The following is a 71,290-nucleotide window of genomic DNA, read 5'->3' as shown; positions in this document are numbered from 1 at the left end:
TTGTGGAACCCTCCGATTGGTCCTTCCCAATCTGGCGTTTGGATCCTACCTCACCCCATTTGACCCTGACCGTTTGATTGAGCGGGAAAACATTGTTTACGATCCGCTCTCTCAGTTTGAGAACAGCGAGTAGTTAACACCACTACACAGATATAATGGGAGGCTGATCGACGCCCGGGTGCGATCAAGGGATGGCTCCCTATTGGTCAACCACGTTATGTATGCCGATGATTTGGTAATAGCTGCTCATTCAGAAGAGGAGTTGGAGACGCTGCTGCTGAGACTGGAGCGTGCCACTATGAGGTGGGGCCTTACCATCAGCCCCACCAAAACTAAGCACTTGCCTGGGTATTTTGTAACATCGGACACTCCACCCCCACAACTCCCAATCGGTGATGGGGAAGTTGTGGAGAGAGTGGAGAGTTTCCCATACCTGGGCAGTGTGCTTATGACCGGCTCCAGTTTATCAGCAGAGGTCTCACTCCGAATCAGTCGAGCGGCAATATCTTTTCATCGGTTGCGTAACGCTGTGTGGAAGCTACCTGGTCTGTCGCTCCGCACGAAGCTTCAGGTCTTCTCGGCCACGGTCATTCCCTCCCTTTTCTACGCTTCGCCGGTTGGAAACATTTAGGCTGGCCTGCCTACGATCCATCCTGGGTTTAACCAGGCTGGATTGTGTGAGGAGCTCACAAATCCTTGAAAGATCTGGGCAAAGTCCCATCGGTGAGCTCCTCCGGCAGGCAAGGCTGCGTTGGCTGGGTCATGTAGCCCGCATGCCCAGCCACCGCATGCCTAAACAGCTTTTGTTCGGCCTGATCGAGGGGGCTAAACGGGCGCGGCACGGGCTAGAGAAGAGATGGAGTGATGTGGTACAGGAGGACGTGGAGCTGAGTGGACTTGCCGATGACTGGTACCAGCGGTGTCAAGATCGGCCTCTGTGGAGGAGGCTCGTGAAGGATGCTACTGGGCAGTTGGAGGCAGTCTCCCTCCAACAACAACGGAGGGCGGAGGAGCGACGCTCACAACAACGAGCGGAGTGCCGGGTGGCTAAAGCACAGCAAGTTGGTACAGTAGGGGGCACAGGTGGTGCATCAGCCAGTCATCTCGGTCAGTCGACCCGTGGCACCTGGGTCTGCCCCGTGACCTCCTGCCAGCGGGCGTTCGACACTTCACGTGGCCTCAAGGTGCACATGGCCTGGCACAAGCGTCGTGGTGACGTCACCGCCACTTAGTGGCGAATGGCGGTTGTTGTGTCACTGTGTGTGTGTCACTGTGTGTGTGTCACTGTGTGTGTGTGTGTAGGTGCTGCTGCTGCTGCGTGTGACGAGGTGGTGTGGCTCGACTCGTCACAGCGGCAGTGGAGGAGCCGCGCGCCGCGATGTCGCGCGCCAGCGCCTCGGCCACGCGGCAGACGGCGCCACGTAGCGCTGCGTTCGCCGCTGGGCACCATCGCACCGCCCCCCATCCCCCCTCCTCCTCCTCATCGCTGCTTCTCTCGCGGCGGCCTTCTACTCGCGAGTGGGGTAAGAGAGATCGCCGTCGTTGAGAAGCCAGGCTCGTCGCGCGGTGTCGTGACGGGGGAGGGGGGGGGCTGCGGTGGCGATGTCGGGTCAATGAATGGCGACGCGTCGCTGTGAAGATCGTCGAGGGAGAAGTCTGCACGCCGCTGCTGCTGCCGCTGCTGCTGCTGCTGCTGCGTTCGCTCGCGCTGGTCACGGCGCCGCCGAGCGGCTGTCCGTCCACGCGCCCGTCTGTGCGTCCGTCTGCCTTCCCCATCGCCGCAGGGCGCTGTCCGCGGTCGTGGCACCGGGTGCGAACATCATCTGCGGCAAGATTCCGGGACTGTCGCCACGGCAGCGGGCGCTGTGCCGGAGCCGTCCAGACGCGATGGTCGTGGTCGGTGAGGGCGCGCGGCTGGGAATCGGCGAGTGCCGGCACCAGTTCCGATTCAGCCGCTGGAATTGCTTGGCGCTGGGTGAGGAGACGGTGTTCGGCCAGGAGCTCAAAGGCGGTGAGCGCCAGTGTAAAAATTTTTTCCAAAATTTTACACTTAAGGGAAAACAAATTAAATATTTAATTACCAAGTATTTAATACTGCAGACAATCATCTGACCCATAGGTGGCAGCCATCTCAAGCCAGAGGACGAGAGGACTCTAGCCGCCACGCATATAAAGGATTTATAGTGAAAAACTTTGTTTTTACGGGTTAAACTTATTGCTGGCTCCCTACACCCCTTTAATCCGCTGATTTCCCCTGACCGCCTGGGCAAAGGCCTCCATTCACAACATGAATAACACCGGTGACATTGGGAGACACCCCTGTCGCACACCTGACCCAGTTGGTATCTCCTCAGAGAGGACTCCATGTATCAGCAGGCTGCCCGCGAGCTTATGATGCAGCAGTTGCCTTACAACCCCCCTGGTGCGTGCGCTCCCCCACACGAGCAGGTAGCCGAGAAGCGGCCTTCCAGCACGCGGTGATCTCGGCCGCCGTGGCGTACGCCATCACGGCGGCGTGCGGCCGGGGCGACCGGAGCGAGTGCGGCTGCGACGGCGCCAAGCGGGGCGGCTTCTACGACGCGCAGGGGGGCTGGCGCTGGGGCGGCTGCTCGGCCGACCTCAGCCACGGCCTCGAGTTCTCGCGCCTCTTCGTGGACGCGCGCGAGGTCAAGCGGAACACGCGCACGCTCGTGAACCTGCACAACAACGTCGCCGGGCGCAAGGTGCGTGGGCGCGCGGGTGCCCTACCTTGCTGCTCGTCTTCCCACGACGCCTTTCAATCGGCTGTCTCCGCAGATCACGACGACACGCGCCGTCCGTTTACAGACCTCGCTTCTCCATTTGAATCGGAAAGGTTGATGTCATTCATCGGCGCGCGACGACTTCATCTACTCGTGAACGCGATCCGTAGGGGGCGTGCGGCGGTGGTATAACGGGTCGGCGGATCGGAAGTCTTCGCTTGGGTGCTCCGGGCGCGGCACGACGTTCTAATTGCGGCGGCGAAATGAGCAACGCCGCAGTTAGGTGACCTGGTGCGCCACGTGCGGCGGGGTGAAGGGGGGGGGGTTATCCAAGACGTGTGGTCAGTGTGGGAGAGTAGAGCAACGTGGCCTCGAGTGGGGAGGAGGGCTTTCTGACAGCAGTGGTGCCACAAAGCAGGTTGCAGCACTGCACCTTTACCTGTCCCTTGCACCTGACATTGGCGGCTCCGTTTCCACTGAGGACCTCCTCCTTCCAAGGTCCTCCAGGTCAGCGCAGCCTAAGAGCAACTCATAATCAACGTTTTTGGGTTTAGATCGCGTTATTTATAAATGTGTCGTAACCCTCCACCACCCGACACGGCCAATCAGTAAAAAAGTGTCACGTAGGACAAAAGACAAATAGTTCACTGCTTTAGCCCACCGGTGTGAAGTGTGAAACCACAACATTTACAATTTGAGTACGACGTTTCGCTGGTAATTGCATCCAGCATCATCGGGCAATTCGCCAGAATGGTGAGGCTTTGCTGTGTCTCCCGTTCTTATATAGAGCAGCAGCAGCAGCAGGGTGACGTCATCATTAACTCATCAACTCATCAGGTGCAAAGATTCAAGGGGGGAGAGCCTCACCATTCTGGCGAATTGCCCGATGATGCTGGATGCAATTACCAGCGAAACGTCGTACTCAAATTGTAAATGTTGTGGCTTCAACACACCGGTGGGCTAAAGCAGTGAACTATTTGTCTTTTGTCAACGTGACACTTTTTTTACGTGTCGGGTGGTGGAGGGTTACGACACATTTATAAATAACGCGATCTAAACCCAAAAACGTTGATTATGAATAACATTGGTCGCAAAAGCCTACGTGTTAAGAGCAACTCGCCCGGTGCTTTCACTTTCCCTGCACGGCCACGGGGTTGCAGGTGGCCACCCACCCAGCCAGCCAGCCACCTCCTGCTCGTGGCGACACGGCGACACTGGGCTGCTGCTGCTGCTACCCTTGCAGCTCGTCTGCCCCGGTGTTCCTTGAGTGCTCTCGACAGGGGTCTCCTCTCCCCCTGATCCCACCTGCAGGCCCATCATTGAATGAAGGCGCTCGCGTGCCATGCAAGGAATGTCGGTAAAGTCATTTAGGTGAAAAAAAAAACAAATTTGCTGTGGTTGTCCCACCTGATGACGGAAGCTTGTGTTACCTCCGAAACGTTGTGATTGAGTTTAGTTATTTTTTATAATTTTTATTTTCACCCACGTGACTTTACCGAAAGAACCACGGAGTATGGATCCTTGCAGTTACGAAAACTTTGAATCTAGAATGCAAGGAATTATCATTACGCCCGTGGGGCCCTGTTTCCTCTGCAGGCGATTTCCCCAAACCGAGCACTCCTCCAGATCCAATCCCAGGCAGGCGCTGAAATGTCTTGGGGGTGAAAACAAAACCATCTCTCGTCCCAACCCCGCGTACGGCAACCCCTCACGCACACTCCCTCGCTTGACCTCTCCACCCGCCACCCCACCCCTTCCCTCCCCACTCTCCCCCCCCCCCCCACTTGTCCCCACCTACCTCCCCGATGCTCTCCTGCCCTCTCGTCTCTCTCTCCCCCCCACACGCCGCCAGGTGCTGGAGGAGAAGATGAAGCCGGTGTGCAAGTGCCACGGAGTGTCGGGCTCGTGCACCACCAGGACGTGCTGGGCCACGCTGCCCCAGTTCCGCGAGGTGGGCTCCGCGCTCAAGCGCAAGTACGACGAGGCGGTCCACGTGGAGCCGGTGCACGCCGGCCGCTACCGCCGCCGCTACCCCGCCTTCCTCAAGACGAGGCGCTCGCGCGCCCACCGCAAGCCGCTCCGCACGGAGCTCGTGTTCACCAAGAGCTCGCCCAACTACTGCGAGGAGGACTGGCTGACGGGCAGTGTGGGCACGCGCGGCCGCCCGTGCGACCGCAAGTCGCCGCACGCCGACGGCTGCGAGCTGCTGTGCTGCGGCCGCGGCTACAACACGCGCCAGTACACGCGCTCGTGGCATTGCGAGTGCAAATTCCGCTGGTGCTGCTACGGGCGCTGCAGCGCGTGCAGCAACTGCCCAGTAGCGTCCTTCACGAGCCTCCTCCACTGAGGCCGATCTTGACACCGCTGGTACCAGTCATCGGCAAGTCCACTCAGCTCCACGTCCTCCTGTACCACATCACTCCATCTCTTCTCCAGCCCGTGCCGCGCCCGTCTAGCCCCCTCGATCCGGCCGAACAAAAGCTGTTTAGGCATGCGGTGGCTGGGCATGCGGGCTACATGACCCAGCCAACGCAGCCTTGCCTGCCGGAGGAGCTCACTGATGGGACTTTGCCCAGATCTTTCAAGGATTTGTGAGCTCCTCACACAATCCAGCCTGGTTAAACCCAAGATGGATCGTAGGCAGGCCAGCCTAAATGTTTCCAACCGGCGAAGATGCTCCACCAGGGGGGTCCACGTTTCGCAAGCGTAGAGAAGGGAGGGAATGACCGTGGCCGAGAAGACCTGAAGCTTCGTGCGGAGCGACAGACCAGGTAGCTTCCACACAGCGTTACGCAACCGATGAAAAGATATTGCCGCTCGACTGATTCGGAGTGAGACCTCTGCTGATAAACTGGAGCCGGTCATAAGCACACTGCCCAGGTATGGGAAGCTCTCCACTCTCTCCACAACTACACATGCACACACACATACACACACACACACACGGCACACACACACACACACTGGCCCCACACTCTCACACACAGCACACACACATACATGCACACGCGTGCACAGAATCGTGTAAATATACACAATTGCATTCAAACTTTGTTATATTATTTTAATGCAGCTTATGCCCTGCAACGATTATGTATTTACTGTATATAAATAATACAATATAGATAGAGCCGTAATTTGTACTATACTGTGGATACGTGTTCTGTACAGCATCCCTTTCTATGCATGAATTTCACGCTTAATTATTGTACACATTTTCTTACACACATATATGGGCCCAGTGTATATATGTCTGTGTGTGTCTAATACACGCACAGTCCGTTTTGGAAATTCGCTGCTGAATAGCTTACGGGGCCTTGAGGAATGTGTGTGTCCAGACTTCACCAGGCTGGTCAGTAGAGGTCACTTATTAAAGACACGCTCTATATACAACTGTGTAGATACATATAAGGTTAATTTCATTGAATAGTTTTGCTTTATTAAAGACAACATTCCGTACTGTATAGTAGCCTGACACGCATGACCGCTTATCTATGCATTAATAACATGCTTTTAAAAATATATATATGCTTATGAACTATGAAGTATTTTCTGAATGCATCTATACGGATACATTTACCCAAGAGTTGTACATGTACAATGTTTAAGTGTTTAGTGCAGCATGCATCTGTGATTCTAATATAGTATGTACATTCCACAGCATATAATTGTACATATAGGACAACGTTTAAATGATGTAAATATCGTAAATACTGAAGTATATTTCGTATGCCTGTGTAAAGTAGTAACTTGGCGGGAGACGACTCTGACGGGTAGCACACCTTTTATTAACACCAACTTATTTTACACGGGTGGCAACTGCCACATAACCCACGAGGTTCCCCTGAGCTATACCCACACGGGCTCTTACGCCCCGTAGCTTCTTGGAACACACCCGGCTGGGTTATTAGTCTCGACTCTGGGTCCCACAGCCTGGTTCCACACGGACACCAGGCCCCGGGTCCCACAGCCTCGCCTCTGAGCCGCACAGGGTCCCGGCCCTTACAAGGACAGCGGGGCTAGGGGTCTCAGGGCCCTATCTCTTCAACTCCGTCTTCGATCTTCAGCTGGTAATAACTCCCCGAGTGTTCTCGCGCGTCCCCCTTTATAGTCCTCCATGCGGACGTCGCTGAGAGCACCCACCCAAGTTGACCAATCACTCAGCGCGCTGCCCACGATCCTGTTTCCCATATCGTGTCTGCGTGCACAAGCACGCACCCAGCGCCGCCCCGTGATCCATCACTGTCGGTGTGCGTCAACACCCCCACACTCGATGTAGCCACGCCCGGCGCGCGCACACACACGCCCCCACCTTGTCGGCGCGCACCGCCACTACATATGTGCCGGAGCAAATGCAAACAAACGGAATTAAATGAACTAAAGTAATGCCTTCACTACAGTAAAGTAATGCCTTCACTATTTAAGGCCACCCCACAGAGACGATCACCCCTCTCTGTACCTGTGTTGCCCGCTTTGTGTATCTTGGTGACATCTGTCTGCTTATATGTCTGTCTATAATTTTTTGCTGGTTAGATTTTATGTCGCTATTTCATTATACCTGATGATGATTGCTTGTGCTGCAATCGAAACGTCGTATGCTATTAATTAATTTATTATTTTTTCTTTATACGTGACTTCACCGAAAGAACCAAAGAATAATTCCTGCAGTCACGAAAGCTCCAAATCTTCTTGTTTCTTTCGGTAAAGTCACGTAGAAGGGAAGTAATAAAATAATAAAAATAAAACATAATAAAACAATTCTCACGACGTTTCGGCTACAACGCAAGCAGCCGTCTTCAGGTGAAGAATGAGACACTACCAAACTAGGAGCTTATATATAAGCTGCATTAGGGGTTGAAGAGCGCCTTAACAAAAAGAATGTGCATGTGAAGAGGGATTTAGCATATTCATGGAAAATGCGTAGGCGTTGGGCGGGGGGGTGTCAAAGTCATATTATGCCCATGCATTATGCAGGATCAGCAGCAACCAAGGGGGGTGCAGGGATTAGCAGTAACAAAGGAAAGGAATGTTAATGATATGTAGCTGCAGTTACTCAACAACCACGTAGAAAACTAAAGTATAAACTACATAAAAAACTAAAGTATAAACTGCATCGCACCATCAGTATACTTACTATACTCTATAATAAGCTGAGTTACTAACAGCAAGTAATACATTACAATTTTACCTCGTAAAAATTCTATAATATGCTTCCATCTAAACCTTATTCTCTTACATCACACGAGCATATACCGTACTATATACTGCCATAGATAAACCCAACATTAAATTATATACTGTATTGCTGTAAACCAACCTATATCTTATACATTTAATATCACACTATGTATTATTCTACACACCCTAATGTGTATCGAAATGGTTTATTACGTCCTTCCAATGATTGCTGAGCCAGAATCCATCTTCTCGGTTAAAGTTGTCTCTGTGTTTGTATATGTGGATCGCCTCATGAACGAATCTCTCATGATAGCCAGATGGCTTGCAGAGAACCTCTGTCTTGGAGAAGTCAATATCATGTGAGCCCACTGAGTTGTAACAGTGATCTGCCACGGCTGAGGTGTTAGTCCTACCGTGTTTCAGGTCAGCTTTATGTTCACGGATGCGGTCCGAGACATGTCGTTTGGTTTCCCCAATGTAACTGCTACCACAGAGGCAACTTAGTTTGTAGACGCCAGGGTACTGTATGTCTGGAACCACATCTTTTACAGACGGTACCAGATCACGGATTTTATGTACTGTGTTGAATCGGACCTGGATCTTGTGTTTAATCAGGATTTTGGAGATCTTTTTTGTGACCCCAGCAATGTAGGGTAAGGTGATGGTCTTGAAAGGCTCCTCAACAGGATCCTTCTTGATGGTTGGAGTGATGGCTTTGCGGATTGTATAGTCGGAGTAACCATTTGCCTTAAGAGCTTGGCGTACGTGTTTGAGTTCACTGGAAATGTGTTCATGGTCGGAGATGCATTGGGCTCTATGATATAGAGTCTTGATGAGGGAATTCTTCTGAGATGGATGGTGGTGGGAATTCCCTCATCAAGACTCTATATCATAGAGCCCAATGCATCTCCGACCATGAACACATTTCCAGTGAACTCAAACACGTACGCCAAGCTCTTAAGGCAAATGGTTACTCCGACTATACAATCCGCAAAGCCATCACTCCAACCATCAAGAAGGATCCTGTTGAGGAGCCTTTCAAGACCATCACCTTACCCTACATTGCTGGGGTCACAAAAAAGATCTCCAAAATCCTGATTAAACACAAGATCCAGGTCCGATTCAACACAGTACATAAAATCCGTGATCTGGTACCGTCTGTAAAAGATGTGGTTCCAGACATACAGTACCCTGGCGTCTACAAACTAAGTTGCCTCTGTGGTAGCAGTTACATTGGGGAAACCAAACGACATGTCTCGGACCGCATCCGTGAACATAAAGCTGACCTGAAACACGGTAGGACTAACACCTCAGCCGTGGCAGATCACTGTTACAACTCAGTGGGCTCACATGATATTGACTTCTCCAAGACAGAGGTTCTCTGCAAGCCATCTGGCTATCATGAGAGATTCGTTCATGAGGCGATCCACATATACAAACACAGAGACAACTTTAACCGAGAAGATGGATTCTGGCTCAGCAATCATTGGAAGGACGTAATAAACCATTTCGATACACATTAGGGTGTGTAGAATAATACATAGTGTGATATTAAATGTATAAGATATAGGTTGGTTTACAGCAATACAGTATATAATTTAATGTTGGGTTTATCTATGGCAGTATATAGTACGGTATATGCTCGTGTGATGTAAGAGAATAAGGTTTAGATGGAAGCATATTATAGAATTTTTACGAGGTAAAATTGTAATGTATTACTTGCTGTTAGTAACTCAGCTTATTATAGAGTATAGTAAGTATACTGATGGTGCGATGCAGTTTATACTTTAGTTTTTTATGTAGTTTATACTTTAGTTTTCTACGTGGTTGTTGAGTAACTGCAGCTACATATCATTAACATTCCTTTCCTTTGTTACTGCTAATCCCTGCACCCCCCTTGGTTGCTGCTGATCCTGCATAATGCATGGGCATAATATGACTTTGACACCCCCCCGCCCAACGCCTACGCATTTTCCATGAATATGCTAAAGCCCTCTTCACATGCACATTCTTTTTGTTAAGGCGCTCTTCAACCCCTAATGCAGCTTATATATAAGCTCCTAGTTTGGTAGTGTCTCATTCTTCACCTGAAGACGGCTGCTTGCGTTGTAGCCGAAACGTCGTGAGAATTGTTTTATTATGTTTTATTTTTATTATTTTATTACTTCCCTTCTACGTGACTTTACCGAAAGAAACAAGAAGATGAATCCCTGCAGTCACGAAAGCTTTAAATCGAAAAATGAAAGCTCCAAAGTTAAGATTTCACTACACTCATTCATTAAACATGGGGCCACTATTTAAAATATTATTAATAATTCCAAGCGTTTGGAGTGGAAACAGAGAAGGAATTATAATTGAATGCGCTTTTTTTCAAAAGTATAACGTACTTCAATGTTGTGGGGCATCTAAGATTTGTATCGTCAGTTTAACCTGTGAAAATAATCACAAAACCCCGCTATCCCAGTCTACTACTGTGTGTATGTACATGCATCTGTACTTCTGTGTATGTCCACCCGTGTGTTTATTCACACTTGTTTATGTGGATATGTACATGCGTGAATGTGTGTGTATGTACAATCATTTGTTTGCACATTTGTTCGTGTAGTAGAACGCAATCCCTTTGTACGTACACTGCTGTGTATGTACACTCGTGTGTGTATGCGCACTTGTATGCATGTGCACCCGTGTGTGTATGTATGAGGCAGTGTGTATGCACATTCGTGTATGTTTCTACAGCGCTGTGTATGTCCACTCGTGTGTGGGTGTGTGTACATGGGGGTGTATATGTGTACTCGTGTATGATTATGTACTGGAACAAATGAGTTTTAATATTGTGTCGTACAAAGAATGTAGGGGCAACGTGGTAGGAATGAGACTCCCCGCTCGTGGTGCTAAATGAATGAAAACAGCGCCACTGAGCAGACAGAGCCCCGCCCCTACAGCTCGTGCGTGTGACGTCATGAGTGTGACGTCATGAGTGTGATCAGCGGACAGCCACGATGCTGCCAGGTGAGGGTGAACTTGTGTGATGGAGATGCTTCGCCTGAAACTCGCCTCCACACGTGTTCGCTATGAAGATTGTAGCAATAAGCGACGATCAGTCATCTTTAACCTATCAGGTCTTTATTGTTCTGCAAGTAAATTAACGTTAAAAAGCGTAGAAACACATGCACACTCGTGTGTGAATGCACACCGCTGTATATACAGTCGTGTTTGGATGCACACTCGTGTGTGTATGTCTACTCGTCCGTGTTTTTTAAAGGAAACATGGTAGCAATAACGTACGATCAGTCATCTTTAAAAACAAATCAGGTCTTTATTAATCTGCAAGAAAACTCACGTTAATACTCGTATCGACATCTTTATTAATACGCATGCTCAAACAGGAAGGAACTAGGCAAATTATTTCCCAATAGGAATTCAACAGTTCAAAGATATTCTTAAAATCAAACGCTACCAATTTAAGCAGTAACTTGCCAATTTTTAAAACCTGATACCACATATAGATTCTCAAAGCAAACGGCAATATATATATATATTTGATCTCAAATTGTATAAAGCGGTATGATTAACTTTGAATATCGGCATGCGGTAAAAGGTTAACCAATTGATATCCTACCACTTTAATAGTTTAGCCTGGCAATTATTCAATAATAAAGGATTTTGGTAAACATTCAAACTTTTTTACATTTTTGTAAAATCGCCTGAAGCTGGTTGTAATCACCAGCAAAACATCATACTCAAATTGTAAATGTTGTGGGTTTACTCTCCAACACACTGGTAAGCTTAAGTAGTCACTAATTGGCACATTTTGTTTCCGCGACAAACCTTACTAATTGGCTGTCAGGTGGTGGTGTGTTAACACATTTATATTTACGCGATCTAACCCAATACACCTTTATGGATATTGGCCACGAAAGCTGATGTGTTAAACCAAATTAATTATACTGTTGTTGGTAAATAGAAAATGTTAGTTGTTTACATTTCCTCAGATACAAGCAGCACGAGACTGACCTGGAGGAGATTTTAGATCCAAATTCACTTTTAATTTCCTCATTTTTTGTTTCACCAGTAATATGGGATGTATTTTGTGAATTTTGGGTTTTCCACCTGCAATTAGAGGCTTGGAAATGTTTACCCTCCACCTCTACAGCATGCCCATGAATTTGTCTATTTTTCTGTGACACAAATGTTCGTTCATCAGGATATAGCTGCTTTGGAACACAGTGCAAGGTAACATTATTAAGCTGTTTTTGTGATAGTGGTTTTTGAGGTGTTTCATACATTTTTGCTTCACCTTTTAGTTCAGAACTAAATTTCAGTGGGTGACTTAATATTTGGCTTTCACATGCATGCTTTTTCGCCTTTTCCTCCGCTTTTTCTTTGGCCTTGCGTGCCTCTTCCTCGGCGATCATTTTCCCAGTGAGTGCTTGCAGCTCCAGCTCACTTGCAGACTGCGTGTGCTGGTGGGAGTGTTCGGGAACGGCGTTACTGCTGCCGTTTGACACATCTGGGAGCCAAATGCCACCTTGATCCACATCCACAGACTGACTTGGCACGGAGATCAAACAGAACACAGTTTCTCCCACAGCTCCTCGCTGATGCATGCCGGTCCGGACTCCAAGCAGGCTACGTGGCATCTGACCACCACTTGCTTCATGTGTCTTGTCACCCTGAAGAATACCCTCCTTTTTATCTGTATGCAACACAGATCTATGTTCACCTGCTGTTTCTTGTATGTGGCCCTTTCTTGAGTGAAATGCATGATCAGCACTTGTTGAGGTACTGTCCGGATATTTTAACTGCATGTACGTTATGTCATCTGAATGCATTTTATGTTTGTTGATTTCATGGTTTGACTGCGAATTTCTCCAAAAATATGAATCCTGATTTAGTACAGGTAACACAAGTGATGGAGGTGGTATTTGCTTTGAGTACAACAATTGTTTGTCTAGGCCTTCTTTTACATGAATGTAGTTTACAGAATTGTTGTCATTTGTAGACTTCCTCACACTGTGACCATTGTCTTGATTTTGGCGCTCAGTTTCCCAGTGTGCCTTGGGGACAATTCGCACCCATGGGTCTGTGAATGGAATGTATTCAACACGAGCTGTTCTAAGTTTTTGTTTGCTTTCACCAGTAGAGTCAATGCTGTTTTCATTGCTTGCATGTTGATTTTGACGAGATGTATTCTCTTTATATTGAGGAATGTAATCTGGTGGTTTGATGTATGTGGGCAGCTGTACATTTTGATATTTCATTTGTGATTCAGGAGGCATAAATCTGTCTGGGGAAAATTCTGCTGATGACTTGTATTGCCCATTTTCATGTGTACTCGTATGACAACACACGTTTTTCAATTGAACTTGTGTTGTTGGTCCCTTGTAGCAATCTTTGCTTCTCATTTGGTACATCTCGTATGTTGGCGGTGGAGGCCTGAATGTTTGAGGTTTTTCAATCTTCTCTGTTGGTAGGGGAGTTGCTTCAAAGTATTGTTTTCCTGTGTACAATATTGCATGTGCATCTGATGTTGCCTGGAGGGAAGTGCTTCCTTTGCCTGGATTCACCAACATGTCCTTGCTGTCCTGACCACACTGACTTGAGGAGTAATACATCCCTGACATGTCCTGGTAGTCACTACAGCAATGGCTTGATACATATTTGGAATTCCCTTTTTCTCTGCTATTCCTGTGCATATTTTTACTTTGATCGGTCAATAACGCGTAGTCTGGATTTATTTTACTTTGTTGCAGCTGTGTAGTCTGTGGTGCAGAGTTCTGAGATAATTCCAGGGTCGGAGGTTCAGCCTTGTATGGTGGAGGCTGTGGGTAGGTGCTGGGGCGTGGGATTGTGTCTGCATTAGCTGGGTAGCCGTGCAATCCAGAGTATTCCGAGGGAAGAGTCGAGTCACGAGACACTGCAGGGTACGGTGGGGGGGTTGCCTCGCGAGACACTGCAGTCTGGTTGAAAGGGCCATGCTGCACTGTGTTGTGTGATGGGGCTTGATCTCGTAACCCTGCAAGGTAGGCAGGCGGAGGGACGTCAACATGAGGCGGTTGGTGGATTGCGTAGTCCAGCAGCACGCTGAAATCCTGCCCACGGCGCCGCCAGTAACTCACGCTTTCATCGGATCCCTCCAATAATGGAAGCTGGTTTTCAAAGTTCCTGCAGAACAAAATAAATATTGTGACCAAATTGCATCAACACTAGAACGCTTTTAGCATTTGTAACTTTCTGCTTTTTCTTTTCAATGAGCCATTGCTTAAATCCTGGGTCAGGGGTAGACATCAATCATGTGCGAGCGTGTGTTTTGTAGAGCATGCTGTTTTGTATTCATTTTTTATACATGTTTTTGAAACATTTAGGACATCTTAAAGAGTTTAACTATTGGAACAATATTTTAAGTGCTGGTGACTAATTAATCATATTCAAAAGGATTACAGTGTCTTTGTGAACGCCTTATACAGTGTATACAGCATCGCATCCCCTTAAGAATTTTACAACACTGTCTTTTAAGCAGTTTCTCTGCCAATTCGTAATCGGATGCAGACCATTCATTGAAAACAACGACGGGCCATTTCAAATCAAGACATGCCCTTTGGCTCAGTCTTTGTATTATATTTGCCATGTCTGTTACAAGGGTGACAACATTTTATTGGTATTTCATGGGTTTGGAAGAAACTTTCAGTATGTGGGGTGGGGGGCATGAACATCAGCATAATAATCCCCAAAACGGAAGCCAAGACCGTGAAGTTGATGTTGCCTTGGTGAAATCCAAACTTCAACATACCATGTCTGAGCTCATATGTCTTCAGGAGTACATCTTTCACATAGCCGGTGTACCACCCTGTTGCCAGTTGATTGTGATTACTTTCTACTCACCCACATAAATGATGAGAGTGTAAAACCAAACCGTGGCCGAATGAGTTGTGGCGTAAAGAACTGCAGTTGTTCCACTGAGTAACTATCCATGGCATAAATGATGCATGCAGCACTTTAAAACGAGACAAAAATAAAATAATGTGCCTGGTACGGCTGCCAGGATGCAACCACAGCAAGCTTACCAGGGATTCTCATTTCGGTCAATTATATTGTATTTTAATTGCACCAACAGTGGGCATTCATATAATCTGCCCACAGGTGTATATCTAGGCATATAACTGCATCGATTAACATTTGAAAATGATTCTTGTGATCAGAGTACTTGCAGAGAATTGTGCACGTAAGAATTAATAGTTTAAAATGTGTGTATATTGTTTGACTGGTCAGCATAAATCCTGCAGCCTATTGATGTGTTAGATAGGGGTGTTCAAGCATCACGTAAAGGTATCTATGTGGTGTTTGGAAATCTTAACTCCTGGTTTATTGCCAGAAAGGGTGAAACCTATTCTATTTAAGTATTAATAGTCGACGTAATGCACTCTTGTCACATTCTATGCATAAGCCAGTGTTTTTTTATAGGCATACAGTAAGTACTGTATAAGCAGCATATATGCATACATATACATTTGTGTAATCTGTTCGTTTCTCAAAGGAAATTATGTTACAGCTGTTCAAACAGAGTACAAGCACATTTCATTTCAGGCAAATGACACAGCAGTCAAAGAAAGGAAATGATGTCTAAAAATGCTGAACTTTTTTGACGGTGCGTTTTTCTCCAGCGAGCTCCTCACCTTATGGTCACAGGGGGGCTTTGGGGCTGCATTTGCCCCTCTTCATAGTTCGCCTTTTCACTTACGAGCTCTGCCCTTTCCCTGGAGGGCTCGGCCCTTGCGGGGTGCTCTTGTAGTGGCAGGCTGGAGTGACGTGTGGCGCGGGGAGCGGGCGGTGCGTCGTGCCACACATCCTGGCCAGGAAACCCCTGCTCCAGCCCTGACCGGGGCGGCTCCATCCGGAGTGGAGGCTGTGTGCTGCTGCTGCTGCCGGATGTCGGCCTCCTGCCCGACCTGAAGCCATGGGAAGCCAGCAGGTCGGCAACGCTGTACATATTCTTCAGTAGCCGGCGGTTTTGTTCAAGGCCACTGTCCTTCACTGCGCGCACACTCCCACTCTCCGCTTCCTGCTGAACGGTTATTCAGGATGAGAGTGCCTGATTTGCAACAACAACAAAACATATTTAATTATTCTTGTAATTGTTTTCGGAATAAAGTACTTCACGAAAATGAATGTACCACAACAAGAAATGGAGTTGAAAATATATTTCATAGTCTAAATACAAAGTAATTTAAACACGTGGCATAATACCAGCAAGCTAAGCAATTACATGAATCGGGATCATCTCTACATTGTCTAAATACCCTCTAAGTGAACCAAGTATGGAAATTAATGTAATGGAAATGGATGATAAAGACACGTGCCTTTTTTATCCCCACTCTTATCTGTGCCATCTCGTACCGCTTAAAAGTATATTTTTCAAGAGTTAAAGAAACATTGTATTCAAAGATCATTTTAAAACTCTTGTTTTTATCAAACTTAACTCCTCCTTTGCCATTATCTTAGCTCTACGCACATTTCATGGTGCACATTTCTCTGTAAATACTTTTTGACAGCAATGTGAATTTAAATGAAAGGTTCATCTGGAGAAAGGTTCACTCTGGCAAGCGTTCCCATTGTGCAAACACATGGACATTCCACACTGCCGATTTTTTTTCGTTTGAAAAATACTTAAGGTGGTGCCGTCCCACGCTGCAGACCCAGATTTAAAGAGCAATCTGGCCCAAGATTGCTGGGGTTTTTTCACCAACACAAGTCTGTAAATATGGGCAAACATTTTAATTACGGTATGTGCCGAGAATGCAGCCATGGCTTAAATCCCACTCCTCGTGCCATTAATTTCTTCAGACCCAGTGTGTGAATGTGTACAACAAATAGGACTGTGTTCAATTGCCAGCAGCCTTCCTCAGGCTGCACCTGTACCAACTGGGGGAACTGCTTTCACCCGAGAGCCGTGACCTGCTATGCTGAGAATTTGATACATCTGGAGATTGGGGAAAGATGGAGGTTGGTATGGTTTAGTCATTACTACACCCATGATGCAATTTCAAAGCATTCCCGTAGAAGGAATTAGAAGCAAGGCCAATCATCTGGTTTTCATGTGCATGGTGGAAAATGTACAAAAAAGTCCTCTAAAAGCTATTCGTACTTTACGCACAAATGTAAGATATTCTAAAACGCTAGCTTTTTTCAGGAAGCAGATTAAAAAGGTGGGTAATTAAATTACAGTACTACATGAAGTGTTATTTGGCGGTAAATCCATCAATGAATATACATTTTAGAATTCCCTTGTCATCCGTTTTTGCTTCGGTGCCAATATAAATGTAAACTAATCAGACACAGGTGCATAATGGTACTCATACGTGAACTTCAAAGTCACAGTGGCAGGTGCAACTCTGAACCAGGTGTGGCACTGCAACAAAGTACTGGATGATTTACTGCAACACTCATTCAATAAACAGCATTGGTAAAGAAGCTCTCCTAACCGCTCATGGCCATTTGCATCGTTGGAGAGTTGTATTTAAGTCAAGGAAATCCAAACAGCAGTTTTTAGATGTGTTGTTGCTGCCCTTGTATTACGTTCATAAAATAATTTGGTAGGACATAAAGACAAACTGTACAGTTGTCTGCCTTAAGGCTTTAACACAGGATATGAGACATCGTGTCTCTGGACCTTGCAGTGTACCTCAAGGGTGGGGTATGACATAGTTGTTGGGAGTATTTGGCCGAGATGACCTCAAACACCCACATTTAATACTTGTGCCATTATTGCAATGCGGAAAGACACACCTAAACTTTGAATCATGTTTTAAAAAGTACTCTGGAGTAAAATCATTAATGTCGACATCTTAGTCTGTGAAAAGTCTGCCTTTGTTTCATTGTCAGACGGGATATTGTTCTCACACAATAGGCCATTGTAGATTGTACAAAATCAGTATATTCGTGCCTGAGAGTAAACTTATGAGCATACACACACCAATGTAAAGCTATGTGGTAGGCAAACTTACGTGCCAAAGTGTGCGTCTTTGTGGGCTCTTAACTTTGTTTGCATTTGGGTGAGTGTGTGTCTCTTGATTATTCACCCAGCACACCATTACCTCATTCCTGCGGAGGGAGCTGGTAGGAACGTCGGGTTGCTCGCTCAATGGCCTGCAGGGTCAACGGCGGCGTGGTGTATTCCGCAAATATGCCCGACTGTGAGGGCGTGCACAAGCCGGCGTGAGTAGGTGAAACGTTGAGTTTTATAAGGGCACCACGGGGTGACCAGCCCCTCCCCACCCAGCCCCACCCCTCCCATTTCTGGATGCACGACGGACGGACGGACGGACACAATAATCCCCTGTGGGCTGGTGGAACCAGGAGGTTTCTAGCGGTGACATTAATGCTGCGTCACTCCACCAAGTAACGAATGGAGGATCAACCGACACAGCCGAGGCGCTCCCCGTGTCTCTCCCTCTCCCCGTGGCGGCGGCGTGGATTTACCTCCTGCCCCCCCCCCCCCCCGCAGTGCCCCCCTCCACTCGTTCAGAGTGAACAGCGGCACGCGGCGCTGAGCGCCTGTGACCCACAGACACCGACTCGCGGTGCCGCGTCCAGAGTGAACACCGCCATGCTGTTGACAAGCCTCACCTCGTGGTGGTTGTTGTTGTGGTTGTTGTTGTGGTTGTTGTTGTTGTTGTTGTGGGCAGGTCGCTTCTGAGAACGAGAGCGGTACAGCAGCTCAAGCGGGCTTGGCCTGGTAACAAACACGAAGAACAAAAACTGCGTTAATATCTACAGTGAACCAAAGTTACAGAGTAGCGAGCCGCGTGAAGACAAATTTATCTTGAGCGAGAGAATTAAACTTGAACGCCATCAGGCGAGGGCAGGAGGCAAGGCCCCGCGGGGCAAAGTTCCAATCTGGACATCGATTCCAACACTCGCTGCTACTCAGTTGACATCCCTGAGAGAGAGAAACAGCCACAACAACCACCACAACAACCACAATAACAACCACGACGATGAGAATTTCTCACCTCGGATTTCAGTAAGCACGGAGCAGCGGCAGCAACTTCCTGTTACCTCGTGACGTCACGCGGCAGCAGCAGGTGACATGACGTCACTGTCGGGTTACAAGCCACGCTCCTCCCACAACGAGCGACCCGCAACTGAATAAATTATGTTAATGAGGCGGCCCACGCGTCGAGGGATGGGGGCGGGGCTGCTGAACCCGTCGCAACAGGCGAGTGGCGGTTGGAGTTGGCGGTTTGTTGACGTCACCGAAGACCAATCAAGGAGCTCGCTTGGCTTGGACGGGTGTGGGGGGGGTGGGGGGGGGGCATGGAGGGTGGAGGGGGCAGGGGAGGGGCAGGGGGCAGGTGGGGGGTGGGGGGGCATGGAGGGTGGAGGGGGCAGGGGAGGGGGGTAGGGGGGCAGGGGAGCGGTGGGGGGTGGGGGGGGTTTGTGGGGGGGGGCATGGAGGTGGTGGGGGCAGGGGGGGGGCAGGGGGCAGGTGGGGGGTGGGGGGTTGTGGGGGGGGGGGCATGGAGGGTGGAGGGGGCAGGGGAGGGGGCAGGGGGGGGTGGAGGGGTTGTGGGGGGGGGCATGGAGGGTGGTGGGGGCAGGGGAGGGGGCAGGGGGCAGGGGGGGGTGGGGGGTGTGGGGGGGGGGGCATGGAGGGTGGAGGGGGCAGGGGAGGGGGCAGGTGGGGGGTGGGGGGTTGTGGGGGGGGGGCATGGAGGGTGGAGGGGGCAGGGGAGCGGGGGGGGTGGGGGGGTTTGTGGGGGGGGCATGGAGGGTGGTGGGGGCAGGGGAGGGGGCAGGGGGCAGGTGGGGGGTGGGGGGTTGTGGGGGGGGGGCATGGAGGGTGGAGGGGGCAGGGGAGGGGGCAGGGGGCAGGTGGGGGGTGGGGGGTTGTGGGGGGGGGGCATGGAGGGTGGAGGGGGCAGGGGAGCGGTGGGGGGTGGGGGGGTTTGTGGGGGGGGGCATGGAGGGTGGTGGGGGCAGGGGAGGGGGCAGGGGGCAGGTGGGGGGTGGGGGGTTGTGGGGGGGGGGCATGGAGGGTGGAGGGGGCAGGGGAGGGGGCAGGGGGCAGGTGGGGGGTGGGGGGTTGTGGGGGGGGGGGCATGGAGGGTGGAGGGGGCAGGGGAGGGGGCAGGTGGGGGGTGGGGGGGTTAAAATGCGTCAGACCCGACAGTGCAAGTGGGTGACGTCACCTGCCCCTGCAGTGCGCGCGCTGCGCGTGTCGCCTTGCACAGCTGCTGCTGCTGTTGCTCCGTGTTTGGGGCCGTCCATAAATGACGTCACGCGATTTTGGACGATTTTAGACCCCCCCCCCCCTTCGTCACACGACGTCACAAAAAGTCAGACCCCCCCCCTCAAATATGACGTCACAAAGCTCTGCCCCACCCCCCCAAACAAACAAACAAACCCCACGCTTCAAATCGCTTTAGACTATGGTCATTGTAGTGCGTGTTTAATGTGGCGCTGCACTCTGATGTTGTAGGGGAAAATATTTAAAGTTTCTCAAACACCCCCCCCCCCTCGTCACACATCGTCACAAATGTCTGACCCCCCCCAGGTGCGTGACGTCATTTAAAAGTCCATACTCAGTGGACTTTTATTGTAATATGCTAATTTCATATTATTTTCAAAAGGCATGTAACGATTCGATGATTGTATCAAGCCAAGGCTAAAGTCATTTTGTTCATTTCTCCCAAGCCAATGTGTCCTGTTGACCAAACCCCGTCTGCTGTCAGTTTTTTTTTCTTTGCTAAGTTTTGGATGGGGGGCCAGAAACGTCTATATTTTGACTTGCTTCGGCATCACCGTTATACAGCATTAACATTTGTTTCATTGACAACAAACTTACTGAAACACCTCTTCACACTCCGCGTCAGTCTTCTCAGTGTGTTTGATTGAGATGTATGAGTGTCAAGGGAGCCAATCAAGCCGCTGCTTGTCACTGCTACTTGCTGAGGTAAGGAGTGTTAAGGGCAAAGGTCAATATGTAAGATCTACATTGTTGGGGGCCGCCTGCACTTGCCCCTACAGCCCTGCTAGAGGCTACCTGGGGGAGCTTTGTCTGTGTGTGTATCATAGGCGGTGCTACTCGCTACCAGCAGCACTTGCCCCTACATCCTCCTAGAGGCTACCTGGGGGAGCTTTGTCTGTGTGTGTATCATAGGCGGTGATACTCGCTACTAGCAGCACTTGCCCCTACCGCCCTGCTAGAGGCTACCTGGGGGAGCTTTGTCTGTGTGTGTATCATAGGCGGTGCTACTCGCTACTAGCAGCACTTGCCCCTACCGCCCTGCTAGAGGCTACCTGGAGGAGCTTTGTCTATGTGTGTATCATAGGCGGTGCTACTCGCTACTAGCAGCACTTGCCCCTACAGCCTCCTAGAGGCTACCTGGGGGAGCTTTGTCTGTGTGTTGGGCGTGTCCTTTTTCAGGACCACCGCCTGAAACGTCGCCCTGCATCAGCGGCCGATGTCATCACGCCCACATCACGTGGTCTGTCATCTCTTAATTGATCCAATTAAGAGTGTCACGGACAGACAAAGCTCCCCCAGGTAGCCTCTAGCAGGGCTGTTGGGGCAAGTGCTGTTAGCGGGTACCTATATCACGGGTACACGCCCGACCGCCTTTGTCTCCCCAGTGGTGATGTTCCCCTTCCAACATCACCACCACCAGCACCACCACCAGCACCACCACCAGCACCACCAGCACCACCCGCTCGTGACGAGTCGTTGTCAAAGTTGTGCAATCTTGAGGCTGTGGGAAACCAGACCAGCCCGCCCGCAACATCCTTCACTACACCGGCAAAGCTCCCCCGTGTAGCCTCCACACACTTTGTGGGGGCAAGTGCTGCTAAACACACACACATAGACACACTCGCCCACCCCCCCCCACTCACCCCCCCCCCACTCACCCCCCCCACTCACTCACCCCCCCCCACTCACCCACCCCCCCCACTCACCCCCCCCCACTCACCCCCCCCCACTCACCCCCCCCCACTCACCACCCCCCCCCCACTCACCCCCCCCACTCACCACCCCCCCCCACTCACCCCCCCCCACTCACCCCCCCCACTCACCCCCCCCACTCACCCACCCCCCCCACTCACCCCCCCCCCACTCACCCCCCCCACTCACCCCCCCCCACTCACCACCCCCCCCACTCACCCCCCCCCCACTCACCACCCCCCCCCCACTCACCCCCCCCACTCACCTCCCCCACTCACTCACCCCCCCCCACTCACCCCCCCCACTCAACCCCCCCACTCAACCCCCCCACTCACCCCCCCCCACTCATCCCCCCCCACTCACTCACCCCCCCCCCCACTCACCCACCCCCCCCACTCACCCCCCCCACTCACCCCCCCCCCACTCACCCCCCCCACTCACCCCCCCCCACTCACCCCCCCCCACTCACCCCCCCCCCACTCACCCCCCCCACTCACCCCCCCCCACTCATCCCCCCCACTCACCCCCCCCCACCCACCCCCCCCCGCACTCACCCCCCCCGCACTCACCTCCCCCCCCTCACTCACATGCTAGTAGAAATCGATTTTTGGAATCGAATCCCATAGACTTACATGAAGGAGGTAACGACTTAGTGATCTAATTGCGGAATCGATTGATATCAGGAGAATCGACTCCAATGGCCTTGTATGGGGGAATCGACTCGGTAACTTTTATGATGAATCGACTCGCGGCTTCTGTGTCCTCAGGTGACCCCCCTATTCACCATTCAGTCGGCACGCACAGCGCACGGGGGCGACGTTGGGCACACTTCACCGCGCTGGTCACGTGAGTGGCGTGGCGCCGACTAGAAACGAACTAAATGAGATGACAAAGCGTGCGTGGTGGTCGTGGTGGTGGTGGTGTGGGGGTGGTGGTGGTGTGGGTAGTGGTGGTGTGGGGGTGGTGGTGTGGGGGTGGTGGTGTGGGGGGGGGGTGGTGGTGGCCGTGGTGGTGTGGGGGTGGTGGTGTGGGGGGGTGGTGGTGGCCGTGGGGGTGGTGGCCGTGGGGGTGGTGGCCGTGGTGGTGGGGGTGGTGGTGGTGGTGTGGGGTGGTGGTGGTGTGGGGGTGGTGGTGGTGTGGTGGTGGTGGTGTGGGGGTGGTGGTGGTGTGGGGGTGGTGGTGTGGGGGTGGTGGTGGTGTGGGGGTGGTGGTGTGGGGGTGGTGGTGGTGTGGGGGTGGTGGTGTGGGGGTGGTGGTGGTGGTGGTGGGGGGGGTGGTGGTGGTGGGGGGGGTGGTGGTGGTGTGGTGTTGGTGGTGTGGGGGTGGTGGTGGTGGTGTGGTGGTGGTGGGGGGGGGGTGGTGGTGGGGTGGTGGTGGTGTGGTGGTGGTGGTGTGGGGGTGGTGGTGGTGTGGGGGTGGTGGTGTGGGGGTGGTGGTGGTGGTGTGGGGTGGCGGTGGTGTGGAGGTGGTGGTGTGGGGGTGGTGGTGGTGTGGTGGTGGTGGGGTGGTGGTGGTGGTGGTAGTGGTGTGGGGTGGTGGTGTCGTGGTGGTGTGGGGGTGGTGGTGTGGGGGTGGTGGTGGTGGGGTGGTGGTGGTGGTGGTAGTGGTGTGGGGGGTGGTGGTGGGGGGTGGTGGTGGTGGTGTCGTGGTGGTGGGGGTGGTGGTGTGGGGGTGGGGGTGGTGGTGTGGGGGTGGTGGTGGTGTGGTGGTGGTGATGATGGGAATGATGGTGGTGATGATGGTGATGATGATGGTGGTGATGATGGTGATGGTGATGATGGTGGTGATGGTGGTGATGATGGTGATGATGGTGATGATTATGGTGATGGTGGTGGTGGTGAAGATGGTGGTGATGATGACGGTGGCGGTTATAGTGATGATTATGATGGTGGTTGTTGCAGTGATGGTGGTGGTAATCAGGGTGCCAATGCTGTAATTCTCACCTGGTCGGTTGATGGTGTAGTGGTGATGATGAGTTGTGATGGTGAGTAGTGATGGTGAGTGGTGATGGTGGTGGTGATGATGATGATGATGGTGGTGATGATGATGATAGTAATGGTAATGATGATGATAGTGATGGTGATGATGGTGATGATGATAGTGATGGTGACGATGATGATGATAGTGATGATGATGATAGTGATGGTGACGATGATGATGATAGTAATGGTAATGATGATGATAATGATGGTGATGATGATGATGATAGTGATGGTGATGATAGTGATGGTGACGATGATGATGATAGTGATGATGATGATAGTGATGGTGATGATGATGATGATAGTGATGGTGATGATAGTGATGGTCACGATGATGATGATAGTGATGGTGATGATAGTGATGATGATGATAGTGATGGTGATGATGATGATAGTGATGGTGATGATAGTGATGGTGACGATGATGATGATAGTGATGGTGATGATGATGGTTCCCTCCTCCTCCCACTCGCTCCAGACAGGCTGCGCTGGCGACGTGGAGAAGGTGCGAGGGAGCCGTTCTCCATCCCCGACTGCGTTCATTTCCGTCCGCTTCTCTCTCTCTCTCGCTGCGTTTTGGACGAGAACATTTTGTCGAAGAAAGAAAGAGAGGCATTAGAAGGAGACTAAACCCTGCGTACCAACAGCAACGGAAGAAACCGGGAAGCGATACCAACACCCGCAGCACGCCGCAACCATGGACTACGGACACCACCGCCACCACCACCGCCGCCGTTCCACTGTGACCCTCGCCACCTTCCTCGTGGCGTCTGTAGCAAAGGTGAGGCGATGGATGTTGATTGGCAGATATTGTTGAATGTTATACTAATAGGGTTTTTCCCCTTTTTTCTGGCAACAAAACTGACACCTTTTGCAAGGAATCATGCTCACATTAACCACTATACTTGCAGTCAAATGCAAACAATAAACAATTCTCTGGTAATGTATGCATTGTCTTTGAAACTGATTGGTCCACACCAGAGACAGCTTTCTTTAGAGCCTCGTCTCATATGGTGTTCGACCAGATGACGCCAAGTATTGTGGTTAATGTAAGCATGATTCCTTGCAAAAGGTGTCAGTTTTGTTGCCAGAAAAAAGGGGAAAAACCCTATTAGTATAAGTTGGTACTGGCAAAGGAGGTCCCATGATGAGGTTGTTGAATGTTGTTGCGTTGTGCGTATCACCGCCTGCTCTCGCCGTTCGCTTGAACGGTGGCTTTGCGTTAGCGCCACACCACACGGGGCTGAAGCATTCACAGCCACATCGCCGATCGCGCCGCACTTCTGATTTGAGCGCACGAGGGTTTTGCTGCCATGATCTTACGGCGTGTACCGGACATGCGTGTAACACGCGTGTCCATTGATGTTTTGATGTTGGCGGGAAGATGTTGGAGGAGGCTTGGGGGGGGGGGATACACTTGTTCCTTCTCTGTGTCAATTCGAGTGGAGACGGTGGCAGGGGGGGGGGTTAGCGCGTAGTGGAGTCATCACCCCGAGCTCGCCTCTGCAGCATCATCACTCGCCTGCTGCTGCTGCTGTGTCAGCACGCGGCACGAGAAGCTCACAGGGTGGGGGGGGGGGCTCGTTGCGTATCACTCTGTCAACTGAGATGGATGAGTCGAGCGTTGCAACGCAAAACACCGCGATCGCTGATGGCAAAAAATCAACGCGTTGTTTTTTTCGGTAAAGTCACGTAGGTGAAAAATTACAATAAATTCAATCACGACGTTTCGGGTGCAACACAAGCGTCCTTCTTCAGGCGGGGACAACGCAGCGAAAGCACTACTGCTGAAGTGTGTCGACAAAACCAAAGAGTATGAATTCTTGCAGTCACGAAAACGTCACTTCGAGAAGCAAAAAATATCATCGGAGCTGATATTTTAACGCTCGATATTTACCCGCCCACCCCATCATCATCATCATCTCCCCTCCACCGGAACGCTGTTAAGAGGGGTGGCGTGCATGGAGTAGGCGAGATCGATTGGCGTAAGGCACTACCACTAGAGTACAATAGCGAGCGTGCGTTATTGCACCCTTTAGTCATAGAATCCTGGGAACCTGTTAAAGGGCGACGTTAGGCGAGATCAATAACCGCGATTCCGGCATTCCCGATTGTAAGCACCGGGTCTTATAAACACGACGTAGTCAGCGTTGCCTACGCTGCTAATTATGAACACATTCCTGCGGAGGGAGCTGGTAGGAACACGTTGGGTTGCTCGGTCTATGGCCTGCAGGGTCAACGGCGGCGTGGTGTATTCCACAAATATGGCCGACTGTGAGGGCGGGCACAAGCCGGCGTGAGTAGGTTAAACGTTGAGTTTTATAAGGGCACCACGGGGTGACCAGCCCCTCCCCACCCAGTCCCACCCATCCCACCCTCCCCACCCAGCCCCACCCCTCCCCTACCCAGCCCCTCCCCACCCTCCCTACCCAGCCCCACCCAGCCCCTCTCCACCCAGCCCCTCCCTCCCCACCCAGCCCCTCACTGCATGACGGACGGACACAATAATCCCCTGTGGGCTGGTGGAACCAGTCGGTTCCTACCAGTTATATAATAACTGATGTATTTCGATTTAAAGCTTCCGTGACTGCAGGGATTCATCTTCTTGGTTCTTTCGGTAAAGTCACGTAGAAGGGCAATAATAAAATAATAAAAATAAAACATCATAAAATAATTCTCACGACGTTTCGGCCACAACGCAAGCAGCCGTCCTCAGGTGAAGAAGAGGTCTGTCGGGAAGACAGCGTCTGAATGAAACACCCCAGGCTTGGGGCGTATATTTAAGCTGGGTTGGAGGGGGAAGAGCGCCTTGACAAAAGAATTTGCATATCAATAGGAATTTAGCTTATTTATGGGAAATGCAGATATGGGATTAGTACTATTTGTGAAATGCGTAAGAGGTGGGCGGGGGGTTTCAAAGTCATATTATGCCCGTGCATTATGCAGGATTAGCAGCATCAAAGGGAGGGGATAGGAGTAGCATTAATAAAGGGAAGGAATGTTAATAGTATGTAGCTGCAGTAACTAAACAACCACCTAAACAACTAAAGTATAAACTACATAGTATCATCAGTATACTAAATATACTCTACAATAAGCTGAGCTACTAACAGCAAGTAATACATTACAATTCTATGTTGCAAAAAATATAATATGCTTCCAGCTAAACTTTTTTCTCTTACATCACACAGGTCTGCCCTGTACTATATACTGCCATAGACAAACCCAACATTAAATTACATACTGTATTGCTATACACCACCCTATACCTTCGACTATACATTGTAATATTACACTATGTATTATTCTACCCACCCTACTGTATATCCACTATACAATTACGATACTATATATTACCTTATACATTGTATTAAGCATTACAAATTTGAGACTGACGCCATCCAGACTGCAACTCTACGCCCGACCTTATGGAAGAGGTACGTAGATGACACTTTTGTCATCTGGCCACATGGCCGGCCTGCTCTAGACCAATTCCTCGACCAATCAGTTTCAAGGACAATCCATTATATATTATCAGAGTGTGTTTTTTGTTTGCATTCTGACCACAAGTATTGTGGTTAATGCAGTGACATGATTCCTTGTAAAAGGTTTCAGTTTGGTGATTTAACATCTTAACACAGCTGGTTTTGTTGCCAGAAAAAAGAGGAAAACATTCCCATATTTTGGTACTGGCAAAGGAGGTCCCATGAACCTGGGGGATGTTTTTACAAGACAATCCTTTCGCCCACGCGTCCGCCTTTGTCTCTCCGCCCCCTCTCTCTATCTCCATCCTCTCATTGTGCCCGTTTGAGATGGCGCTGTGCACGGGACACGTCGAGTTCCAACTCGTGTCGCTCGTCAACGCGCACGGGGAACTCCACAGCGGGGAATGTTGCGCTGGCGAGAGGCCCCGGGCCGGCGCGGCTTGCCCGCAGCAGTGCCGCACGTCCGTGTTGCTGTGCCTGCGGCAGTACCAGCAGGCGTCGAGCCTGCTCGGCAAGAGCGGCCCCTGCGTGCTGGGCAACGGCTCGACCCCCGTGATCGGAGGGAATAACTTCACGTTGCTCGGCAACGTCAGGGACGAGCGCGCGGGGCGAATCTCCATCCCCTTCAAGTTCGCGTGGCCGGTGAGTCCGCGCGCGTGCGATCGTGCGCACGTGTTGTTGGTGTTGTTGTTGTTCTGCACGCGTTTCGACTGGGGCCACGCGTGAGCTGTTTGTTGCGACGTGATCTTCGAAGGAGGCCGGTCACAGTTTCGGCCTTCGTAGGTGCGCGTGGACAGATCGACTCGGCCTTGAACGAGTCCACGGTGCCGCGTGTAAACGTCAGCGCGTGGGGGAGACAAAGGCGGTCCAGCGTAGTTACTGGCCTTAATAGGTTCTCGCCGACAGCACTGGCCCCAAACAGCCGATGTAAGATGCACGGGGATAAGATGTCCGTGCGTGTTAACTGGGCCATGCGTAAGCACTGCACCTGGTGTGCGATGTCATCACCGGTGAGACAAAGGCGGCCGGGCATTGTCCCAGCCTTCACAGGTGATTAAGAACAAACATTTACCCCCGGCAGTCTGTGTCGCCCACACGGATGAGTCTTGTGTGTTAACAGCAGTGGCGTATCTCTGAACCGGTCCGGACCACCCTTAGGTCGACTCAGCCTTAAATGAGAATAGCATTTCATGTCAGTTGCACTCGCCGTTCGGGCAAACGCAATCAGCGTTTGACAATCCACGGGGCCCGTGTGTTCGTGTGTGTGGGGCTTGGGGGTAGCGGCCGCACAGCGGCCAATCATTCGTGACATCGCAGCCGGTCCAGGACCTCGCCTGGGTCTGCTCGGCCATAAACGAATGCGTGGCGCGGTGTGTAAATATCGTCATCGGCAGTGGGGAGACAAAGTCGGCTGGGCGTGGTGCCTGCTGGCTGACACCTTGCCCAAGCTGTGTGATGCACACCACGCTTCACGAGTTACGAAAGTTGTGAGTCTTTGGGCATTATACCCTGACTACTACCCCCCCCCGCCGCCACCGCGATAGGAAGGGGGGGCGGTGTGATGCATTGCCTCGACTCTCCACCTCCCTACTCCACCACCCCATACTGGATAAGAGCTTCGCAGCTCATCGGATTTCTCCCCCCCCCCCCCCAGGCGAAATAAAGATGGGGACTCGCTTGGGGATGAGTCGCACTGAAGGAGCGAACAGTTTTGTCCACCTCCTTAAACCACCACCCCAGCACCAGCACCCCCCTCTCCATCAGAATCAATAATGAACCCACGACTCCCATCCATCATCCTCTTTGCGAGCACGCTCGACTCACAGGCGCGGTGGCGGCGCAGCTGTCAGCGCAGTAACGCTGCCCCCGATGGAACAACCGCTTTGGGCTGTTGCATTTGAGAGCCTCGTTATGGCAGCGGTGTTGCCAGCAAAAGGAACCGCGGCTAAAAACAAAATGGGGGGCCTTCTGTTTTTAGCCACGGTTCCTTTTGCGACCGACCAAAAAAAACGAGAATCAACGTCTTGACAGGCCGGCGTTGTCCCGTGCGGTCTCTTCGTGCGCATTTTGCACAGCGAGGCCGATCGCGACACGCGACCGTGCGGCGACGCTCACGATGATGCTTTGACGAATGCGATACAGGCGTGGCGTGGTGTTGCATTCACGTCGTTAGCGCTACGCCGCGGCAGGAACCCGGCGAGCCGAGTTCCATTCCCGTCTGCGGCGAACACCGGTGGCGGTTATCTGAACCGGTCCCGGGTCCTACCCTAGGTCGACTTGGCTTCAAATGCGCACCTGGCGCGGTGTGCAAACATCGTCACCGCCGGGGAGACAAAGGCGGGTGGCCACCCAACCCTCGCGTGTGCCGTGCCGGCCTTCGCGGAGAGCGCCAGGCCCCCACCGGTCTGTTGAGGCTATACGTCGGGGGGGGGGGGAGGGGGGGGGGCCTTTGTGTTTGTGGAGCGCAGCGGACGTCTCTCTCGTGCGTCGCGGGGTGTGTGCGAGCTCCAGCGTCTCACTAGACGGCGCACCGTGTCGTCATCGTCATCGTCATCGTCGTCGTCATCGTCATCGTGATCATCGGCAGCCGTGCACGATCCCCAGCTGGATCAAAAGCCTCGCCGAGCCGTTCCCGTCTTTCGCGATTCCGTGGTGTCATAGCGCACCTGAGGGAGGAAGGGGGTCGTTCATTCATTCATTCCCTTCTCCATTTTGGAAATCGGCACCGGTGCGTTGCGCCTCTGCGCAGCGAGTGTTTCCAGGGTATCACCACTCCTTGTGGCCAGGGTACTGATGCCGAATCTACTACAATATGCACTGCAGCTGTGTGTGTGTGTCTCGTATCCATTCTGTTTCTTTTTACCACTTCTGACGCCAGATGTAGTGAATTCTCAGTGAGACAGACGACGTAGTTGAGGCACACTCGTTTATATAACCAAAGGCGATAACAACACTTAAAGGGGTAATGGCCCCTTCACCCGTACTCAATGGGAAACACCCCTAGCACTATCCCCTGACTGTCCTATTCCCAGTCCTCCACTAAGAGTGCTAGGGGAGGCTATCTGATCCGGCCCTGGTCAAGCACGGATCCCGGCACCCAGCTAACCAGGCCGTGCTCTTACAAGAGCATCGGTCCTGGAGCTCTTGGGGCCGCGCCACTGGCTTGCCCAGCTCGGCCCTGGCAAGGACAGCGAGCCAGGGGAGTCCCAGGGCCTATTCTGCCAGTCTTCAGTCTTCTCTGGTAAGCTTCTAGCACACTGGCCCCGAGCCCTCTGGCTCCCCGCCTTTTATAGGAATCCTCTCCGAGGGGTGGGGCTATGGGGGATCACAGAGCCCCCATGGCCCCCCCCAGGATTAACCGATGCGGACGTGGGTGTAGACACCCGCGTGTGGGTGCAGACACCCTTGTGTTTCTGTCCGCCTTGCTCCCCGTAACAACCCCTACATATCAATCGGCAGGCCGCATGCGGTTGGATAAAGCGTGGCTCTAATACCATCTCTACCCAAGACGTCTGTCCCGCATGGAAGAGTAAGGCCCTAACACCGTCCAGAGCGGTTCATCAGTGCCACAGAGGCCCTCCCCGTCAGCTCCGTTTTAAACTGTACCTTGACATGGCAATGCCGGGGCGGGAGGTCCTCACTCGAGCGCGTGTGTTTTGTCTTTGCTCTCGTCTTGCAGAGGGAGTACGTGCTGATCCTGGAGGTGGTCGACAATGACGCCCATGCTGCTGCTGCTACTGCTGCTGCTACTGCTGCTGCTGCAGGTGAATGCACGGTGCCAACATCCACCAGCGCGCGCCGGGGCGCTCGCTCTGCGCTCGGTGTGCCGCCCGCGTTACCTTGAAATCGTCGGAGCGTGCACGCGTTAGGGTCAACATGCCCCCGCCACGTGGACATTAGCATTTTAATAGCGTCTTTGAGTACTCTTTGGTCCTTTCGGTAAAGTCACGTAGGTAGAAAAATATAATAAAATAACAAATAATATATCACGACGTTTCGATGGCAACACAAGCGGTCGTCCTCAGGCGAAAAAAATTAAATCCAGCAGTTGAACTGCTGAACCAGGAAGAACACGGCGAGAGGGCTGTTACAACAAGAAGTCTGAGTTGGAAAGGAATTGCATCGCCGCATGCAAGCACGTCAGTTGTGTTAATGGGGGAGATTATGGAAAGAGAGATTAGGGAGAGATTCGCATGAAATGAGCTTCCATCACCGCATAAGAGTATCGTCCCTGCATATGCGCACAACAGCAGTGTTAATGGGAGATTAGCACTGTGTTGATGGGAGAGATTCGGCAGAGAGATTAGGGGGATTAGCAAGTGAATGTCATGTCTATGTGTAACACAAGCTGCGGTGCTTCCAACTGCGCTGTGAGAGGCAAGCGCGTCCACGCAAGGGAACCACCGCAACGGTGGTCGCGCCAGTGAGACACACAGCCCATCACACAGCAGCCAGAACCATCGATACATCGAGACTAAGGGAGCAGAGGGGGCCATGTTAGTGAGACCCCAGCCCATTAATGCGGAGGCACCCAACAGGGCAATGCAACTCAGAGAGTTGGAGATAACAGCCAAACGGCAGGGACGATTGGAAGCACCACAGCAAGTGACGACTTTGCTTGGTTAATAACGTCCTTCCAATGATTGCTCAGCTTATACCCATCCTCTCGGTTGAAATTGTCTCCGTGTTTATAAATCTGGATACATATTTTATGGTAACCCGAAGGTTTGCAGAGTACCTTGGTCTCGTAAAAAACAATATCGTGCGAGCCCACTGCATTATAACAATGATCAGCCACGGCAGAGGTATTGGTTCTGCCGTGTTTCAAATCTGCCTGGTGTTCGCGAACACGGTCCGAGACATGTTGTTTCGTTTCCCCAATGTAACTGGTGCCGCAGACACAACATAGTTTGTAGACACCAAGGGTATTGCATGTCAGGAATGACATCCTTCACAGATGGGATAAAATCACGGATTTTGTGTACTGTATTGGAAATCTTTTTGGTAACACCTGCTATGTATGGCAAGGTGATGGTTTTGATTGGGTCCTCAGATGGTTGTCTCCCCATGGTTGGGGATACAGCTTTGCGGATTGTGCGGTCTGAGTATCCATTCACCTTGAGGGCTTGGTGTACGTGCTCCAGTCCACTGGCTAGGTGGCGCTGGTGGGAGATGCAACGGGCCCTATGGTGTAGTGTTTTGATGAGAGAGTTCTTCTGGGCCGGATGGTGGTGGGAATCAGGCTTTAGATAGGAATCCGTGTGGGTGGCTTTCCTGTAGACGGAATGTCCCAACGAGCCATCAGGCCTCTTCTCTATCAAAACATCCAGGAATGGTAGCTTGCCATCATTTTCCACTTCCATGGTGAATTTAATGGATGGATGTATGGAATTGATGTGGTTGAAAAATTGGTTTAGTGCCGGCTGGCCATGTGGCCAGATGACGAACATGCCATCTACGTATCTCTTCCACAGGGAAGGACGTAGGGTGGATGTCAGGATGGCATCTGTTTCAAATTTCTCCATGAAAACATTTGCTACCACTGGTGATAAGGGAGAACCCATAGGGGTACCTTATTTTTTTTGTAGAATGTACCATTCCAGATGAAGTAAGTGTTGGTAAGGCAGTGCCTCACCAAAGTTGGTACATCAGGATTCAGTTCCTGTTGGACCAAGTCTTCAATGATTGCTATGGTGTCAGGTACAGGAACCTTGGTGAACAGAGAGACTACATCGAAGCTGACAAGCAAATCATCTGGAGCCAGTGAAATGTATTTGATTAGAGAAACCAAGTGAGCTGAGTTAAGTACTGCTGAGGTGGTCTTGCCCGTGAATGGAAGCCGGGTCTCAGACAGAATTCGGGCCAGTTTGTACGTAGGTCAGTTGATGTTGAAAACGATAGGATGGAGTGGACCTTCTTTATGGAATTTTGGAAGGCCATAAAATCTGGGTGGTCTAGCGGCTGAAGGTTTTAGAGAGAGCTGCTTGGTCGGTTCGATTAGAGAAGTCGAATTAGTGATGATATTGTTGTTTTTTATAGCCAGGCGGTTGGTAGGATCTTTGTTGATTTTGGTATAACTGCTATCATTAAGAAGGTCCTGGATTTTGTTGTTGTTGTTGTTGTATGTGGTTTTATCCATGATGACCGTGGCACTGCCCTTGTCGGCTGAAAGGATGACAATGTCATCTCTCTTTTTCAATTAAGTTCAGAGCACTCGTCCCTGCTGATGTTACTAATGGGTTTCTAAGCGTTTTTGAGGATGGTGGTGATTTCAGATCTTGCCACGTCCGCTGGGATGGGACCCAAACTTTTGAGGGCCACGTCAACCTGGGCAATGCTATCATCCACTGGGACGTGTTTGGGGAGTGACTGCAAAGTTCAGCCCTCGAGCTAGTACCGATTTTAGGTTATCGGAAATTGGGCTGTTAATCTGATTGATGACAATCTTGTTAACATCTAACTTGTTAACGTGTGGGTCTGGCTTCTCTCTCTCCCTAATCTCCCCCATTAACACAACTGACGTGCTTGCGTGCGGGGATGGAATTCCTTTCCAGCTCCGCTTGTGTTGCAAGCGGAGCTGGAACCTACCTACGTGACTTTACCGAATGAACCAAAGAGTATGGATCCTTGCAGTCATGAAAACTTCAAATCTAGAATCAGGTGCAGGTAGGCAAATACATTATTATTAGATTTTTCCAAAATTCCACCGCGCAAATTATTGTGCACACTCGGACAATAAAGTCAGGTTGTTGTTTTCTCAAAAAAACTTTATACGCATGAAAATAAAAATCCAACTTTAGCAGGTATGTTGTTTTAACAATATGTTTTTCATATCACGCATTATTGAATTTGGTATCAATATTTTATTGACGAGCACTTGAAACGTTGCATATTTTTTGTGTTTGTGGACTTGAGTGCAAGGTTTTACTCACATATTAATGATTGGAGTCATTTAACAATTATCCAGCTAGCTACCTTTGAAAGTTCCATATCTATGAAGGGTTGTCCAGATGTATAAAGACGCATGAGCCCACATTATCTAAATATGAATTTGAGTGGGTTTCAGGTCCTCTTGGTCATCACCTACATTCTGTTTTATCGGTGGAGCAGTGCAGTGCCAGGCACATGCATGGTGTGGGCTTTTGTCATTTCTCAGCAGAGTATTTCATGAGAAAAAGTCACTCCTTAATGAAATAATTGATCTGATGCCACATTATTATCGAAACTCCTGTGCAAATCCGACCACAGAATAAAATTGCATGTGTGGGTACAAATAGCCATTTAACTCGCACGCTCGTTTGAGCCCTGAGACTCTTCTAGCCAGGTAGGTACTCTTTATTTATGACCAGGTGAGAACCAGGTTAGCTTGGGCAAATAAAGCTGTCGCGAGAAGGGGTCGATCGTTGATGGTATAGAATAATGATGCAGTGGGCCCTAAGAGATGGAACCCATCCAAAAGGACATCGACTGTACAGACGGACTGATGAAATCAGCTCTTGTGCAGGTGACAAGCGGATTATTTGCATCATAGGTTGATGAAAAGTAGCAGCAATTTTGGGAGGCTTTCATCCAGCAGTGGATTGACTGTGGCTGTTGATGATGATGATCAAAGGCCATTGAGACTTTTTGTGACCCAGGACTCGGTGATCGTAATTTCCCAGCCTGTTCCTAATCCACTGCTCGCTTCAGGCCTCTCCCCACGTGCCATTTCGCATCGTGGGGCCTTATTGACCGCACCTGACCAAGCCGCTTCGATGCGGTGCGGCCCAGCACACCTCTCGCCTTCCCCGACCGTCGAATTAAACCCGTTGTTGTCGTCGTCGACGTTCTGTCCGTCTTCCCCCGGTAGTTGGTGGCCCTGGTGGCAGCGGTGGCAGCAGCAGCGGCAGCAGCAGCACGGGGTCCGACGCGCAGCTGATCACGCGGGTCACCCACGCGGGCATGATCAACCCGGGCGACCAGTGGCACGAGCACTCGGCGGTGGGCACGCGCGCCGTCAGGGTGCACTACCGCCTGCGGGTGCTGTGCGACGAGCACTACTTCGGCACCAACTGCAAACGGCTGTGCAAACCGCGCGACGACTACTTCGGCCACTACGCGTGCGAATCCAATGGCAACGTGGTCTGCCTCGAGGGCTGGACGGGTGGCGACTGCAAGGAAGGTTGATCCAAGTCCAATCGTCGCCGTGCCATTATCGTCGCCGGTTGTCGTCGTTGTCGCATGCCGTCGGTCGGCTACTCGACGTGTTTCTTCTGCCATGTACGTGTGCTTCTATTTCGTGCCACTTCTGGAGTCACGCCCGCTGTCCTTGCAAAGGGGCCCACAGACTCACGTAGAGACCCGCAGACTTACGTAGAGACCCACGGACTTGCATAGAGACCCATAGACTTGCATGGAGTTGGTTACTCGCATTTGATTTCTCCAAGTGCTTCTATTCTGCGCATCTTCTCCAGTCACACTCACTATCCTCGAATCTGGTTCCACCACACCCCTCCCATCTCACCCTCCTCTGCTCCCTAACCCGTGCCTCAGTGGCATCTCCGTCGCCCTTCTTGTCCCCTCTTCAGCGGCGTTCTTAGGTTTAGAGTGACGCAACAAGCGAGCGGTGTCCTGGAAGAGACCCGAGCCTTCTCCCAATGTGAGACGAACCTCTTTCACGGTCTCCAACGAGGGTGTGCCCGCGTGCCACTCATCCGGCACATTTATAGGCGTTTAAACACGCGAGTTGGGCTAGGCCAGGCCTATTGAAATGTTTTTTTTACGTGATGGGTTTCGATTTTTGTTGTTGTCCGCCATTGGTGATTAAGTGCCGAGGCGTGACAAATACACGTCCGCTGAATCACACACACAGGTGTATCTGTCTGCAGCGGCTAATACCAATATTGACCAATGATGTGTTCGCCTATCATGCCCACGGACTATTGTGGGAGGTTAATTTGAGGGCATGCAGTTTTAATGCCATACTGGGATTTGTGTTACATCTGCAAGGGAGCGTTCACAAGGCACGTTTGCTTACAATGTGCTTAGGAAACACCTGGACTCGCTCTGACTTGTACAGCCTCCATATGACCACGTGATCTGGCATGGGCTGGTGGGTCTCTTGATGAAAGCCGATGGTATTGTGAAGACATGGAAGTGCTTCACTAGATATAGTTTCACATTTATTGTATACGAATAATGAACAAAAGAGTTAGATGTGCCTGCTGTTGCATTAGCGTTTTAATACATAAAAAAAAATCGGCCCGTAATTGAACTCAGGTTTGCTAGAATCATAGTGGCAATGCGCTCATCCCTGCTGCCACTGACTTCCAACAGCAGACAATGTTTGTTGTTCACAATAGCCATGCTTATGAACGTGTAAATTAAGTTAATGAGCCTGCCAATGATACAAAGAAACCCCGTACTCTTTGGTTCTTTCGGTAAAGTCACATAGGTAGACAAAATAATAGATCACGACGTTTCGATCGCAACACAAGCAATCGTCATCAGGTGGGACAACCACAGCGAGAAAAAACTGCTGAAGTAGGCGAGAGATCTGCCGTGGCACGAGGTTATATAGTGTAGTAGTGTGTAGTGTAGTGTATAGTGTAGTGTAGTGTGTAGTGTATATAAGTGTATAGTGTAGTGTATAGTAGTGTATAGTGTAGTGTATAGTGTAGTGTATAGTAGTATATAGTAGTGTATAGTAGTATATAGTGTAGTGTATAGTAGTATATAGTAGTGTATAGTGTAGTGTATAGTGTAGTGTATAGTAGTGTAGTGTATAGTAGCATGTAGTGTAGTGTATAGTGTATAGTAGTGTAGTGTATAGTAGGCCTCGACAGTAGGGGGGGAGAGAAACCGATTAAATAAAAAACCTTTGTTTGCACAAATCTACACACGTGTGCGCATGTGTGCACACACGTGTGCACGCTGTCTCCGCTCTGACTAGCATATGAGAGTAAACACCTCACAACTCAGTGCACTGTTTTCCCTGTCCAGTGGCATTGTTAATGTCTGCTTAGTCTCGTCAGTCTTGTGTGAACACAGTCGAACCTGCTTTTGTGTCCGTTTTCTTTTTTCAGCCATTTGCAGACAAGGATGCAGCGCCGAGCATGGGCAGTGTGACAATCCAGGGGATTGCAAGTGAGTCCAGTGGCTTGTCACTTCTCCGAGATGGATAAAGCAATTTAATTCCTTAATTACGAAGGACGTTTTCGAATAAATGCCATTGCTTTAGACAAAAGTGTGCTACTTCCTGCACAGTTTATTTAGCGGTTGTGCCGCCATGGCGGCCCTCCGATGCATTTCCGGGTTGTCCCGCGTGCTGTTGGTACGTACATACGTTGAACTTCTTTCGCACCGTACGTAGCCAACTGTGTTAATTGGAGGTGCTGAGTTCGGCACGGCGTCCGACGTTTCGCACCACGTTGCTTGCCCTGAAAAAACTCTGTCCTGTGTGGTTGCGACACGCTGGGCGTCGTGTAGAACGGCGCGCGGCGCAACTCGGAAACACGTCAGAGGACGTCCTGCGCTTAACAACTGAAAACCCTGATGGCAGTTTCAAAGCAGATACTGGTATGTTATTTGCAAATGAGTTGCAAAGAGTACCGTGTGTACTCAGAATCCATGCCATTGCCCTTGTGTGTGTGCGTGTGTGTGGGGAGCGATAGTGTAGCTGCGTTACGAACCCGACGACCCACTCGTGGCCAACACCGGTGACGATTATTTGATCCGGTCCTGGGCCTCCCCTAAATCGACTCGGCCTCTTGCCTGGTTGCAATGTGTGAACAGCGCCAGAGGGGAGACAAATGTGGCCGGGCACGGTGCTGGCCACCCACTCCCCTCGTGTGCCGTGCCGGCCTTCATTGGTGCTACTCGCTTACAGCGCTTGCCCCAACAGTCTGTTGAGGCTAAACGGGCGGTCTCTGTCTGCGCGCGTGTGCCTGTAGGTGCCAGTATGGCTGGCAGGGCCATTTCTGTGACCAGTGCATCCCATACACAGGCTGTGTACACGGCAGCTGCAGCAATCCCTGGGAGTGTCGATGCCACACCAACTGGGGTGGCCTGTTCTGCGACAAAGGTTAGTAGCATGGCCCCCCCCCCTCCCGTTCATCAATTTCGCTTAGCGTACGATTCCGCAAAATGTGAATGGTCAACCTGCGTTGACATTTTATTCCAGCCGTTTCCCCAGAACCCAGGAGCACTGAGTTCGTACCTTTGACCAGGCTCTTGTAAGAAACAATAAAAAATTCCAGCCATTCTCAAGCCACCAAAGGGTGAAGGCCCCCCCACCGTGCCAGTTATGGGGGCTTTTTTTTGTTGTACCATACTTCACAACACTGGTCAGTGCTTATTATTGGTGAGAGGGCGGGGGGGGGAAGCGCTTCGTATAATAATGATCATCATAATTGTATATCTATCGATGTGACGAGCATCGCCGTCAACTTTATCGGAAGTGAGTACAGCTGTTGGGACATGCACAATAATAATCTCCGTTTATATAAAAGGCAACGTTGTGAGTATGTGTGTCTGTTCAAAATGTTTAGCGTACTTCCCGACATTAGTGACACATCACGAGGTAGAACATCGCTTTAGTGACACATCACGAGGTAGAACATCGCTTTAGTGACACATCACGAGGTAGAACATCGCTTTAGTGACACATCACGAGGTAGAACATCGCTTTAGTGACACATCACGAGGTAGAACATCGCTTTAGTGACACATCACGAGGTAGAACATCGCTTTAGTGACACATCACGAGGTAGAACATCGCTTTAGTGACACATCACGAGGTAGAACATCGCTTTAGTGACACATCACGAGGTAGAACATCGCTTTTGTGACACATCACGAGGTAAAACATCGCTTTAGTGACACATCACGAGGTAAAACATCGCTTTAGTGACACATCACGAGGTAGAACATCGCTTTTGTGACACATCACGAGGTAAAACATCGCTTTAGTGACACATCACGAGGTAAAACATCGCTTTAGTGACACATCACGAGGTAGAACATCGCTTTTGTGACACATCACGAGGTAGAACATCGCTTTAGTGACACATCACGAGGTAAAACATCGCTTTAGTGACACATCACGAGGTAAAACATCGCTTTAGTGACACATCACGAGGTAGAACATCGCTTTAGTGACACATCACGAGGTAGAACATCGCTTTAGTGACACATCACGAGGTAGAACATCGCTTTAGTGACACATCACGAGGTAAAACATCGCTTTAGTGACACATCACGAGGTAGAACATCGCTTTAGTGACACATCACGAGGTAAAACATCGCTTTTGTGACACATCACGAGGTAAAACATCGCTTTAGTGACACATCACGAGGTAGAACATCGCTTTAGTGACACATCACGAGGTAGAACATCGCTTTTGTGACACATCACGAGGTAAAACATCGCTTTAGTGACACATCACGAGGTAAAACATCGCTTTAGTGACACATCACGAGGTAAAACATCGCTTTAGTGACACATCACGAGGTAGAACATCGCTTTTGTGACACATCACGAGGTAGAACATCGCTTTAGTGACACATCACGAGGTAAAACATCACTTTAGTGACACATCACGAGGTAGAACATCACTTTAGTGACACATCACGAGGTAAAACATCGCTTTAGTGACACATCACGAGGTAAAACATCGCTTTAGTGACACATCACGAGGTAGAACATCGCTTTAGTGACACATCACGAGGTAGAACATCGCTTTAGTGACACATCACGAGGTAGAACATCGCTTTAGTGACACATCACGAGGTAGAACATCGCTTTAGTGACACATCACGAGGTAGAACATCGCTTTAGTGACACATCACGAGGTAGAACATCGCTTTAGTGACACATCACGAGGTAGAACATCGCTTTAGTGACACATCACGAGGTAGAACATCGCTTTAGTGACACATCACGAGGTAGAACATCGCTTTAGTGACACATCACGAGGTAGAACATCGCTTTAGTGACACATCACGAGGTAGAACATCGCTTTTGTGACACATCACGAGGTAAAACATCGCTTTAGTGACACATCACGAGGTAAAACATCGCTTTAGAGTCACATCACGAGGTAGAACATCGCTTTAGTGACACATCACGAGGTAGAACATCGCTTTAGTGACACATCACGAGGTAGAACATTGCTTTTGTGACACATCACGAGGTAGAACATCGCTTTAGTGACACATCACGAGGTAAAACATCACTTTAGTGACACATCACGAGGTAGAACATCACTTTAGTGACACATCACGAGGTAAAACATCGCTTTAGTGACACATCACGAGGTAAAACATCGCTTTAGTGACACATCACGAGGTAGAACATCGCTTTAGTGACACATCACGAGGTAGAACATCGCTTTAGTGACACATCACGAGGTAGAACATCGCTTTAGTGACACATCACGAGGTAGAACATCGCTTTAGTGACACATCACGAGGTAGAACATCGCTTTAGTGACACATCACGAGGTAAAACATCGCTTTAGTGACACATCACGAGGTAGAACATCGCTTTAGTGACACATCACGAGGTAGAACATCGCTTTAGTGACACATCACGAGGTAGAACATCGCTTTAGTGACACATCACGAGGTAGAACATCGCTTTAGTGACACATCACGAGGTAGAACATCGCTTTAGTGACACATCACGAGATAAAACATCGCTTTAGTGACACATCACGAGGTAAAACATCGCTTTAGTGACACATCACGAGGTAGAACATCGCTTTTGTGACACATCACGAGGTAAAACATCGCTTTAGTGACACATCACGAGGTAAAACATCGCTTTAGTGACACATCACGAGGTAAAACATCGCTTTAGTGACACATCACGAGGTAGAACATCGCTTTAGTGACACATCACGAGGTAAAACATCACTTTAGTGACACATCACGAGGTAAAACATCGCTTTAGTGACACATCACGAGGTAGAACATCGCTTTAGTAACACATCACGAGGTAAAACATCGCTTTAGTGACACATCACGAGGTAAAACATCGCTTTAGTAACACATCACGAGGTAGAACATCGCTTTAGTGACACATCACGAGGTAAAACATTGCTTTAGTGACACATCACGAGGTAGAACATCGCTTTAGTGACACATCACGAGGTAAAACATCGCTTTAGTAACACATCACGAGGTAGAACATCGCTTTAGTGACACATCACGAGGTAAAACATCGCTTTAGTGACACATCACGAGGTAGAACATCGCTTTAGTGACACATCACGAGGTAGAACATCGCTTTTGTCTCATCTCACGAGGTAGAACATCGCTTTTGTGAAGGTGTTCATGATTCAGCGCACAGGGCGCCAACCGCTGCGACGCTGGTCAGGAGCCGTTCGATAATTATCCAGGAAGGTCTCTGCTGTTCCTTGTGGCTGTTGTATTAGGGAGAGGAAAATGGAAGAACCTGCAGAAAATGCGTACACTCACGGTCGGATAAAACACTCGTAACTCTGTTACAGATATGCAAGCAACTGACCTACTTGCTTTGTTGTCTTCTAATAGCTGCCGTAGTTGGTGACTTTCACGCACTCCATGAATTCTGCACGATTCACCAACCTCCCAAAGTGCGGGATTACTTTGTGTGCGACGGATGTAGATATCTGAGATTGAATGTCTTGCTTCTGCTCGTGACATTCTGAATGTTATGAATAACCTTAATGGCTGCTGCATATTTCAAAAGCCAGCTAAACTTTCCTCAAATACAGCTTCCTCGTCTTTGTCAGTCTGTGTGTGTGTGTATAGACACACACACAGATCCCTCCAATAGCCTTAACCTGACTTTTGGGGCAAGTGCTGTTAGCGAGCACCTATTAAGGCCAGCACAGCACACAAGGGGGTGGGTGGCCAGCACCACACCCGGCCACCTTTGTCTCCCCTGGTGGCAATGTTTACTACACACCGCACCAGGTACTCATGTGATGAACAGTGACCTACACACACAAATCAGTGGCTAGGATTGCTGACAATGATGCTCACTCAACAAGCTGTCGCTTGGAATTCACGACAAACCGGTCTCCCAAATCCGTTAGCATCGCTGCTCTTTACAATCGCCGGCAGTGCATTCTCATTTCCTTGCACACCCGCTGGTAATTAAGCGCGGACCACCGGTCTCATCGGCGCGCAAATCTCCCCGCTTCCCAGACCTCAACTACTGTGGCAACCACCAGCCGTGCCGCAATGGAGGCAGCTGCTCCAATGTGCAGCCGGACAGCTTCAAGTGTGACTGCCAGAAGGGCTACCACGGCGTGAGCTGCGAGATCGGTGAGTTTCGGCGGAAACCGTCGGGCGAGACTCCGCGCGTGCTCTCTCGCGGCGCGTGGAGCGTCCCCACGTCGAGCCTGGCAGCGCTCCCCCCGCGTCGCCCCTCAAATAAACAGCCCTGGCACCCGGAGCGGACCGCGGCTGACCGTTTTGATAGCCACGTGTGCGTGGGGTGGGTTTTTATCAATGCGCACCTGTTGGCACGTTGGCGAATTGTGCTTCAGTTCGGATCCCCTCACCCCCCACCATCTCCCACTGTGCAATCTCGGGCCAATCCGGTGAGCCGGTCAGTGATCGTGTGGCTGGCACACGGTGGTGGCTGTTTTGTATTTTTTGTTTGGCCACGCGACCAGCAACTGTCCACGTGAAATTTGTCGTTGAGGAACACCGCCTGCCATCAGCTCCACCTTTCGGTGACCACTCTCCCACCTCCGCTGAGCCACGGTTGGCCACGTACGGCGCGAAAGAAGTTCAACGTACGTACATACAGATAAAGGCCCTGCATTGTCACCAACCGACGACCAGTTATCATCATTCAATTCTGAAATGTACTATAAGGCAAAGTAATAGTGAGATTGATACCTGTGATTTATAATGTCTGAAGCAGTCCTGGAATACATAACCTTCACCAAACTTGTGAAAGTATGCTCGCTTACGACCAACATGTAATGGTGAGGAACTTCATCCAGCAGTGGATTGACAGAGGCGTTGTGAAACTGCGCGATTAACTTGCAGCGGGGAAGCGATCCAGTTCCTGCGCCTTTGGATTATCCGTCAGACCTGTTGCTTGCACGCTATGTGCAGCACGTCACACGTGCAGTTGAGCACCGCCTATGGATAGTAAATGTGTTTCGAGTGCCGCTGCTTGCACTGGAGAGGCCTCGTTAATTTCCAGGTGCCTTGAAATCGTGTCCGGGAATTTATGCACGAATTCAAGTTGCATCGAGCGGGATGCCCCACCGGCGTTGCGGGTTTGTTCGCCGGGCCGTGGCATCGTTCTCGTCTGTTGTTGCCAGTCGACGACACGTGGTGCGCCAACGGTGGCTCCGGGGTGGGGTCGCCCTCGGGCTTCAAGTGCCTCTGTGCCCTGGGATGGACCGGAGCCAACTGCCACGATGGTCGGCACAGAGCGCACGCACGTATGTGTACGTTGAACCTCTTTCGCGCATCGTACGTAGCCAACCATGGTAGGTGTGGGGGAAGGACGACAAACTATGGGTCTCTGTGTGAGTCTGTGGGTCTCTGTGTCAGTCTATGGGTCTCTGTGTGAGTCTATGGGTCTCTGTGTGAGTCTGTGGGTCTCAGTGTGAGTCTGTGGGTCTCTGTGTCAGTCTATGGGTCTCTGTGCGAGAGTATGGGTCTCTGTGTGAGTCTATGGGTCTCTGTGTGAGCATATGGGTCTCTGTGCGAGTCTATGGGTATCTGTGCGAGTCTATGGGTCTCTGTGCGAGTCTATGGGTCTCTGTGCGAGTCTATGGGTCTCTGTGCGAGTCTATGGGTCTGTGTGTGAGTCTATGGGTCTCTGTGTGAGTCTATGGGTATCTGTGTGAGTCTATGGGTCTCTGTGTGAGTCGATGGGTCTCTGTGTGAGTCTGTGGGTCTGTGTGTGAGTCTTTGGGTCTCTGTGTGAGTCTATGGGTCTCTGTGTGAGTCTATGGGTCTGTGTGTGAGTCGATGGGTCTCTGTGTGAGTCTATGAGTCTGTGTGTGAGTCTATGGGTCTCTGTGTGAGTCTATGGGTCTCTGTGTGAGTCTATGGGTCTCTGTGTGAGTCTATGGGTCTCTGTGTGAGTCTATGGGTCTCTGTGTGAGTCTATGGGTCTCTGTGTGAGTCTATGGGTCTCTCTGTGAGTCTATGGGTCTGTGTGTGAGTCGATGGGTCTCTGTGTGAGTCTATGAGTCTGTGTGTGAGTCTATGGGTCTCTGTGTGAGTCTATGGGTCTCTGTGTGAGTCTATGGGTCTCTGTGTGAGTCTATGGGTCTCTGTGTGAGTCTATGGGTCTCTGTGCGAGTCTATGGGTCTCTGTGTGAGTCTAGGGGTCTCTGTGTGAGTCTATGGGTCTCTGTGTGAGTCTATGGGTCTCTGTGTGAGTCTATGGGTCTCTGTGTGAGTCTATGGGTCTGTGTTTGAGTCTATGGGTCTCTGTGTGAGTCTATGGGTCTCTACGTGAGTCTATGGGTCTCTGTGTGAGTCTATGGGTCTCTGTGTGAGTCTATGGGTCTCTGTGTGAGTCTATGGGGTTCTGTGTGAGTCTATGGGTCTCTGTGTGAGTCTATGGGTCTGTGTGTGAGTCTGTGGGTCTGTGTGTGAGTTTATGGGTCTCTGTGTGAGTCTATGGGTCTCTGTGTGAGTCTATGGGTCTCTGTGTGAGTCTATGGGTCTCTGTGTGAGTCTATGGGTCTCTGTGTGAGTCTATGGGTCTCTGTGTGAGTCTATGGGTCTGTGTGTGAGTCTGTGGGTCTGTGTGTGAGTCTATGGGTCTCTGTGTGAGTCTATGGGTCTCTGTGTGAGTCTGTGGGTCTGTGTGTGAGTCTATGGGTCTCTGTGTGAGTCTATGGGTCTCTGTGTGAGTCTGTGGGTCTCTGTGTGAGTCTATGGGTCTCTGTGTGAGTCTGTGGGTCTGTGTGTGAGTCTATGGGTCTCTATGTGAGTCTATGGGTCTCTGTGTGAGTCTATGGGTCTCTGTGTGAGTCTGTGGGTCTGTGTGTGAGTCTTTGGGTCTCTGTGTGAGTCTATGGGTCTCTGTGTGAGTCTATGGGTCTCTGTGTGAGTCTAGGGGTCTCTGTGTGAGTCTATGGGTCTCTGTGTGAGTCTATGGGTCTCTGTGTGAGTCTGTGGGTCTCTGTATGAGACATACGTAGCTAACTGTGCTCATCGGAGGTGCGGGGCAAGGACAACAAACTGAACACTAAAAACTGTTCTAAAGAAGTGAGTTTTGAAAGTTCATAGCTCCAGTGGCTTGCTAATATCGGAAGGAAGAGCGTTCCAGACGACCGCAGAAGCACATCTGAAAGCCCGCGATGCGGTGATCGTCTTTGTTCGATGGTTAGCCAATAGCCACTGTTGCGAAGATGTCCAGACTTTGCGTGAAAGCATCACCCGGCCTCGATCCGGGGCCGCAATGACCGCTCAGCCCGTAGCGAGGTCGCCGCTCTTTGCAGTCGTACGTGGGTTGAACCTGGTGGGCAGCCCTGGTTTACCGCTGCGGGATTGAACAACCGTGCAATACCACGCGCCGTCTGCTTCACAGTGGACGTTAACGATTCCATGACGTCAGTCGCATAGGGCATGCCACATTTTGTGCCACCGTGATTGTGCACATTTTCTAATTTGCCTGCAAATTGATGAATTGGGATTACAACACAAAAACATCCCCCCCACTGAATGGTATAAATACCAAATGTACAAATTATGTTTTAAGCGTCCGATAGTTGAGACGCCACCGTGCATTATTGTTGAGCTGCATTATCGGAGCGCGCAGTCTTAAAGCAAAATAACGACTCAACAATTTCCCTCCTTTATCAATCCACCATATCAGTCACGAGGTTTTTTTAAACCATATTTTGCCATGCCAATCAATATGGGTTGGTGAGAGAGGGATGGGGGCCCAGGACTGATTCTGCTATCACTTGCCACTGATGTTAGCTGTGTTACTGAGAGGCGAACGCACGTCAGCGGCTTCACAGCATAGCGTGTCAAGTGATACTATGTTAAAATATACTCTGTATTTTTAGTGCTTCTATCAAAGGTGGAGTGGTGGTGCGGTGGTTAACGTGCTGCGCCGAGTTTGATTCCCCAACGTCAATGGCGAGTGATGTCCGAACCGGCTCTGGCCACCATTCTTCACCAACGCACACTGAGAAGTGTGGTGAAGTACGGTCACAACTCCCCCACGACCAACATGATGTTGGGGGAGCGGGGTGGGGTTCAGTACGCAGGGGAGGGATTGGGGTTAATGTTTACGTGCCACCCGGAGGCACATCGATACGTTTCATGATACGGGCATGTGTGTCACTCTACATGATGTGTTTATGTGACCCATCCCGCCACTGGACAACCGCTACATTCACCGTGATGGATTTTAATTAAAACAAATCGCGACAAATCATTATTCAGTCGGGGCCAATCGTTAGAACTCTGATTGATCACAATTGACATGACAACAGGTTGTTTTAGTAACAAGTCAACATGAAAAAGGTGCAGGCCTGCAATTGCCTGTTCACACCACTGCTTTGTGGAAGGGCCTCCCACTCAGGAGAGCTCCATTGAGTCCCTGTCGAGGGCCATTGGGACTTTTTATTCAACGATGGCCAAACGTCTTGGGGGGGGGTTCGGTGGTGAGCGGCACAGGCAAGGGGGGGGGGGCACAATGGCGAGAATCTGGCCACATAGAGAGGGGGCATGTAAACTAAAACTATAAACAACTTCTCTTGTTGTACCAGCTAAGACCCACTGAGCTAGATAGCTCTGTTTCAGAGGTGACCTGGGCCACCAATGGTAACTCAACGAGGTGGCTTATCAAGTGAAATACTCTCAACGCACGTTTATGAATGTCGAGGGGAAACACCGGAGGACCCTGAGAAGAATCCACGTGACCACGGGGAGAACGAAACGTAGACCCCAAATACACGGCAGGCGTCAGGGTTGGGATCCAACCCATGAACCCCCTGCTGCATACCAGGTGAAGGAGTTAGCATCTCGCCGCCGTGGCACCTAGAACCACACCTTTACCTTGTCATGCCACTGATTTCATCATCGTAATCCAAGATGCAGTGCTTTGAATGTTCATGAACAGCCGTCCCTTTCTCTCTCGCCCACAGACATTGACGAGTGCGCGTCGAGCCCTTGCGGTCATGGAGGGACCTGTCTCAACCTGGTGAACGGGTTCAGCTGCACGTGCCCTCCACAGTGGACGGGGCACACCTGTCTCCTGGGTGGGTGACGTCCAGTGCCACGAGTTCTACGCCTGTCTGAGCTCACATCGTCGTCGGCACTTTGAGGATTCTGAAGGCTCAGCGTCAATGAATTTGGTTCCCGGAGGCCTGACCGGGGCACTGTTGGTATTCTTCAGGTTCGGTGCCAATGCCCCAAGGCTCATGGAACCATCTAGAATATAATGCTCAAAGCGCCAAGTGTCTCGTCGGTAACAATGTCATTGTATGTCTGTTGAACTTATTTCGCACCATACAGCGTCAACCTCGCTAATCACAGGTCCAGAGGGAAGGACAGTGAACTAGACAAATTGGGGTGGGGCTTATCATCATTGGAGATCCGGAGCCTGCGGGATAAATTCCACATTCACATGGCGGGGACCAATCACTTCATCAACAGCCGCTGCTGATTCACCAAAACAAGTTGCCTGCTTTGTCGACCCTCTGTGGGTGATTATGGGCTGACCCCTTTGCAGATATTTTCGCCTCGCAACTTTGCAACTGTGAGTATGACCCTCTGCCAGCCAGCTTGAAGCTTGAACAATGCGAAAGTTAACATTGCATCGTGTGCCCGGATGGGGGGGGGGGGGGGGGGGGGGGAGCCCGCAACATGTTTGCTGCAGAAAAGTTAATGCCACGGTCGCAAGATGTTAACTATCTCGCCTGGTATACAGGAGTTTGTGGGTTCGATCCCAACCCTGATGCCTGCTGGTGTATATTTGGAGTTTGGATGTTCACCCCATGGTCGCGTGGACCCCTTTCACATTTAAAATCAACGTGCGTTTTTAGAGTGTCTGGCTGCTATAAATGACCACACGATAGCCACTTTGTTGAGCTATCATTTGTGGCCAGGCCGCTTCTGAAAAAGAGCTGTGTAACTCAGAGGGCCTTACCTGATAAAAATAAAATTAGTTCATAATGCCGCCTATCAAAGCTTGTCGCACCTGCGTATCCCAAGGAGGTGCGAAGGAATCCTTCCTTCCCAGTGAGCGCTTTGCGTGCTTGAAGGTGACGTTGGCGGTGGCTGCGCGTCGGCCTTTTCACAGATCAGGACGAGTGCGATGACAACCCTTGCGTTCACGCGCGCTTCTGCAAGAACCTTTTCGGAGGCTACTACTGCGGTTGCCTGCCCGGGTGGACTAGACAGAATTGTGACATTGGTAGGTTCACCTCTCTCCTCCACGCCCACGTGCATCATCGGTGTCAAACAAAAACACACGTGCATTTCGATAGACGCTGAAATCAATGCTATTCTTTCAACCCAATTGCCTAGTATAACGTGCAACCTCAAGCCAACTTTTGTCACGTGGTTTGAGCAGTTGAATCAACATTGACCAAACATTCCAAATGTATTGCCTATCTAACCTATAAAAGTATTTTTGTCTGTCCGTCTGTCTGTCCGTCTGTCTGTCTGCGCACGCGCGCTTGCGAGGGATTTGTCTCTCAAACGGTGAGGTTAACGTCGAAAAAAAATTGCCAGGCAGCACGCCCTAAGTCCCGCGGTGGGTATAGGCTATTCCGTTTCCCATCCGTAAACTTTAAAGTAGTTAAATGAACAAGTTAGTGGGGCCGTGGGTAGCGGCCCAGCCCCCAGCCTGGCAATGTGTCACCGGCTGGGCAATCTAGGCGAGGCCTCGGGCTCTGCACGGGACGAGGCCTCACCACGGCAATGTAAAGTAATTTTTATTTAAACTTTCGCTAAGAACTCAGGTTCAGTGTTTACTATTATTAAACCAATTAGTTGGCAGATATTACAATAATAATATTTGTGTGCAGATAACAACTCTGGTTCATTGTTTACTATTATGAAACTAATAAGTTTTAAATGGAGTCGCTATCTTATTTTAATGCTCTAAGCCCATCGAATGTTCGCTCCAGTCTTGATATGTCTGGGCCAAACTGATTGTATCCTGGGTTTCTGGTCTGTCAGGTGTAGTGGCACACGCATGTAATTCAACATTCTGATAGATGACTGTGCAAGGCAGAATCGAAAGTAGGTCCTTGACCTAACTGTGGAGATTATTTTCCTTGACACGCTGCGGATACTCCCAATTTCCTCCCACGTACAAAATACTTGGAAATAAATCGACCAATTCCCAGGAAGACAGTCAAAAGTCCCGTGGCAGAATCAGCCTGCACTGTCACCCTCCCACACAGAGCAGTGGTGTACTCATTTTTAACAGCCCCGGAATGATGACAGAGAAACTGGGATCCTTTAGGGGGATTTAAAGCTTGCAACTGTCCAATTCATCAGTTGGTCACAGTGTCAAGAAGCCACCTGGCAGGATTGCAGAATCAGCCTGGGTGTGTTCCCTGTGTCGCCGACACACTGCACACCAACACCAAGTGTGTCCCACCATCTTCTTGGTTCTTTCGGTAAAGTCACGTAGAAGGGAAGTAATAAAATAATAAAAATAAAACATAATAAAATAAAATAATTCTCACGACGTTTCGGTCACAACGCAAGCAGCCGTCTTCAGGTGAAGAATGAGACACTACCAAGCTAGGAGCTTATATATACGCTGGGTTGGAGGTGGAAGAAGAGCGCCTTAACAAAAATAATGTGCATATGAAGAGGAATTTAGCATATTCATGGAAAATGCGTAGGAGGTGGGCGGGGGGGTTTCAAAGTCATTTTCCATGAATATGCTAAATTCCTCTTCATATGCACATTCTTTTTGTTAAGGCGCTCTTCCACCTCCAACGCAGCTTATATATAAGCGCCTAGCTTGGTAGTGTCTCATTCTTAAGCTCCTAGCTTGGTAGTGTCTCATTCTTCACCTGAAGACGGCTGCTTGCGTTGTGGCCGAAACGTCGTGAGAATTATTTTATTTTATTATGTTTTATTTTTATTATTTTATTACTTCCCTTCTACGTGACTTTACCGAAAGAACCAAGAAGATGAATCCCTGCAGTCACGAAAGCTTTAAATCGAAATGGATCCCACCAGTGAATGTGCACGCTCCGGCTGCGCGCACCGGCGTCTTGTGTTGTTCGTGCGGTTGCTCTGCCGGCGAGCGGTGGCTTTCCCTTGGAGTGCTCCGTGAACAACGCCGTGGCGACACTGGGCCGTTCGAGCCATGGCCTCATTCAAGGCCTGCGCTTGACAAACACTCGCCTCTGGATTCTGTGCCAAGTGACGCGATGACCTTGAAAGTGTTTGTCATTTAACAGCCCCCCCCCCCCCCCCCACCAACAAATTTGACTCTACCTCTCTTTCCTGTGGCCATAACCTCATCGCAACATCTCCAAGCCACAAACACGTGCCTTGACAAATGGGGGGGGGGGGGGTATTGAATGACGGTGAACCCGGTTTGAGACTCGATATGGTCGATTGATTAATTTGTTCATGCTGCCCAATAGATGTTTTATTGTACACTGATCACCCCACATTCATAACGAACGTTTGGAGAATATTCATAATTTGAGTATGATGGGTTCTCAAGCTATTCATGACTGGTAACTGATTGGTTAAGCAATGCACATACAACAAGTCGCAGACGACACATCGATATGTCGAGGTCTCCAATGTTTAGTGCATCGCAAATGTGCAACACACCTAATGCACGTGTGCCCTCTATTGCCTGCCTAGAGACAGATTTTTAGGAATCATAGTAACGATTTTCATTTCACCAGCTGTCAATGACTGTGAGGGGAAGTGCTTAAATGGAGGAGCATGCAAGGTAAATGCCGACCCACAAACACACTTCCTCCGAAGACATTTCATTGCATTGTCTCATCGTCGTGTGCATTCACTTACAATGAATCGTCTTCTGGGCGCCGATGCCTTAGGATATGAGACTTGACGTGTGTTTAGACTGCAATCCAAGTCTTATACTGTATTTGTTGTGGGAGCATATCATATCAAGAGCTGTGGGTTGTTGCCTCTGCAGCTTGATCTCAGTGATTATACATGCGCTTGTTATTACGGGCGCCGGTAATGGTTAAGAGTAAAGACTTCTATTGCAGCTTACTGCTCACAGCGTTTGTAAATGCCCCGTGAATTTAGCTTCCCTATTAATGAGTACGTGCCACCCCAGACACTCAATGTATATGTAAAAAAAATAACATGAAAACATTGTTAATATTTAAGTTGTCTGGAGTTGCGTTGGCTTTGTCCACAGTTTAAGAACAAGTTGTTTTTTAGTCTTTTTTTCTATCGAAATTTGTTTGTCTGTTTGGACTACTTTTTGTTGAAGACCACAAATCATAACCTTAACCAAACAAGCAGAGTTTAAATACATTATTTGTATTGATTTCTCTTGTTGACACTGTTATTCGGAAAGCGTACCTTTTATTTGAAACGTGCATTCACGGAGATACTTACGCAGAATTCATTTTTATTTTTAAATACTGCGGCACTTTGCCATTAAACGTTTCCATTTGCGATGGTTTAACACAATCGCGAAACACCGCCGAAACGAAGCGAATGCAAAGTCGACGACACCGAAAACGGGGATATTTCACGCGTCCACGACGTACGACGTCGTTCCACTCTCGCAGGACCTGACCAACGATTACAGCTGCGAGTGCAAGCCGGGCTACACGGGCAGACGCTGTGAGACGGAGGCGGACGAGTGTGCTGCGAGCCCGTGCCTCAACGGCGGCCAGTGCAGGGACGCCATCGATTCCTACTACTGCGTTTGCACGGACGGCTTTGCCGGCGACAGCTGCCAAGTAAGCGCCGCGTTTGTTCTCGAAGCGAGCTGCCGCGTGATCCCCGTCCGCGCGCCCACGGCTGCGTCGCTTTTGATAGAGACCGGTGTTGCACGCACATCGAGCCCTGCGAATCCCAGAGATGCCGTGGATTTGCGTCCGCCGGGCTCTGGCGTTGATGACGAACCCTGAGAACAGCTGTCCAACGTGTGTTCGGACTGCGCCATGGGCTTTGTTCGGCGTGATGTCCGACGTTTCGCCGCACGTGCCGGAGGCTTCTTCTGGAACCGACCGAAGGAAGTTCCCGGCACGTGTAGCGAAGCGTGGACCATCGCGGCGAACAACGCACGGCACGACCAACAATCACGCTGTGGAGATCCACAGCAGCGCAACCTGTACAGTCTTTACACGCAAAGTGCTTGCCACAAATGAGCCACAATACCTTGCTGATCTTGTTAAGGAGCATAGACCATCACGCGAACTTCGGTTATCCTCACAGCGGCTTTTGGTTAACCATCAGAGATTAGAAAGCCACTGGAGTTATGCTCCGCACCGCCGATGAGCGCGGTTGACTACTTGCGGTGCAAAACGAGTTCAGGAGTAGAACCCTATGAATCTCATGGAATGCCAATGAAGGCACTCTGAACAGTGGGCATTAACAGTTAACCGAAAGAATTATAAACGTGAATTATTAAGAGTAGGGTAGAATAATTTTTAAGAATATAAGAAGTATAATTTAAGACAGATAACTTCTAATTTCTCAAGTAGTTCATAATAAAAATTGTTGTATTTGTAGTTGTTAATGATGGGTCTCAATTTTGCATTGAGCAGGAGGAGAGTGGTGATGGCGAGGTGTGACGCTTGGTATCCTTGATGACCTCCAACCTTGAGAGCACGTTTGATCTGCTTGAGGTTTAATTTTTTTATTTCGATTTAAAGCTTTCGTGACTGCAGGGATTCATATTATTGGTTCTTTTGGTGAAGTCACGTAGAAGGGAAATAATAAAATAACAAACATAAACCATAATATAATAAAGTTCTCACGACGTTCCGGCCACAACGCAAGTAGCCGTCCTCAGGTGAAGAAACAGCTGTCTGACAGACAGCGCTCCAATGAACACCGCTAAGCTTGGCGGCGTATTTTTAAACTGGGTGGGAGGAGCAGAGCGCCTTGACAAAGGAGTTTACCTATCAACAGATTTTTTGTTTTTTTACATTTTTCACTTTCGGCCAAATTCTTTGACCCACGGTGGGCTGCCCTCCATCCGCTCTGCTGTGTGTGCGTGTGCCCATGTCAGCACTCGAGCGTGTGCACACACACCAACAGTTCACACAGCCACATTGTGCACCTCTTTCTAAAGAGGCTTTCAAAAATGCTTTGATGCTCATCCAGTGGTTTTGTACTTTCGTTAAAATCAGCTGCTGCCATTGAATTTATATGTAAAATGTGCTGCTCTGATATATACATAAAAAAAACGCTCAGTTCTCTTACTGATATTGGAATGATTTTTATTTATTTTGATTAAAAAAATATATATATTTTGCCCTATCCCCAACTCTCTAGGTTATCTTCTGAACACCGTTGCAAGCATGCACGAGTAGTTATCATGTTAATTAATTTGTCTCGTCCGTATTAATTGTCTACCCGTGATGTTGTTTCCGCTTTTTTTTCGTCACGCTGTCTGCGAAAATGCGATGGATCAGGCACAGATCTGGGTTGATGGCCGGGTGACTCGGCGGTCGGAGCGAGCGGCTCGCAAATCGGAAAGGTTGCGAGTTCAAATCCCAGATGGCAGTTTGACTCAGCCCATCATCGCCTTCATAGGTGATCGCTAACAGCACTTGCCCCAACAGTCTGTTAAGCATATACGGGGAAGGATCTTTGTCTTTGTTTTTGTCCTCAGCTGCACGTGGAAGTCTGCGTCCCGAACCCGTGCCAGAACGGGGCCCGGTGTGAGAACCTCCCCACGGGCGACTACTTCTGCCACTGCTCGGAGAACTTTGAAGGAACAAATTGCACCCTGCTGAAGGACCATTGCCTCACCTCGCCCTGCCAGGGTAAGTCGTCGTTTCCCCAGCCGCAATCGTCGCCTCCATACCCGAGTTTCTGCTCTTAATTTTCTGAAGGGCTAAGAGCCCATCGATGTCATTTATTTAATGTTTCAAATCGATGCTCGTGGAGCCTTGTGTGCCCACACAATCGTGGATAGTTTGGTGCGCCGCGGTACGTGCGGAACTGAAGACGAACGTGTTTGCTGCTGTAGTGGCCGTCTTTCCGCCGGCAGTGACGTAAGGAGGCCATTACACGGCCGCACCTTTACATCCTGCGCACGTTCTCTCAACGTGCCGCTCTCCGTGATACGATTTGTATGTTTTGCAGCGTCTAAACGCAACCGAAAGTCGAGACGCTTAATGCAACAAGCGGGACACAATTCGCCCCCAAATTATAAAAAAAAGGAAAGATAAAAAAACTTTAACGGTGAACGAGAATGCTAATTGTGCCTTGTTTGTCATCTTGCACAAGAGAGCGTGCACATGCACGGACCTTTAGCAGTGAGAAGCAAACCCATAGCTTTTTTAATTCTTCATGTCTGCCACAGACTTAGTGACTTCTTGTACAACTACGTCTGATGGTCGCAGTGTCCCAGCACTCAAATGGAGCACTGGCCAGTACCAATCTCTCTTGGCAGTTTTGAGCCAGTGGGCCGGAGCTCAGTGAGGCCAGCGGTCAGTAGGCTGGGACCCTGAAGATTCCCGGACCCGACGTCCTTCTCAGGGCCGTGTCTGAGTGGACCAGCGGTCGAGACCCGAGGACCTTGGCTGGGTCGGGTCTGCCTCCCCTAGGTCCCGCTAGCCGCAGGGCTGAGAGTGGGTGGTCCCAGTGGCGAGGGCACGTGAGCCCGGAGGCCGTGGTACCTCCTTAGGTTGTTGGGTAGAAGGGGGCCATTACCCCTTCGTGTTGGGGACCTTCTGTGTTAATCGTTTAATAAATACGTGTTGCCTCCTAAGAAGACTCCATACAACCCACTACGTATGTGTAATAAAGGTCGTGGAAGCGACTTCTGGAATCGGGGTCTTTATTTGTTTTTCGTTTACAACACTCTTCAGATAGGTTCCACTCCTGTCCTACTCCTTCACGCTGCTCACAGACGGCGTGAGAGGGAGATACTCGCGCGGCCACGTGGCAGCCTGGACCCCGCTCCGGCGTGGCCTCACCCTCCGTTCGTTCCAGATCTGACCACGTGTTGTCCGTCTCCCCCCCTTTTAATACCCGGGTCACGTGGTGCCTTTCCACCAGTCCTGGTTAACCTCCATGGAATCTTCCAGACTCCATCGTAGTATCCCAGGACCATGCCCCTGACTCGTCCCCCCATTGGCTGTGGCTAAAGCCAGCAGGGCCAATCCCCTACTCGCAGATGTCACCTTCCCATGACGTCAGGGCCACGCCCCTAGACTTCTCCCCCATTGGCTATGGGCCAGGACCGGTAGAGCCAATCATCGTAACGAGGTGTGATCAATCAACCACTCGGATATACTCTCACATTACATATGCATCAGGATCCCAAAACTGAATTCCCTCACTCACGACCTGCCAGTGTCCACCTTTCCTTATTGGGCAACAATCATCCATAATGTTACAGTCTTACGCACACGTTACGCACCTGATGATTGCTGAATGTGTCCCAATAGGGCAGAGCGTGCCAATCAAATTAGTTACAGATCTTGTTTTGTGTGTGCGCGTGTTTCTCCCGCGTGGTGTAGAGAAGGCTCTACATTTGAATCGGCACTCTCCCTCGTTCCCTCGTTCCCTCGTTCACTTGTGTGTGTTTACCAACCATCGGGCGTGTGCAGCATGCACGTTTGTTGAACTTCTTTTGCACCGTGCAATTACTTAATTTGAAGGAGAAGATTATTCGGCGTGAAAAGACGGACCGGAATGTGGGACACTCCGTCATGCCCTGCACAGCGGCAGGGTACAACTCTGCACTTGTTACTTTTTTCCACGTCACCAAAAACTACCGAATGATTTTCAAGCTGCATTGCAATCAGTTTAACACGTAGGCTTTCTGGCGAATTGCCCGATTATGCTGGATGCAATTACCAGCGAAACGTCGTACTCAAATTGTAAATGTTGTGGCTTCAACACACCGGTGGGCTAAAGCAGTGAACTATTTGTCTTTTGTCAACGTGACACTTTTTTACTGATTGGCCGTGTCGGGTGGTGGAGGGTTACGACACATTTATAAATAACGCGATCTAAACCCAACAACGTTGATTATGAATGCATTGCAATCGCATGTTTATTTGACCATGGGCATAGTCCTGGGCCGTTTTTATTGCACTCGTGCAAAATAATCATAAAAAAATTAATTGGCCACAGATTTCAACACAAGACGCTCCTGGAAAAAAAGTATCATGCCTCATTGAACCATCGCTGGATGATATAGAAAGGTCTGATACTAATTACAGACGTTAGTCAGCGCCGTCTATATTTGACTCACAAAATGTTTGGATCTGAGTCGTGCTGCGTTGTAATGCAGTTGCGAGGCTGGTCACGTTTCACGTGAATAGCACGAGTGATAACACACAACACAAATTTCCTAGTAAGTGTACATGACAACGATGATCACGATGATGATGATGATGAGATGCCTCTTCTGTTGTAAGCCGGCAGCAATAATCGTTGTATTCCTCTTGTGAACAAAGATTGCAGTTTCACTCATCAGAGCGGGCGTGCCGTGTTCGTCAACTCGCTGCGTAATGTTCACCTCGATATTAATACGCCGTCAGGCATGTACACGGCGCTGCTGCTGTCGATGAAACTCGCGACACAAATATTCGTCAACGGAGAGATTTTTTTATACTTATTGGCCAACGATGAATGTCAGTGGACGAAAGTCGCCGAGCGTGGCCGTAACTCTGACTGCTGCGTACCAAACGCCAAATCGTGACCGACTATGAAGAGATGAAAATCCACTGGTCTGAATTAAGATGTCAACTAAGATCGTTCATCTTGTCGTTAGAGACAACAGTGCACTTGAGGAAGACCAAAATGAGCCATTGGCTCTATAAATGTACATTGGCTCACCCGATAACAATTACAATTGGCTGACCTGATTATATTTGGGGCAATTTGGTGGCCAGTTGCACTACTGACATTTAATAACCAAGAGTGTTGTACTCAAATGTCTGACTGATTACGTTGACTAAGAGAATAACCAGATAACATCCTCAGACTTGACTCAAGTTCCACAGATACTCGGCACCCAGACTATGACTAACATCGCAAATGCTCACCAAACAAACACCGGCTCTCCCGCCCGACCCTCTGCCAGCAGACAGAATGGTGTTCACCGTGAGTGGTGCGCTGGGCTTCCTGCTGCTGCTGGCCACGCTGCTCCTCTGCCTGTGCTGCATGCGGAGGATACGAAACCGCCGGTCACCTCACCTCGACAAGGTGAACAACAAGGACAAGGTCACGGAGCCGCTCGACAAGGTCGTAATCCGCAACCCAATCGGTGGCGGTGGCGGCGGTGGTGGCGGTCAGAACAACAAGCGGCTCGAGAAAAATGTATGCCTTATGGGAAAAATGTCAACACACAAAATCGAGCTGGAGGAAATCGACAAGCTTGGATTTAACAATAAAGCGACGATGGGCTACGGCGCCGGATCGCTGGCCACGCCCGAGGAGCAACCGCTGAAGTCGAAGTAAAATGTGAAGAGACCTGCGCACACACGGACGTCACGGGCGGAAGTATCGTCCTGTACTGCACTGGCACAACAGATCTTGGTGTCGTGAGCAGCAGCAGCAGCAGTTACACGGACATTGATAACTGGACAGAAATGCGTGCCGTGCCTTTTTTTTCCCTGACAGGAGGTAATCGGGGGGTTCGTTCAGTTCCTTTTTCACCATTTTCAGTAGCAGGCGTCGCTTCCGGCGATCCACGCCTGTGTCTTCGCAACAGGCCCGAACCTTCGGTTATGTCCCCCCTATACACTCCCCGGCGTGGCCAGGCCCCCCCCCCCCCTTCTAGAGCCTTCGAGCAAGTTCCCGGAGCTTCCTGACTGACCCCGCTTTGACCTTTAACCCAGACACGCCCCCTTCTGGTTGGTTATTATGTAACGTGCCCATCACCATGATTACCCCTCCTGGCTGGCTGGCAGGCAGCACCCTGTCATTACACTTGTGCATGATCTGTGTTCTGTACTCTTTTCGTGGTCCCCTATTCTTTCAGAGTGCTTCCAGCCACGGAACCCACAACTAAATCCGCCGAGCCTGCCGGAGAACAGTTTTAATGCAAAACAGTGGACACACAACCTGTTGAGGGTGAGTGCAGTAGCCACTGTCTAGAAACCTGCTGCCCATTTGGCAATATACAGTTGAGAAGTTCATTGTTGAAACTTTAGTCGGCTGGAAGAGGTCTCGAAGAGATGGCCGAGAGTGGAGCTCGAAGCAGGCTGTGAGAGGCGGCTGATAGTGAGTGGGAGTCTTCTCTCCTCGGCCAGACCGTGTTGGATGAGCCGCCATCCCGGTCAGAGTGAGAGAATTTCGATTTAAAGCTTCTTTCGTGACTGCAGGGATTCATCTTCTTGGTTCTTTCGATAAAGTCATCACGTAGAATTGAAATAATAAAATAATAAAAATAAAACAATAAAATAATTTTTACGACGTTTCGGCCACAACGCAAGCAGCCGTCCTCAGGTGGAGAACAGGTCTGTCGGAAAGACAGCGTCTGAATGAACACCACCAGGCTTGGCAGCGTATATTTAAGCTGGGTTGGAGGGGGAAGAGCAAATTCCTTTGTCAAGGCGCTCTTCCCCCTCCAACCCAGCTTAAATATACGCTGCCAAGCCTGGTGGTGTTCATTCAGACACTGTCTTTCTGACAGACCTGTTCTTCACCTGAGGACGGTTGCTTGCGTTGTGGCCGAAACGTCGCGAGAATTATTTTATTGGTTTATTTTTATTATTTTATTATTTCAATTCTACGTGATGACTTTACCGAAAGAACCAAGAAGAAGAGTGAGAGAAGCCACAGAGATAGCCGAGGTTCGGACGAGTAGAGCTCGGGGGGGGTCCATGGGAAGGAGCAAGTGTAGAGAACACCTACCTCTGGTGTGAGTTTAGAGTGTGAGTATTAACAGTGTTTCATAAACGGCGTAAGCCCTTACATGAAGTCCCGTCTCCGAGTGGTTCTACATCACAACGACTGGTGTCAGAAGTAACCACAAACCCTCGTCGCCATGTCAAAGTCGGCCACGAGGCGTAGGAACTCACCTGTCGAGAGCTCGGACAACGCCCCGTGGAGCCCAGCCATCTCATGCAGGAGGAGGGGGCTGCACCTTGAGGCTACCACGTGAAGTGTCGAAACATACATTTGTAACGCTCACACACACTCATAGGCAGGGGCGGTTTCTTCATTAGGGCGATTGGGCGACGCACCACCAATGTCATTCAACCACAGAGTCACGCTAGCCGTCACTGTCAGCCTCTGGATATAGTCCAATCAGCGTCATGTCACGTTCTGTGGAGTACCGCCTCTTTTGGGGCGATTTCACTACGGCTGAGAATCGCCCCGAGTGGTCCCATAGACTTACATTCAAAGATGTTTTTTTTCGAACGGGGGCGCTGCAATGCATTCTCTATGGCTTCCGGGAGGGCTCGCCCTAACGTGCTTACGTCATCATACGTGCTTACGTCATCATACGCAAGCACGTTTCATCCAGCAATATAATTTATCGCTACCTAGTGGAATCTTTAATAAAATAAACTTGAGTGGTTTGTTTTAATAGTGAGTATATAAACAAACAAGATGTATTGTAAGAGTCACTTTATTTTTCATTAATATTAAAGAAGTGAAGTTGCCTTTACATGCTTAAGCTGTTAATTTATTCATTGCATGGGTGGACCTTATCCTTATCAATCATCCAGACATTTGCCCTCCCTGAGAGATTTTGCAGGAGCCGCCACTGCTCACAGGCACACACACACATGCGATCACACACACATACAGGCACACACACATGCGCTCACACACACGCGCTCACACACACTCACAGGCACACACACACTCATAGGCACACACACATGCACTCACACACACAGGCTCACACACTCACAGGCTCACACACACTCACACACACGTGCGCTCACACACATGCGCTCACACAACAACAACCGCCATTCGCCACTAAGTGGCGGTGACGTCACCACGACGCTTGTGCCAGGCCATGTGCACCTTGAGGCCACCACGTGAAGTGTCGAAACATACATTTGTAACGCTCGCACACACTCACAGGCACACACACATGCGATCACACACACATACAGGCACACACACATGCGCTCACACACACAGGCACACACACTCACAGGCACACACACATGCGCTCACACACACGCGCTCACACACACTCACAGGAACACACACACTCACAGGCACACACGCATGCGCTCACACACACAGGCTCACACACTCACAGCCTCACACACACTCACACACACGTGCGCTCACAGACACGCGCTCACACAACAACAACCGCCATTCGCCACTAAGTGACGGTGACGTCACCACGACGCTTGTGCCAGGCCATGTGCACCTTGAGGCCACGTGAAGTGTCGAAACATACATTTGTAACGCTCACACACACTCACAGGCACACACACACACATGCGCTCACACACACGCGCTCACACACAACAACAACAACCGCCATTTTCCACTAAGTGGCAGTGACGTCACTGTAGGCGCAGCTTTCTTGTCCCAGAAAACAAGCTGCACCTCAACTTGCCAGTTTGGACAGCTGCTGCAGTCGGCCACACGTCTCGTCACGACGATGTCCGAGGTGGGAGCCCAGCCGCGTGCACACACACCACTTGTTTGGAGCGGGATCGGGCGGTTCCCGCCATCTCTCCTCCCGCCACGCTTGAACTTGGCGCCATTTTCCAACAGACGCGCCGCAGCTTCCAGCCGCCATCTTGCCCCCGGGCGCCATTTTGACCGCAACACAGCACCCGGGCGCCATTTTGTTGCAGCGATGCCACCGAGCGCGTCTTCGGGAGCGCCCATGCCAGTTTTCACCTCCGGCTCGTCCAAACTTCGTCGGATGCGGCTTGTGCGTCCATCGCAGCTGGCGGTGACTGGACGTCGTTTCAAGACCGTTTTGATGCGGCTTCCAATGAATACCTGGTGCGGTGTGTAAACATCGCCACTGGGAAGACAAAGGCGGCTAAGGAGGCGTGGTGCTGGCCTTTATAGGTGCTACTCACAAACAGCACTTGCCCCATACAATTTACCAGGGTTGGGGAGCACCCAGGTGGTGAATCTGCCGGTCATCTCAGTCGGTCATCCCATGGCACCTAGGCCTGTCGCGTCACCTCCTGCTGGCAGCGGGAGCCTTGGAACGATTCCTACGGACGTAGAGTGCACCTAGCCTGGCACAAGCACCAGAGGCCATTGCGCAAGTCCGGCTCGGCTGTGCTCTCCCTGTAGTCGACCACGCAACCCCAGATCTGGCCACAAACCTCTCGTTTTTTTTGTTGTTGTTCAATTTCTGCCCGGTAGAAACGCCGGTCTGGTTCCGTTGGCGCAGCGAGCGAGTGAACACACGGCAGAGGCGTTGGCGTTAGGGAACGGGGGTCATCGTTTATTGTAAAACCGTTGGGGGTGAATCGCGTCACTGTACACACGTGTACACACCTGCGCACACCTTTGCAAAAAAGCCGCCTCTTATTGCAGTTGACAAAAGGCCCCCCCCCTCTCCTCTCTCTCCCCACCTTGCCCCCCCCTCCCCTGCCCCCCATCACGCGGGAGGGGGGGGAGGGGGGCGGGAGCGGCTGCACTATAAGAACACGGGAGGGGAAACACAAGACGACGACAACACTGAAGACACTTTTATAATCATAAAAAAAAATCATCAATAAAATCAAACTACTGCGAGCTACTACACGCGCCTGACTGCCAGGCAACTGTTGAATTTGGTTGCCAGGCAATTGTAAATATTTCCAGGGCAACAGTGTTAGTTGCCGGGGTACCCGGTCCACCTGGTTGCCGGGCAACCCACCTGAAAGTGATTAGTCTCGTACCATTCAAAACGCAGGGGGTGGCATACTGCAAGTTGCACATCACAAACCTGCTGGCAACCACATGGGTTGAACCCCTACACTCTCCCCCCTCCCACCTCCTGGGTGAACCCTTTCCCTACCCACCCCCCTTTTTGGGTGGGATGTGGTACAGCCCAATAAACTAATTCTCCATGCGACTATACTGGCAGGGGTGGGGTAAGAGGAGAGAAAGTTGGCCGGTAGGTGGTGGGGCGTTTTGGGGTGAGATGTCATTGTCTCGGCGGTTTCCGAATGAGCGGCTGGTCTGGGCGTGGCCGTCATGTATTGTTTCCGGCAATGCAATGATGGTTCATGAGGCTGGAGTTGTGTAGTAGGGGAGGGAGTGGGGGACTTAACTACAGTTAGAGTTCAGGGGGATGCCGCCTGGGAACCCACGGGCAGCGACATACCAGCTGGAGTGTTAGCGACGGCGTTCGCTTAAAATCGCTCGCCCGTTCCGCCCCGCCACCCGCTCACCCGGCCCGCTCACCCTTTTTAACCGGCGACCGTGGCGGGCGAGCCGGCCGGTTTCGTCTCAAACCAACGTTCGGCGTTGCCAATTCGTCGAAAAGGAACCTCTCTCGTCCAAGGTCGCGACGGGGACTTTCGAAAAAGCTACCGGGTTTCTAAAAACATCGTAAACCCGACGCAGGATCGGCTTCGTCCGTACCCAGAGATGTGGAATCGCGTCTTGAACTAACGCAGATTTCCCCTCGCCGGGCACTCCCGGGCGGAAGGGGGGGAGGGACCACCATGGTGTCGTCCCTCGTACCACGAAGTCGTTACATGAACCGTCGCCTCGTCCTCCAGTCGGGTTATACCTCCCCTCCCCCCCCAAAAGAAGAAAACAAGGAGTGGCCTCCAAACTCAAAATTGCTGCCAGCGGGCAGGCAGGCTGGCTGGTGGATCGGCGGTCCAGCCGGTGCTGGTGGTGGTGGTGATGGTGGTGGTGATGGTGGTGATGGTGGTGGTGATGGTGGTGGTGATGGTGATGGTGGTGATGGTGGTGGTGATGGTGGTGATGGTGGTGGTGATGGTGGTGATGGTGGTGGTGATGGTGGTGATGGTGGTGGTGATGATGGTGGTGATGGTGGTGATGGTGATGGTGGTGGTGATGGTGGTTGTGATGGTGATGGTGGTGGTGGTGATGATGGTGGTGATGGTGGTGATGGTGGTGATGGTGATGGTGGTGGTGGTGATGGTGGTGGTGGTGATGGTGGTTGTGATGGTGGTGATGGTGGTGATGGTGATGGTGGTGGTGGTGATGGTGGTTGTGATGGTGATGGTGGTGGTGGTGATGATGGTGGTGATGGTGGTGATGGTGGTGATGGTGATGGTGGTGATGGTGGTGGTGATGGTGGTGATGGTGGTGATGGTGATAGTGGTGGTGATGGTGGTTGTGATGGTGGTTGTGATGGTGATGGTGGTGGTGGTGATGATGGTGGTGATGGTGGTGATGGTGATGGTGGTGATGGTGGTGGTGATGGTGGTGATGGTGGTGATGGTGATAGTGGTGGTGATGGTGGTTGTGATGGTGGTGATGGTGGTGATGATGATGGTGGTGGTGATGATGGTGGTGATGGTGATGGTGGTGATGGTGGTGATGGTGGGGATGGTGATGATGGTGATGGTGGTTGTGATGGTGGTTGTGATGGTGGTGATGGTGGTGATGGTGATGGTGGTGATGGTGGTGGTGGTGATGATGGTGGTGATGGTGGTGATGGTGGTGATGGTGGTGGTGGTGATGGGTGGTGGTGTGATGGTGGTGATGGTGGTGATGGTGATGGTGGTGATGGTGGTGGTGGTGATGGTGGTTGTGATGGTGGTGATGGTGGTGATGGTGGTGATGATGATGGTGGTGATGGTGGTGGTGATGGTGGTGGTGGTGATGGTGGTGGTGATGGTGGTGGTGGTGATGGTGATGGTGGTGATGGTGGTGATGGTGGTGATGGTGGTGGTGATGGTGGTTGTGATGGTGGTGATGGTGGTGGTGATGATGGTGGTGATGGTGGTGATGGTGGTGATGGTGATGGTGGTGATGGTGGTGGTGATGGTGGTGATGGTGGTGATGGTGATAGTGGTGGTGATGGTGGTTGTGATGGTGGTGATGGTGGTGATGATGATGGTGGTGGTGATGATGGTGGTGATGGTGATGGTGGTGATGGTGGTGATGGTGGGGATGGTGATGATGGTGATGGTGGTTGTGATGGTGGTTGTGATGGTGGTGATGGTGGTGATGGTGATGGTGGTGATGGTGGTGGTGGTGATGATGGTGGTGATGGTGGTGATGGTGGTGATGGTGGTGGTGGTGATGGTGGTTGTGATGGTGGTGATGGTGGTGATGGTGATGGTGGTGATGGTGGTGGTGGTGATGGTGGTTGTGATGGTGGTGATGGTGGTGATGGTGGTGATGATGATGGTGGTGATGGTGGTGGTGATGGTGGTGGTGGTGATGGTGGTGGTGATGGTGGTGGTGGTGATGGTGATGGTGGTGATGGTGGTGATGGTGGTGATGGTGGTGGTGATGGTGGTTGTGATGGTGGTGATGGTGGTGATGGTGGTTGTGATGGTGGTGATGGTGGTGATGGTGATGGTGGTGATGATGATGGTGGTGATGGTGGTGATGGTGGTGGTGGTGATGGTGGTGGTGATGGTGGTGGTGGTGATGGTGGTGATGGTGGTGATGGTGGTGATGGTGGTGGTGATGGTGGTTGTGATGGTGGTGATGGTGGTGATGGTGGTGATGGTGGTTGTGATGGTGGTGATGGTGGTGATGGTGATGGTGGTGATGATCATGGTGGTGATGGTGGTTGTGATGGTGGTTGTGATGGTGGTTGTGATGGTGGTGATGGTGGTGATGGTGGTTGTGATGGTGGTGATGGTGGTGATGGTGATGGTGGTGATGGTGGTGATGGTGATGGTGGTGATGGTTGTGGAGGTGGTGATTGTAATAGTGCAGGTGATGTGGTGTTACACCCCCACCTACACCTACACCCCCCACACCTACACCCCCACCTACACCTACACCCCCCACACCTACACCCCCACCTTCACCTACACCCCCACCTACACCTACACCCCCCACACCTACACCCCCACCTACACCTACACCACCCACACCTACACCCCCACCTACACCCCCACCTTCACCTACACCCCCACCTACACCTACACCCCCCACACCTACACCCCCCACACCTACACCACCCACACCTACACCCCCACCTACACCCCCCACACCCACACCTACACCCCCCACACCTACAGCAGCAGGCGTCAGGGTCGGGATCGAACCCACGACCTCCTGTATACCTGGCGAGGTAGTTAACATCTCCTAGCCACCGTGATGATGATGATGATGAGAGAGACGCAAACTCCAAATATACAGCAGCAGCAAGCGGTCAGGGTCTGTATGGTGGCTGTAGCTTTGGGTGCCCAAACCGCACCGTGCCTCGAGCTCCCGTTCGGCCGCAACTCTCTCGGCAATGATTTATCAGCGCGTCGCGTTCATCTCTACGTTGCTGGAATGTCGTAGAGACGGGCGCATGGGGATCTACGGTTGAAATGCGCCTTTCGAATGTAAAATATTATTTTATTTAGTTATATGACTATCAATTGGTACAAATAACAGTGTAGGGTTGTTATACATAGTCGTACCTTGAGCTCTAGTGGCAGTGCCTTACACCGATGATCCCTCACTCCATGCCATTCACCACTCCCATGCCCCCCTTTCTCTAGCCCCACAGCCCCGTAGCGTGGCGCGGGGAGGGGAGAGGCTGGAGGGGGCTGTACGGGCTGGAGGGGGCTGGTTGGGGCTGGAGGGGGCTAAGCCCCCCACCCCAGCTGAAGGCGCTGGGCCCCCCCCGCTTCTAGATTCCTTAAAACGCTGCGAAGCAACACGTGCGTCGCAGCGTTCCCACGTGCAGGGAGCGTTGACCGTTTCATGTTTATTTTTGGGGGGGGGGGGGCGAATCGCTGTGTAAGTAAAATGTGTGTCGCGAACTCTCCTCCACCCGACACAGTCGATTAATAAAGCTGCCGATGTCTCACTGCTTCAGCAGCACCGCCAGCAGTGTTGTTGTTGTTCTTGTTATACGAGAGCGACCCACACGGCTGCTCGTGTCGAGCGCTACCACCAGAAATATCTGGCACCTTCCCGAAGGCTGGCAAAAGCGGTCACACGACTAAAAATCAATTACGAAATCATAACATTGGTGGCCTAAAGCCCACCAACGTGTTACATCTTTTACCGTTTGTTTAAAGTTTAACAGAAACTTGGCACCGTTAACCCCTCCCCCTCCTCCTTTCTCTCTCTGCGCAGCGGGGCATTGTCCGTGGGCCATCAGCGGCGGCGTGTGCTGCGCCTCGTGCCCGGGGTCAATAGGGTCACGGCTCGGGGTCACGGCTCGGGGTCACGGCTCGGGGTCACGGCACGGGGTCACGGCTCGTGGTCACGGCGCGGGGTCACGGCTCGGGGTCACGGCGCGGGGTCACGGCGCGGGGTCACGGCTCGTGGTCACGGCGCGGGGTCACGGCGCGGGGTCACGGCTCAGGGGTGGCGGAGAAGTCCCTCGCGATGCCCTCCCCGTGCCACGCTGGCGAGGAGAATGTTGACTACCTGCGGTCTACAGGAAGGTCGTGTGTTTGATCCCGTGCATGGCGCCTGCTGCTCTATGTTTAGAGTTTGCGTGTCTCTCTCTCTCATCATCATCATCACAGTGGCTAGGAGATGTTAACTTCCTCGCCTGGTGTACAGGAGGTCGTGGACTCGATCCCGACCCTGACGCCTGCTGCTGTGTATGTGGAGTTTTGCGGTATTTTTCTCTCCGTGATCGTGTGGATTTTTCTCCGGGTCGCCGGGTTTTTCCCTCCAGGTTTAGAATCAACATCGTGCGTTTAGAGTATCTGGCCGCTATAGATGTCCACACGACGAGCCGCTTCATTGAGGTGTCAGTGTGGCCAGGTCGCTTCTGCAAAATAACGGTGTCGCTCAGTGGACCCCACCTGGTAAGATTTTTAAAAAATAGTTTCGTTTCGTTTGCAGAGCTCCGTCTGTCCTTCCCCCGCACCTTCGATTAGCACGATTGGCTACGTACGGTGCGAAATAAGTCCAGCGTACATGTGTACACCTCAGCCTGGAACAGTGCGGAGACGCTGCCCCGAGGGTGATCTCTCTGCTTGCCTACGATGGCAGCAGCGCTGCGTTCTCGAGGAGCGCGACACCAATGTTGAGATGTGCTGCTGGTCACGACGAGAGAGGGCTTCAGCAGAGGGAGAGAGTTCGAGTCGCTGGTAAATCCTCCTCCTCCGTTGGAGGAGCACAGACCACAGGGGGTTATTATAGGAACCAGGGGCGGTTTCTTCATTAGGGCGATTGGGCGACGCACCACCAATGTCATTCAACCACAGAGTCACGCTAGCCGTCACTGTGCCTCTGGATATAGTCCAATCAGCGTCATGTCACGTTCTGTGGAGTACCGCCTCTTTTTGGGCGATTTCCCTCCGGCTGAGAATCGCCCCGAGTGGCCCCATAGACTTACATTCAAAGATGTTTGTTTTCGAACGGCGGGCGCTGCAATGCATTCTCTACGGCTTCCGGGAGGGCTCGCCCTAACGTGCTTACGTCATCATACGTGCTTACGTCATCATACGTAAGCACGTTTCAGTCAACAATATTATTTGTCGCCACCTAGTGGAATCTTTAATAAAAGAAACTGAGTGGATTGTAATAATAGTGAGTATAGAAACAATATGTATTGTAAGAGTCACTTTATTTTTCATTAATATTAAAGAAGTGAAGTTGCCTTTACATGCTTAAGCTGTTAATGTATCCATTGCATGGGTGGACCTTATCCTTATCAATCATCCAGACATTTGCCCCCCCTGAGAGATTTTGCAGGAGCCGCCACTGGGTCACGGCACTCGGCGATTCTCTCGTTCAAGTCACGCAGGTAGACAAAGCCGTAGATCGCGACGTTTCCATCGCCACGCGAGCCATCGTCATCAGGTGCGGGACAGCAGCAGCAGCAGGAGGACTGCTGACATATAGGAGATAGAGCCGCTGCTGCAGCTGCTACTGCTGCTGCTGTTACTGCTGCTGCAGCTGCTACTGCTGCTGTTGCAGCTGCTGCAGCTGCTACTGCTGCTACTACTGCAGCTGCTGCTGCTGCTACTGCTGCAGCTGCTGCTACTACTGCAGCTGCTGCTGCTGCAGTAGTAGCTGCAGCTGTTGCAGCTGCTGCAGCTGCTACCGCTGCTGCTGCTACTGCTGCTGCTGCTGTCGCTGCTGCTGCTGTTACTACTGCTGTTGCAGCTGCTACTGCTGCTGCTACTGCTGCAGCTGCTGCTACTGCTGCTGTCGCTGCTGCTGCTACTACTGCTGCTGCTACTTCTACTGCTGTTGCAGCTGCTGCTATTGCTGCTACTGCTGCTGCTGTTGCTACTGCTGCTACTGCTGCTGCTGCAGCTGCTGCTTCTGCAGTTGCAGCACAAGTAGCAGCAGTAGCAGCAGCAATCTTCAACGAGTGGGTGGGTCGGTGGTGATTGGCTTAGAGCTGGAGGGGGGAGTGGCTTAGAGCTGGAGGGGGAGTGGCTTAGAGCTGGAGGCGAGTAGCTGAGAGCACGTGGTGCACAGCACGTGTTGCAAAACACGTGCTACCGCTCCAGCTGTTGCTACATCCACGGAGGGTGACCCACAGATACAACTCCCGCCCGGCCGCCTTTGTCTCTCTCAGCGCCACACGCAGGTACAGGCTGCTGCTGCTGGAGAGATCAGCTGTAGGTGCCAGGCTAGGTGCGCGTATCTCTAGAAGAAGAAGACATGTCTATAGATGTGGCACGTGTCTCTAGATGTGTAGTTTTCGTCACTGCGAGTATCCACAATCGGTGGTGTTATTCTGTGAAGTTGTTGTTCCTTTATGTTGACCCACGTGACTTCACCGAGTAGAGTAGGTGCACGTGCAGGGCTGTCAAGCAGCACGTGCAGTAGGCCTCGGCAAGGTAAGGTAATTCTAGATTTGAAGCTTTCGTGACTGCAATGATTAATATTCTTAGGTTTTTTCGATAAAGTCACGTAGGTAAAAACATTAAAAAGTAAAATAAAATAAAAAATCACGACGTTTCGGAGGCAACACAAGCTTCCGTCTTCAGGTGGAACCGTCACAGCCACGACAGCTGTATCAAGTGAATAAACGGAGTGGTAGCTCCTGCAATCTCTCATTCACTTGATACAGCTGTCGTGGCTGTGACGGTTCCACCTGAAGACGGAAGCTTGTGTTGCCTCCGAAACGTCGTGATTTTTTATTTTATTTTTTAATGTTTTTACCTACGCGACTTTACCGAAAAAACCTAAGAATAAGGTAAGGTAATTTACCCTTGTTACCGGGTACAAGGGGTCAAGGTAAAGGGTAAAGATGTCGACATGCCAAGGGGTAAAGGTCAAGTGTGCAGGGTAAAGGTCGCTAGGAAGAGTTACCCGGTAGGGTAAAGGTTGCGTGAAGTGTTACACGGTAAACACGGCTCCTTGTTTAGCGCTAGAAGCTCCGTGGCGCAGTCTGTGGCCTCCGTATAATAAGTAATATTTGTAGAAACTTTTTTTTAAACAGGCTTTTATTAAATGTACTACTCGTAATGGCAGAACTCCCCAACGTAAGGGACCGTGGCCAATTACAGCCAACGTCAGTTGAGCGTGGACAATTAGACCCAAGCCGAAACATAACGTGTAGAAAATAATGTTTAAAAATAAGTTTTTTTTATTTTCAATGATAGAATATCGTGTTGTCATCAGTATGACACAACTATACCAAGTTTGCAGTCGATACCACATTGGGAAGTGGGTTAAAATTGATTTTCAAGATTTGAGGATACAACAACAGAGTGAGTTTAAAGAAAGCGTGTAACATTGGAATAATTGAGAGTATTCTATATGAATAAAGCGCTCTCCCTTACAGCATGTACCGTTATAAACCCTGTTGATGTGTAGTAGTACCCCAGTGATTACCCTGTAATCGGGTCATTTGTATGGGCTAAGGGTAAAAGGTGGGGTAAAGGTAGGCTCGTTGCTTTTAAATCCTTTATATTAAGTTCACTTGCTTGCGCGCTTACGACCGTGCAAATCTTTCGGTCGTTTTTTAACCCACTTCCCGTGATCTAATCGAGCTGACATTTTGCACACAGACTCGTTGTGCGTGACAATTTATTTTCGTGAAAAAAAATTTCCAGAAATATTCCACTTTTTAGGATTTTTTTTTCATATTTAATTTAAAATACCAATGTGATAAAAATGAAACTCTTACTCAAGAAAAACAGAAATGAATAATAAAATAAAACCGATGCCACGCATATAAAGGATTTATAGTGAAAAACTTTGTTTTACGGGTTAATTTTTTACCTTTTAACTTTTACCTTACCTTGCCGAGGCCTACGTGCAGTGCAACCCTGGATTGCGATTAACTTGGTCTCGAGTGTTTTGCAAGATAAGCAATTAAAACAAATATATTGATCAACCAGCGAGGTCTTGCAATAGGAGAAGTTTCATTGTTAAAGTGGCACAGACAGATGCCAGTGAGCCCAGAGATGGCAGTGGCTCCATTAGTGACAGTGAAAGTAGTCCTACACAATCACCATCCTCCTCCTCCACTCATCTACTCTCTCTCATCTCCACGATTACATTTAATGGACACATTTGATTACTTTACATTACATTTAAATACAAATTTTAAAAAAGGTACGGTACTTTGTAATTCATGATTTTTTATACGAATATTTTTTGGGTTGTGAAACGAATCGTCTTGAGTTCCCATGATGTCTCGTGGGGAAGTTCGCTTTGATACACGAGTTGCCTTGGATTACGAGCACATTTCAGGAACGAATTATGCTCGCAATCCAAGGTTTCACTGTACTAGTAATCAATGCTCGATTGGTTTTAAACATACATCGATTCTTCTACCGTTCAACAAAGGGGGGCGATTCTATCAGTCAA

The 71,290-nt window shown here is 50.5% G+C and overlaps 3 protein-coding genes across 5 annotated transcripts in view; 2 read left to right on the top strand and 1 right to left on the bottom strand.

Moving 5' to 3' along the window:
• LOC133362409 (protein Wnt-7b-like) overlaps positions 1 to 6,723 on the top strand; it is a gene marked incomplete at its 5' end in the record, with an annotated part of 6,821 nt that extends 98 nt beyond the window's left edge. Inside the window, 4 exons of the mRNA XM_061581351.1 lie at positions 1,785 to 2,011; positions 2,449 to 2,723; positions 4,594 to 5,047; positions 6,674 to 6,723. Coding sequence (XP_061437335.1) covers positions 1,785 to 2,011; positions 2,449 to 2,723; positions 4,594 to 5,047; positions 6,674 to 6,723 — 1,006 coding nt within the window. The remainder of the gene's footprint in view (positions 1 to 1,784; positions 2,012 to 2,448; positions 2,724 to 4,593; positions 5,048 to 6,673) is intronic.
• A 4,373-nt stretch (positions 6,724 to 11,096) lies between these two features.
• Positions 11,097 to 18,959, bottom strand: LOC133362408 (uncharacterized). 3 transcript variants are annotated; one of them, XM_061581348.1, is made up of 4 exons: positions 18,929 to 18,959; positions 18,543 to 18,648; positions 15,593 to 16,008; positions 11,097 to 14,084 (listed from the first exon to the last, which is right to left on the bottom strand). In XM_061581348.1, exons 3-4 carry the CDS (start codon positions 15,904 to 15,906, stop codon positions 11,858 to 11,860), a joined length of 2,541 nt encoding a protein of 846 aa, XP_061437332.1. In that variant the 5' UTR covers positions 15,907 to 16,008; positions 18,543 to 18,648; positions 18,929 to 18,959; the 3' UTR covers positions 11,097 to 11,857. The 3 variants fall into 3 exon arrangements, with proteins under 3 accessions (XP_061437332.1, XP_061437333.1, XP_061437334.1); XM_061581349.1 differs by lacking the exons at positions 18,543 to 18,648; positions 18,929 to 18,959 and adding an exon at positions 18,011 to 18,053; XM_061581350.1 differs by lacking the exons at positions 18,543 to 18,648; positions 18,929 to 18,959 and having other exon boundaries at positions 11,097 to 13,935; positions 14,039 to 14,084; positions 15,593 to 16,090.
• A 1,674-nt stretch (positions 18,960 to 20,633) lies between these two features.
• On the top strand, positions 20,634 to 57,919 carry LOC133362407 (protein jagged-1b-like). The gene is made up of 16 exons (XM_061581346.1): positions 20,634 to 20,871; positions 22,626 to 22,704; positions 24,319 to 24,621; positions 27,653 to 27,967; positions 31,005 to 31,065; positions 35,184 to 35,486; positions 37,390 to 37,450; positions 38,257 to 38,387; positions 42,500 to 42,619; positions 43,636 to 43,737; positions 47,440 to 47,553; positions 48,597 to 48,710; positions 51,187 to 51,233; positions 52,054 to 52,227; positions 54,111 to 54,264; positions 57,546 to 57,919. Exons 3-16 carry the CDS (start codon positions 24,538 to 24,540, stop codon positions 57,917 to 57,919), a joined length of 2,154 nt encoding a protein of 717 aa, XP_061437330.1. The 5' UTR covers positions 20,634 to 20,871; positions 22,626 to 22,704; positions 24,319 to 24,537.
• The last annotated feature ends 13,371 nt before the right edge of the window (positions 57,920 to 71,290 follow it).

This window comes from Lethenteron reissneri, unplaced genomic scaffold, assembly GCF_015708825.2.
Source record: "Lethenteron reissneri isolate LAM-NWPU_2019-01 unplaced genomic scaffold, ASM1570882v1 scaffold_1468, whole genome shotgun sequence".
Taxonomy (NCBI): Eukaryota; Metazoa; Chordata; class Hyperoartia; order Petromyzontiformes; family Petromyzontidae; genus Lethenteron; species Lethenteron reissneri.
This window is presented reverse-complemented; position numbering and strand designations above follow the sequence as displayed.

Bases quoted from the DNA above. Each gene is read 5' to 3' on its own strand.
- LOC133362408 (XM_061581348.1), bottom strand. From the start codon at position 15,906: ATGTACAGCGTTGCCGACCTGCTGGCTTCCCATGGCTTCAGGTCGGGC. The intron at 14,085-15,592 runs GTGAGGAGCTCG...TTTGTTCTGCAG, and splicing joins AGCCCCCCTGTGACCATAAG to GAACTTTGAAAACCAGCTTC.
- LOC133362407 (XM_061581346.1), top strand. From the start codon at position 24,538: ATGGACTACGGACACCACCGCCACCACCACCGCCGCCGTTCCACTGTG. The intron at 24,622-27,652 runs GTGAGGCGATGG...TGCCCGTTTGAG, and splicing joins TCGTGGCGTCTGTAGCAAAG to ATGGCGCTGTGCACGGGACA. The intron at 27,968-31,004 runs GTGAGTCCGCGC...CTCGTCTTGCAG, and splicing joins CCTTCAAGTTCGCGTGGCCG to AGGGAGTACGTGCTGATCCT.